We start from the raw sequence: 72,089 nt of genomic DNA, 5'->3' as shown, positions 1-72,089 counted from the left end.
CTTCTCTTCTCAAATGTGTCAGCAGTGCAGATTTCAATTACAGATATGCCATTAATTGCTCATAATTGTGCCTTCTTATGCAAATCAGGGCTTTGGACAGTAGTAGAATAGCCCTATGACTCCACCTCAGCTCTCTGTAAAGTTTACAGCTTATTTTATTGTTCACTTTAATGTGTGTAGAGACTGACTAGAATCTCATCTAGCTGCTTCCAAGAAGAGAGAAATATGGCAGGCTTTATTTGATTAAATATAATACTAGGGAAGTTGGTCAATCAGAGTCTAGATGTTCTAGACTCTAGATCATCTACCTGAGAGAACCCAAGTTGAACAGTATTTAGGATTAAAAGATGGAGTCAATTAAACAAGACCCAGGAGCCAGCTGGAGTTAAACCCTGAACAATGGAGATGCCATCAGATTATATCTCATGAAATGAAGTCAGGCTCTAGCAGTTCAGATTGAGAACAGCTGGATGGATAAATTGGCAGGAAAAGGGCAACTCTGTAATGTTTGCTGTAGAAATGCCAGTGGGGCCGTCAGCCCCAAGTACATGTTCCAGGAAGATGGTTGGATTGTAATGAGTCTCTACATTCTTTCAGGACTACTTACAGCCATACCCTTACTGTTCCATCTATGCCAGCCTCCCATTTAATCACAGAACAAGGGCACTTTTAATTCACTTTAACCAACCCAAAGCCACATGGGCACCACTGACTGCTGATTGCCAAAACTGATTATGCTTGGAAATCGACATCAGGGGGCAGTGTTTCACAGTGCCTGGGATTTGTGTTTAAGTGTTCTGCACTGGGTATATACAGTCTTGCTTTTTTTTTTTTTTTTTTTTTTTGGTATGTCCCAAATGAGATCTACGAGAATCAAAAGGGCAGATATTCCAGAACAGACCCGATACTGTAAAGACTCTTTAATTGTCAAGAGTCTGTCTCTGTCCTGCATGGGTTCATAGTTCCAAAATTGAGTACAGAATCGGAGGTTTGAAGACGGTGAGTCATTCAGGCTGTTCCTGGGGACAACCAAACACTGTTAGGATGACACACTTTCATGAAGATTTTGTGGTGTTCTTTTCATCCCCACTCAGAGGTCAGTGACAGAGAACTTCACAGAGAGACATCAAACTGATCTTTGTCTTATTAGGAGTAACATGGCCACTTAATTAATAGGTGTGTGAGTGGGGGAAGGAGGAAGGGTTGGAAGAGGAGAGGCAGAGAGAGAAAGTGAAGTTACTTTGTGCCTCCTTGTCCCTTGTTGTCTATTGAGCTGGTTTTCATACTCCTGAGATTGGGGTCACCATGTCTGCCATACCTCTTGTAAACTGAAACACTGAGGGCAGGGGCCCACCAGAAACCTTACATTCATTGTCATAGGTGATGAAAAATCATCTTTCTGGATTTTTAATCGAGTGTCTTTTAAAAATCATACTATTAAAAAACCAACCAATCAACCAACCCCCTCCAAAAAAAAAAAAAAAAAAACCCAGAAAATCAAAAAACCCAACCCCTCTCCTCCCCCCCAGAAAAAAACAAAAAACAAAAAACAAAAAAAAAAAAAACAAAAACAAAAAAAACCCAACACTGTCTTGAGGGAACTTGCTGTGAGTGACTACAGATGCTGGAAGAGAAAGAACACAGTAATGTCACCAACGAAAAGCGAGCTAACTTCCTGCACCTGGTTGGCCATTGGCAGTAGCCACGGCTAGGGGTCAGCTGCTTCCTCCTGGAGCTCGATTTCATTTGTACGTCTTCAGAACTTCTGGAGGAAGCAGAAGCAAAAATGAATGCCAAAAACTAAATGCTTAAGTCTATTTAGAGTATAAAATATGACTCACTGTTTAAAAAGAAGCACACTCACTGTATTCTGGAAGTGACTTTTTCAGTCTGCTTGTTATTTTTCTATACCTGTTTCCAATTTGCATACCTTCCATTGCTTTTGTCTGTGTTGGAGAACTGTGTGGTCCATTGCTTCTGTCTGTGTTGGAGAATTGTGTGGTCCTACTGGCTGAGTTCTCTGCCCCCCCCCAGCCCCTCTGGACAACTGGAGACTTTACTGATTGTACAGTGTCCTAACGCTCTTGGGGAACACATGCTGAGGTTTAAGACAGGCTATGTTACTTCTGCTTGTAGCCATGTCTTTTTTCCTCAACAGGACTTCAACCTTTACCAAACTCTGAAATACTGAAGGAAAGGAATGCCACACACTTGCTTCTGGATCTCTCCCAGCATCCAGTGTATGACTAAGGCTGTTCTAGTAAAGGCTTTAGGTAACCACTTACCATTGGGCTAGAGATTTCTCATAACTAATTACAGCATTCTTGCCAGGAGCCCCAAGCCAAAGTGACAGTTACATTACAAGTAGGCTTATAAAGTTAGATAGCCACATTTAAAAATCCTCTGGCCTTTACTTTTGAGATATCAAGAATTCCTTTACTAAGTGGATTTTATGCCCTTTTCTAATTTATCACATAGAACAACTGTGCATTTTGAGTATTTTAAACCATGAGAATTTTCTATAGATAAAAGGAAAATGGAAAGGAAATAGAAAAACCATACAGGTATGTGATGGTTTGTATATGCTTGGCACTATTAGGAGGTGTGGCCTTGTTGGAGTAGCTGTGTTCTTAAGACCCTCACCCTAGCTGTCTGGAAGTCAGTCTTCCACTAGCAGCCTTCAGATGAAGATGTAGAACTCTCAGCTCTGCCTGCACCATACCTGCCTAGATGCTGTCATGCTCCTGCCTGGGTGATAATGGACTGAACCAACCCCAATTAAATGTTCTCCTTTATAAGACTTGCCCTGGTCATAGTGTCTGTTTTCAGCAGTAAAATACTAACTAAGACAGGGTAGATGTGCATGTCATTTTGAACACAGGTGGATGTGGGTGTGACTTTACCCAGGCTCTCCTCAGTCTCCTTCCTTCACTGAGTCTGAGCCCGGGGCTCTGTCCTGCTTGGTGTCCCATGTCCCTACCAAAGGTCAAGGCTGCTATTAAGTTGAATGGCTCTGAGGCATCAGGCACCCATAGCTCTTAAGGTCTGATGAGTCACTCAGCCCCTGGTGGTCTGTCTAGTCCTGATGTTCTATGACCTTATATAGCACTACTGGGTATGATTTGTTTTGTTTTGTTTTTTTTAAAAGATGGTTTAAATCCTTCTGTGAAGTTTCTTGCATGAGTCTTTCCCAACCTATTAAAAACCTCAGAAGAAATTCTGGTTTATAATGCTGAGTAACCATGTCTGCTTCACTAAGTGTGGCTCTAACACAACAGAAAAAAAAAAAAAGCAAAGACTGGTGTTGCAAAGATAGCTCAGTGAGTAAGTATCTTGAATTTAAAACATGGAGCCTTGAGTTCAGATCCCTAGAACCTATATAAAGAGCACATGGTAACAACTGTCTGTAGGCCAAGTTGTGGGTAGATCCCAGAAGCTGTTGGCCAGGAAGCCCAGCCAAATAGTGAACTTCAGCATTAAAGAAGGGGCCCTGTCTCAAAAACAAACGTGGAGAGCAGGTAAGGAAGATCTCTGCCCTCTGCCCTCCACAAGCCCTGAAAGAGGTTACTGTGTACAGTTACATATTCAAGTAGAGGAGTCTACACTGTACCTGGGGTTGTAACTATCGGGTCCTTACCGACACTTGCTTCAGTGAAACAGGCCTTAGCAAAGTTTCTCTGACCTGCAACTGAATCCGCCTAGGAGGAGATCCCACAGTGAATTACGTGGCACTTTTCATGTTGTATAAAACAACTTGGCAGTATTCCGTAGTATCTTCACATACAGGAAGACATCGTCTTACTGGTCTTTATAACTGATGATGGTTGAAAGGTGAGCTGTCACCTAGGAAACAGAGCCTACAGATAAAATACACATCTCCCTCTGGCAAGAGACAGTGCGGGTGAGGCATGCTTACCTCCAGAGACTGGAGTGGGCTAGGGGAGACATTAAGACGGTCAGCTTTCACCTGGATAGATTCAATTAAATCTTTTTTTTAAATATTTTCAAACAGTAGGCCAGCCAGAGGCAGGGATAATGCAGCAGTTACTGTTCCCGACACATACCTAAAATGTGTTCTGTGTCTTTACCTCAATCAGAAACACTCCAGTGTTTTCATGATAGGAAAGCTTCTGGGGAAACTGAGGTCCGTTTCCATTCACTCTCAGTAAATTCTCCTTTATATTGGCATTTTTTGTTCTCTCTGCTTACACTTCTGTTATAGCTCTTGGTCATATTTAGCTTAACTTTTTAGAAACATTTAATTTTTAAATTCACCTTTCATTCCAATATCAGCACCCCTCCTAGTTCCACCTCACATGGGCCCCCTTTCTCTCTGAGATGGGGAAGCCCCTTTGGTCATCCCTCTACTCTGACAAAACAAATTCCTACAGGACTAGGTGCATCCTCTTTAATCTTTAGTAACTGCCTCTAACTCTTGGCTTTGTTTCTTAGTTTTGTTTTTACTAATCGTATGATTAGTTCATAGAGTAGTTCTTTCATTTCCTTTGTGGCTTATTTATTGATTTTGTATGCAAATGTGTGGAGGGAGGCTCATATGTCAGGGTGCATATGAATGGGTATGTGAAGGCCGGAGGTCAATGAGGAGAGTCATTTGTCTCCTTCCTCCATGTGGATTATGGGAACCGAACTCAGGTTGTGAGTCTTGGTTTAAAGCTACTTTGCTTGCTGAACCATCTCATCAGCCCCTAGAGTGATTCTTGATCAAAAACCAAAAGAAAACAAAACATCAACTGGAAAAAGAAGAGACACCTTTTAGGTTGCCTCTTTCCCAGATTTCTTGTTTCATCTTGATATATTCATATTGAAATACCTCCTTGATTTTTTTATATAAAAGCTTAGGTATTAATGTTCAAAAGGTTTTTATTTTGTTCTAAGATATATATATATATACTGGTGTATATCTTATTTTCAATTGCTTTGCTCTTCCTCTTTTGAGAGCCTGCCTTGATTTACCTTCATACTGACCACCTTGCTCTGTGGACATTTGACTAGCAGGTCACTCACTGGCATTTAGCATCAACACATTTTGATTTCTTTCATTTCCATACATTTCTCCTTGTACTCAGTGTTACCTCTTAAAAATAAATTTTTTATCTTATATTTGTGTCTGACTGTCTGCTGACTTTATGTATATCGATATAAGCTCCCCCCTGGAGGCCGGGGGGTGTTTGATCCCCTGGAAGTGGAGTTTCTGGTGGTTGTGAGCCACCTGATGTGGGTACTGGGAACTAAAACATGGTCTCCACAAGAGCATCAAGTGATTTTGTCTATTGAACCACGTATCTAGCCCCTTTAGTCACTCTGTCTGTTTGTCTGTCTCTCTGTCTGTCTGTCTCTCTCTCCCTCTCATAAAAATTATCTTTATGATAAACACCAACTTCCCAACAGATACAAACTCTGATATTATAACAAAGCAGTTACTCTCTTGTAATTGACTTAAGGTTAGTTGTTTTGTAATCTCACCATAGATCCTTTCTGATAGTGTTGGCTACTCCCTTATAGTGTGGTCATATTTGATAGGAGGCTGCTGAGAATTTCAATTTCCTCTAATGTTGAATCAATTAGAGTTTTAGTAGTATAGCACCTTGATTATGCTTTATGAAATGTTTGCTATCACCTAAAATATGTACAATACAGAAACAATAGGAATGTGGAAAATATATAGTACTTAAAGATAATCATTGTTAACATTTTGTATATTTTTTTCTTCACATTTTTCAGCACATGCACACACATACACAAACACCCACAGTGCCTGCATGTCATTATTTCAAGATATAATAGTATGTAGGAAAACAGAAGATCAGTATTATCAGTCTAGATTATCAGGCAAAGACTGATCTAAAATAGTCAGAAAGGTCAGGACACACTGGCAAATTACTGCAGGTGCTGTTAGGAAAGGACAAAGTGTTTTGCTTTCACACAAAGTTACAAAAGACATGGGAGCCCAGAGGATAAGAACAAAGTCTCCAGAGCACCTAGTTCATGAGTTCATGTCTCGAGTAGGGCTTCACAAACAAAAGAAGGGGAAAGATCACTTCAGTCTGAAGACTCACAGATAAAACTCCAGGGTCAGAGGGCAAACAATGGCTTTAAAGCAAGGGAAAGAGACCATGAGGCTGTCATTCGAGACCAATGGTTAAGAGTGGGATCCTAGAGCAGGAGAGGCAGTTAGGAGGCTGTGAAGAGTCTGCAGGCTGCATCTCGGATCTTTCTGCTCCTCTTAGAAGCAGTTCAGGACTTTAAGCAGGAAGCTTAACACACTTACACTTCGATTTAAAAAGAAGACCCTGACTGAACTAAGATCCAGACAACTGGCCATTAGGACCCAGGAAATTACAACATTAGGAGATTATTGCCATGGCAACCTAGAGTGTGGGGGAAATATTTAAAGGGAAATTCGAAGATGCCTTGAGAGTTGCTGATGGCACAGCCCGATAGATGCCCTGTATGCCAGACAGGGAGTGCTTCCAGGGGACCTCGGGGTGGGGATTGAGTTTTGGGTTGAACACTTTGAACACATAGAGTGTGAGGTCGTCAAATGAAGATTATTGTGGATATTCATTTGTGTTTGAGACTCAGACAGAGGTGTGGACCAGACAGATGGTATAAATGAGAGAACCATTCACTGGGGTGGGAAGAAAAGCTGTGACTAAGAGCGGATTCTCCACATCCTCACACCAGTCTCTAATGCGTTCGTTCATAGTGTAGGAACATCTGTTTCTCCATGCTTCTGACAGTACGTCACATTGATAAAAATCTTGATCTTTTTCAAACTGACAGATAAAACACAAAATGTCTCTATAGCTTTTGGCTTGAATTTAACATATATCTCCATATCTATATCTTGTTAATTTCATTTATGTATATAAGAAAGTAAAATCTAATCTACCCGCTTCCTCCCCTCCAACTCCTCCCACATCCCTCAACCATGTCTCCCCCCCCCACCCTGATTTCAGGAGCTATTTGTAGCTGATAGCTGTTGGAGGGGGGAGATTCATACTTTCTTGAGTGTGTTTTCACAGGCAGGTTTCCCACACTCTAGTAGATGGACCTCACACCACTGCATGTGTGGGTAGCACTAAGTTAGAATTATCAAAACCATGGCCTGCGCTTTACAGAAGTGATGCCGAACCTCTTTTCCTTTGTTACCGAATTGTTTCATAACCTTTTGTGGATATAAAAGCATTTTTTTTTTTTTTTTTTGGAGAAATTGTATAGTTTCATCAGTGTTCAGCCTGACTACTTTATCTCTGAATCACCGACCCGGAATTGTTCTGACTGCGGAAGCATCTTCCGTTGTCAGTCCCTCCTAGGGCTATTTGATCGTGGCCATTTGTTCTTCTCCCAGGCGTTTCCTGACCCACGACTGTTTCTCTATGTGGCACTGATTCCCTGCCTCAGCTCGGAGACACCCGTGTAGGCTAAGACTGACCTATCATGTTCTATGTTCTGTCCTCTCCTGGAGTCTATCCTTTCAATGTTTTCCTCCTTCCAATGCAAAAGGAGGTAGCGCACCACATGTTACATCGCAACTGAAACCCAGTGCCTTCGCTATACATTCTTAGCTATTTGGCTTGAGCACACTTCTTTATAATCAAAGGCGACCACAGAAACCTAATTATCAGGCAGGGCATGATGGACTTCTTTCTATAATTTCACACTTGTTACGCGTGTCCCTCATTTGTTATTGAGATGTGCCCTAAGTCAGTTTACAGCATTCTTAGGGGCTGGCGCTAGGGGGAGCATGAGGCCTATTGTTCCACCAAGAAAAGGTCAAAATGGGGGGGGTGGGGGCTGACAGGCTAGGGTATAGAAATCACTAGCCATTTAGAAGGAAGTTGGTAGTGTGCATCCTGCCTCTCATACAGAGTATGTATTGCTTCGCAGAGTATTTGCCTGCAGCCAGAATCTGGAAAGGGCACACATCAGAGGCTGAGGAAAGCAACACTTCCTGCTCATCCGGGAATGACGGCTGGGGGGCAGTGAGAGTAGGCTCTTTGGGATTGATACACACACACTCTGTGTAGAGTTGCTGTTGGCCACCTCACTTGGACTTTGATGTGATGTTTATGTGAAGTGACGCACTGGACACCTTGTCTGTCATAGGATGTGGCAGGTGGCAATTCATAATTAATGACAGAAAAGATACACCACACATGAATTTATATACTCTGATATCAGAGAGTACCTAAGTGAGCCAGTATGCTAAATACAGTGGTGAATAGCTAGAAATGGAAAAAGAAAACAGAGAAGAAAAGGTGAAGCTGAAATGATTGTACTTGCATTTGTGACTCTCTTGTTTAGAACTTAATAATATTCCCATTTTCTTTTGCCTTACTTCAGCAATGTCTCCTACTTATTTTTTATCCTTTTTTATTGGATATATTTTTGTTAACTTACATTTCAAACATTATCCTCTTTTCCAGTTTCCCCTCTGGAATCCCCCTAGCCCATCCCCCTCTGTCTTCTATGAGAGTGATCCCTCACCTACCCACCCACTCCCACCTCACTGTCCTGGCATTCGCCTACACTGGGACATTAAGCCTTCATAGAGCCAAGGGTCTTTCCTCTTGCTGATACCTGATAAGGCCATCCTCTGCTACATATGAGGCTGGAGCCATGGGTTCCTCCATGTGTACTCTTTGGTTGGCAGTGTAGTCTTTTGTCTTTAATTTCTGGGTGTATTTGATGACAACTTCAAATCAATTTCCCAGACTAAAGAGTCTTTGGGTCTGACTGTGCACTCCCACCCCTACTATAAGCCCTGCCCCACACACTCTCCATCTCTAAGCAGACTTCTTGAACGCTGTTATATACTCCATGTTCTTGCCAAGTCAAAACTTAATCTTCTACAATTCCAGGCCTGGAATTATGTAGCACTACAAGATGCTTTGGACAAAAGTCTCAAAGGGCCCTTTAATTCCAAGTTTCCATCTATGTAATTCCCATATACGTAATGATAATGCATGTGTCTTACTATAGAAATATTTTACACACTTAAAAATATCTCTGTGTTTTCTCTCATTACACAAGGACAGCATATGCACGCACTTGTTCTGTATGTACACTGTATCTTGGTGACCTTTTATACAAGGAAGTTCCTTTTCTGAATGTCCAAGTTGTTCTGTATAGTGAGCCAAAAATATATGTAGACAGTGTTCGTCTAATGGACATTTGATTGTCTCTGACATTTGCTGCAATGAATAAAGTGGCACATATGTCACTCAAAATGGGTGTAATCTTAATCAAGGGGTAAAACTAGAATGGCAAAATCTTTTCAGTATGTATTGCCAAATTGGCCTTATTCCTGCAAGAAGGAATGTGGGCAAACACTTCTCCATCACTCAACCCTTTTGTCTAGTTTCACAGGTGGAATAGAATAATCCATTGTCTTCTTTTTAGGATGAACACTTTTTCTTATGGGCTTATGCTCTTTTTATTTAAAATAATTTATTATTATTATTATTTTATTAATAATTATATATTTAGGTGTTTTGCCTATGTGCATATCTGTGTACCAAGAGCATGCCTGTAAGCTGCCATGCAGGTGCTGGAAATTAAACCTTCTGGAAGAGCAGTTGGTGCTATTAACTGCTGAGCCTTTCCCCCAGCCTAGACCTTGTACTCTTTAAGACCATTTTAAGACTTTTTTTATAATTAATCAGGGTCATTAAGAGATGGCTCAAAGGTCAAGAGCACTGGATGCCCTTGAAGAGAACCCAGGTTTGATTTCCAGCACCCACATGGAGGCTCACAACAGCCTGTAACTTCAGTTCCAGGGGATCCAACATTTTTTTCTCATCTCCATGGGCACTGGGCACACATATGGAACACCGATAAAACATCCATACATATTAAATAAGTGAATGAATATAAAAATAAATAAATAAATAAGATTTAAAAATAAAAATATTGATCAGGTCACATGACACTAGATTGGCATTTCTAAGCACTCATCCCTGTCCCGAAAACAGCTCTCAGTACTCAGAGTTCTGTTCTCTATGTCCATCCACTTTGTCACCTTTTCTTTTCCTACACACTCAGCCTTCCAGACTCACTCTGCTTACCTTTGTTCCCCAAACACTGAGTTGTACTTTGCCCATCTCTGGTACCAGTATCTTTTACCCTAAACCTCAGGGTGTCTCTCAGGCACCTAGGCTAGTTCTAATGAAGTACTTCTCCTTTAAGACTTAGTCTGTTTATGAAGTTTTCCATGTTGCACTTCCTCATGCCTAGGCAACCTTTAATAAAGGCCCTGTGATCTTTATTCTAGAGTCTTATTACTCCAGGATGTTGGCTCTTAGTGCTTGTGTATTTAAACACGCACACAAGTGTGTACATGTACACAGGCACGTGTGGGCACGTGTGTGAGCACACACATGTGCACACACATAAGGGAACAGTTTCTAATAAAAATTTTAGATACTAAGTGAACATTTCTAGCTACTTTTATTCTTCTGTTGATGTCCACGAATTTTCTTTCTTCTCTCATATTTAAAAACAGTATCATAGTAATAAGTGTACTTCAGAATCCGTGTGATTCAGATGTAGTAGTTCAAAGAAAGTGTGCTTTTTTTACAGTGGGTCTTATTAAAGACATGATGATGGTCTTAAGGTATTATATGGATCTAGATTTCATTGAATTGGAATGAAAAAGATTCGACTTGTTTAATTAAAAAACAGTGCTGGGTGGCATAAACTGACTTTTTTTTTACGGATGGACATCTGCCAGTGTTGCTATTTGGCTCTGTGTAAAAGTTAGGTTCATACCGTGCTTTGTGTGCTCCATGACAGAGAAAGAGATGACCATCGTCACCTGAAAGCCTGGATACTGGTCTCTCTTTGACTAATAACTAGAAAGAACTGGGATGTTCTCTTCTCCGCAAAATAAACTCTTCAGTCTGGTCAGATCCTAAGCTCCTCATTCATTCTCCCATTCTTTAAAGTTAAAGCATTGCTTGTTAAGACTTACTAGAATAATACTATTTAACAGGGAAGATATTATTTGAGAATTCAATCATTTTTCATATTCCAAGTGGTTCACTTATGTTGGGATATTAACATTCTTTTGAAAAATTTATGTTGAAAGTTATTTCCAGTGGGTCTTTTATGAGGTTAATGTTCTGTGAGGACTGAGCAAGCTTCTCAAAGTGCTGGAGAACACCAGCTAAAAACCCTATCTACTCTTTGTCTGCTACATGCAGATGCTGTTGTTGGAAGATCAAATGGACAAAGCAGCCCTCATCACACACTGGGATTGATAATTAGTGTCGCTTTTGATATCACTGATTTCCGAACATAGTGAAATATTTGTCTGTTCTTTATAAATTTCCTACTCTCAAGTATTTTGTTGTAGCATCAGATACAGTCCAAGACCTCTATACTGACTCTTGGGCAACATGACATGTAGTGACATGGTATTTTTCATGTAGTATATGCTGAGAGGTATCTTCCCTGAGCTATAAACTATTTGATCATTCTTGGTTCCTGAGTGGTTCCAGAGGATCTTGAGATTCCTCATCATTCCTGATTTTCTCTCAAATCACTTAACCTTCATTATGTGGAAAAGTCTGAGAAATCAGCCACAGTTACTGTGGAGGATCCAGGAGCCTACAAACTCTCAGCTCTTTACTGTTCTTTTCCATCCTGATGGCCCTCACTCCTGATGTTGTCACTACAGGATGATGTAAGACAAGGGGATATATTATTCTTAACTGAGCCAAGGTAAACTAAAATTCAGCTTAATCTATCACAGAACATAATTATTTGTTTTCTTTTTTAATTGGATATTCTCTGTATTTAGATTTTCTATGTTATCATCCTTTCCCCCATTCCCATCCCCCCCTTGCCTCCATGAAGGTGCTCCCTCTCCAAACCACCCTCTCCCCCCTCAGCAGCTTGGAGTTCCCCTACACTGGGAAAACAAGCCTTCCCTGGACCAAAGGCTCCTCTCACTGATGCCAGAGAATGCCATCCTCTGCTGCTTATGTACCTCAGGCCATGGGGCTGTCAATGTGAACTCATTGGTTGGTGTTTTAGTACCTGGGAGTTGTTGTGGGCTTGTATAGTTGATTATTTTGTTCTTCCCATGGGGTTGCAGACTCTTTCACTTCCTTCAGCCCGTTCTCTAGCTACTTCACTGGGGTCCTCAAGTTCAATCTGATGGTTAGCTGTGAGCATCCTCCTCTGTATCTGTATGGCTCTGGCAGAGCCTCTAAGGAGGCATCCATATCAGGTTAATGCCAGTAAGCACTACTTAGCATCAGCAATAGTGATTGGATTTAGTGGGTGCATATGGGGTAGATCCCCAAATGACTCAGTCTGTGGATAATCTTTTCTCTAACCCCTGGTTCTCTATTTGTCCCTTTATTTCCTCCCATGAGTGTTTTGTTCTCCCTTTTAAGAAGGACTGAGATATCCACATTCTGGCCTTTCTTCTCTTTGAATAAGGTCTGTAAATTGTTTCTTGGGTATTCAGAACTTTTTGGGCTAGTATCTTCTTGGTACAAGGAGGTAAGAAAGGTTCGATTTGCATTCTTCTGCATGCTGACTACCAAATGAACCACACCATTTGTTGGAGAAGCTATACCTTTTCCATTGAATGTTTTTGGTTTCTTTGTCAAAGATCAAGTGACCATAGGTGTGTGGGTTCATTTCTGGGTCTTTGATTCTATTCCATTGATCTACCTGCTTGTCTCTGTACAAATATCATGAAGTTTTTATCACAAGAGATCTGTAATACAGCTTGAGGTCAGGGATGGTGATTCTCCCAGAAGTTTTTTTATTGTTGAGAATAGTTTTTGCTATCCTTGGCTTTTTATTATTATTATTTTTTTTTTACTGTATTCATCAAAACTTTTATTTTTGTTTTACAATAGGTAGAGAAAATAAGATATTCCATCATAAAATCAAATTTAAACAATATTTACCTACAAATCTAACGCTACAGAAGATGCAGAAGGGAAATTCTAACCCAAAGAGGTTAACTAGATTGCTGCAAACACAGAAAATAAATAATCTTGCATGAACAAAATCAAAAGAATGGAAGCATATACATACTGCCACCACCACCAATTACAATAACAAGAAAATAATTGCTATCAACAATCACTGGCCATTGGTATCTATCGACATCAATGGTATCAATCCCCACAATAAAAAGAAACATACCTAAACATCAATGATAGACATTACATCAAAATAAAGGCTCAGAAAATGATATTCCAAGAAAATGAGCCTACAAAGAAAGGTGATGTTACCATTTTATTTTATTTTATTTTTAAACTTTATTTTAAAAAACAAAGATAAAAGAAAAAAATTTAAACATTTTTGCATAAATGTATACAAATACAATTGTGTCAGTGATTGGCTTTTTCTTTCTTTTTTTAAGATTTGATACTCTGAATTAAGGTCTTACTAGTTACAATGAGCAAAAAGTACATGTAAAACAGGATGTAACCTGGAATTAGTCAACATTTTCGTGGTGTGTAAGGATTTAGCATGACTTTTTTGATTTGTTTTCTTTTCTTTTCTTTTCTTTTTTTCTTGAACTTCACACAGTCTGTGAGTTGTTTCTGGGGCAGTCCGAGCCTCTGGGGTTAGCATCCCACTATCAGTGACTGCATATTATGTCTGTTCTTTTGTGACTGGGTTATCTCACTCAGGATGATATTCTCTAGATGCAGTCATTTTCTTAAGAATTTGGTTAAGTCATTGTTTCTGATGGCTGAGTAGTACTCCATTGTGTAAATGTACCACAATTTTTGTATCCATTAATCTACTGAAGGACATCTGGTTTCTTTCCAGCTTCTGGCTATTATAAATAGAGCTGCAATGAACATTGTGGTGCATGTATCTTTGTCGTATAGTGGAGTGTCCCTGGGGTATATTCACAGAAGTGGAATAGAGGGATCTTCAGGAAGTACTATGTCCAATTTTCTGAGGAATCGCCAAACTGATTTCCAGAGTGGTTGTATCAGTTTACAACCCCACCAACAGTGGAGAAGTGTTCCTCTTTCTCCACAACCTCGCCAGCATCTGCTGTCATCTGAGATTTGGATCTTGGCCAATCTGACTGGTGTGAGGTGAAATCTCAGAGTTGTTTTGATTTGCATTTCCCTGATGGCTAAGGATGTCGAGTACTTAGATGTTCTCAGCAATTCGATACTCCTCAATTGAGAATGTTTTGTTTAGCTCTGTACCCCATTTTTAATAGGGTTGTTTGATTATCTGGTATCTAGCTTTTTGAGTTCTTTGTATACCTTGGATATTAGGCCTCTATCTGATGTGGAGTTGGTAAAGATCTTTTTCCATTCTGTTGGCTGCCATTTTGTTTTCTTGACAATGTCCTTAGCCTCACAGAAACTTTGTAATCTCATTAAGTCCCATTTGTTAATCTTTGACCTTAGAGCTTGAGCTATTGGTGTTTTGTTCAGAAAATTTTCTCCTGTGCCTATGTGTTCTAAGGTTTTCCCTACTTTCTCATCTAATAGTTTCAGTGTATCTGTTTTAATGTGGAGATCTTTGATCCACTCATACTTCAGCTTTGTACTAGGAGATAGAGAATGAAATAGGTCTATTTTCATTCTTCTGCATGATGAGTGCCAGTTGGACCAACACCATTTGTTGAATAGGCTGTTATTTTTCCATTGAATGTTTACAGCCCCTTTGTCAAAAATCAGGTGACCATATATGTGAGGGCTCATTTCTGGATCTTCTATTCTATTCCATTGATCCACATGCCTATTTCTGTACCAGTACCATGCAGTTTTCAGCACAATTGCCTTTTAATATAGCTTGAGGTCAGGGATAGTGATTCCCGCAGATGTTTTCTTGTTGTTGAGGATGGATTTGGCTATTGTAGGTCTTTTGTTATTCCATATGAAATTGCACATTGCTCTTTCCTACTCAATGTAGAACTGGGTTGGTATTTTGATGGGGATTGCATTGAATCTGTAGATTGCTTTTGGTAGGATGGCCATTTTTAAAATGTTGATCTTTCCAATCCATGAGCATGGGAGATCTTTCCATTTTCTGATATCTTCCTTGATTTCCTTCTTTAGAGGTTTGAAGTTCTTGTCATACAGGTTCTTCACTTGCTTAGTTAGAGTCACACCAAGGTATTTCATAGTTTTTGTGACTATTGTGAAGGGTATCATTTCCTGAATTTTTTTCATGACATGTTTGTTCTTTGAATATAGGAAGGCTACTGATTTGTTTGAGTTAATTTTGTATCCAGCAACTTTGCTGAACTTGTTTATCAGCTATAGGAGTTCTCTTGTAGAATTTGTGGGGTCACTTAAGTACACTATCATGTCATGTGCAAAGAGTGATGTTTTTACCTCTTCCTTTCCGATTTGTATCCCCTTGATATCCTTTTGCTGTCTAATTGCTCCAGCCAGGACTTCCAGTACTATGTTGAATAGGTAAGGGAGAGTGGGCAGCCTTGTCAAGTCCCTGATTTTAGTGGGATTGCTTCAAGTTTCCCACCGTTAAATTTGATGTTGGCTGTTGGTTTGCTATGTATTGCTTTTATTATGTTTAGGTATGAACCTTGGATTCCTGTTCTTTCCAGGAATTTTAACAGGAAGAGGTGTTGCATTTTGTCAAATGCTTTCTTAGCATCTAGTGAGATGACCATGTGATTTTGTTCTTTGAGTTTGTTTATATGGTGATTACATTGATGGATTTCTTTTTATTAAACCATCCCTGCACCCCAGGGATGAAGCCTACTTGAACATGGTGAATGATCATTTTGATGTGTTCTTGGATTCAGTTTGCAAGGATTTTGTTGAGTATATTTGCATCAACATTCATAAGTGAGATTGGTCTGAAGTTTTCTATCCTTGTAGGGTCATTGTGTGGTTTAGGAATGAGGGCTATTGTAGCCTCAAAAAATGAGTTAGGTAGTATTTTATCTGATTCTATCTTGTGGAATAGTTTAGAGAGTATTGCTGTTATGACCGCAATAAATGTCTGATAAAATTCTGCACTGAACCCATCCGGACCTGGGTTTCTTTTGGTTGGGAGGCTTTTGATGACTTCTTCTATTTATTTAGGTGTTATGGGATTATTTAGATGGTTTACCTGGTCATGTTTTAACTTAAGGATCTTGTATCTGTCTAGGAATTCATACATTTCCTACAGATTTTTCAACTTTGTGGAGTATAGGCTTTTGTAGTAGGATCTGATGATTTCTTGAATTTCCTCAGTTTCAGTTGTTATGTCTCCACTTCCCTTTCTGATTTTGTTAATTTGTATACTCTCTCTTTGCCCTCTAGTTAGTGTGGCTAGGGGTTTATCAATCTTGTTGATTTTCTCAAAGAACCAGCTCTTGGTTTTGTTGATTCTTTTGATGGTTCTTTTTGTTTCTATTTGGTCTATTTCTGCCATAATTTTGATTATTTCTTGCCATCTACTCCTCTTTGTGTATCTGCTTCCTTTTGTTCTAGGGCTTTTAGCTGTGCTGTCAGGTTGCTGATATATGCTCTGTCCAGTTTCTTTTTGGAAGCGCTCAGGGCTCTGAGTTTTCCTCTCAGTACTGCTTTCATTGCATCCCATAGGTTTGGGTATGTCGTGTTTTTGTTTTCATTGAATTCTAGAAAATCTTTAATTTCTTTCTTTATTTCTTCTTTGACCCTGCTATCATTTAACAGAGTGTTCTTTAGTTTCCATGTGTATGTGGGCTTTTTGTTGTCTTTGTTGTTGCTAAAGAGTAGCCTTAGATCATGGTGATCTGAGCGGATGCATGGGAATATTTTCATTTACGTAAATCGATTGAGATCGTTCTGTGTCCAATTATGTGGTCAATTTTCAAGATGGTGCCATGGGGTGCTGAGAAGAAGGTGTATTCTTTTTTACAGAACTTTGGGATATGTTCTGTAGATATCCATTAATTCCAGTTGGTTCAAAGTCTCTGATAGTTTTACAGTGTCTTAGTTCTGTTTCTGTTTCTATGATATGTCCATTGGTGAGAGTGGGGTATTAAAGTCTTCCACTATTATTGTGTGAGGTGAAATTTATTTTTTGAGCTTTAGTAGGGTTTCTTTTATGAATGTGGGTGCTTTTGTATTTGGAGCATATATGTTAAGGATTGAGAGTTCCTCCTGACAGATTTCCCCTGTAATGAGTAAAAAGTGTCCTTCCTTATCTTTTTTGATAACTTTTGTTTGGAAATTTACTTTATTCCATATTAGAATATCCACTCCAGCTTGCTTCTTGAGGCTGTTTGCTTGGAAGTTTTTTTTCCCAACCTTTTACTCTGAGATAGTGTCTGTCTTTTTCTCTGAGATGAGTCTCCTGTAATGCAGCAAAATTCTGGATTTTGTTTATATATCCAGTCTGATAGCCTGTGTCCCTTTATTGGGGAGTTAAGTCCATTTATGTTAACAGATATCAAGGAATAGTGGTTGCTGTTTCGTGCTATTATTGCTTTTGTAGGTTAAGTTGTGTCTGTGTCTTTTTTTTCTTTTGGTTTTCTTGCTTAGGAGTTTTCTTGTTTTTACTAGGATGTAGTTCCCCTCAATGTATTGGGTTTTTCACCTACAATTTGTTGTAGTGCTGGGTTTGTGGTCAGATATTGTGTAAATTTTGATTTGTCTTGAAATATCTTCATCTCTCCATCTATGGTGATTGATAGTTTTGCTGGGTATAGCAGCTTAGGCTAGCACTTGTGCTCTCTTATGGTGTGCATGATGTCTCTCCAGGCTCTTCTAGCTTTCATAGTCTCTGTTGAGAAATCGGGTGTGAGTCTGATTGGTCTGCCTTTATATGTTACCTGACCTTTTTCCCTTACTGCTTTTAGTATTCTTTCTTTGCTTTGGGCACTTGATGTTTTTACTATTATGTGTCGGGAGGTATTTCTTTTCTGGTCCAACCTATTTGGAGTTCTGAAGGCTTCTTTTATGCTCGTGGTCATCTCATTCTTGAGGGTAGGGAAGTTTTCTTCTATGATTTTGTTGAAGATATTTACTGTGCCTCTTAGTTGATACTCTTCTCCCTCTTCTATTCCTATTATCCTTAGGTTCGGTCTTCTCATTGTGTCTTGTATTTCCTGGACATTTTGGGTTAGGAGCTTTTTGTTTTTTGCATCTTCTCTGGCTGTTTTGTCTATGTTTGCAATGTTGTCTTCTGCCCCTCGAGATTCCCTCTTCCATCTCTTGTATTCTATTGGAAATGTTTGCTTCTGTGACTCCTGCTTTTTTTTTTTTTTTTTTTTTTTTTTTTTTTTTTTTTAGGTGTTCTACCTCTAGGGTTATCTCTTTTAGTGTTTTCTTTATTGTGTCAATTCTGTTTTTAATTCCTTCTTCCATTCCTTCAACTGTTTGGTTCTGCTTTCCTCTAGTTCTTTGAGTTGTTTGAGTGTTTTTCTTGTTTCCTCTTTAAAAGCTTCTGATTCTTTTTGCTTTTCCTCCCGTTCTTGTTTAAGGATCTCTATCATTGTCTTGAGGTATGATTTTAGGTCTGAGTCTTTTTTTTCTGAAGTTTTTGGCATTCCAATGTTTGCTGTGATGGGAGAGTTGGGTACTGGTGTTGCCAGGTTGTCTTGGTTTCCTTGGGATATGCTCTTTTGCTTTCCTCTTGCCATCTTGTTGTCAGTGATATGTTCTTGCCTTTCCCTTGTACTTGGTCTGTGTCTCTGGGTCTCCACTTGTCTAGGTGGCACATGGTCCGAGCCCTGTTCTGCGCTCCAAAGTCGCCGGGTCGGAACAGAGGTCCCAATGCTGGGTTCCTGGTCCCTGGATCAGGCAGGGCAGGGGCGAGCTTTCCGTGTACACTTGGCAGAGATCTCTCTGCTCCCTGGCTGCTTGGCTTTCCTTCTCACCAGGCCTTAACCTTTTCTGTTTTTTATTATTCTAAATGAAATTGCAAATTGTTCTTTCTCACTAACTCTATGAAAAATTGAGTCGGAATTTTGATGGGCATTTCATTGAATTTGTAAATTGCTTTAGGCACAATGGCCATTTTTTACAATGTTGTTCTTTCCAATTCATGAGCATGGAAGATATTTCCATCTTCTGAGGTCTTCTTCAATTTTCTTCCTCAGAGACTTGAACTTCTTGTCATACAGATCCTTCATTTGCTTGGTTAGGGTCACGCCAAAGTATTTTGTATTCTTTGTGACTATTGTTAAGGGTGTCAATTCTCTAATTTCTTTTTCAGCCTGTTTATTATTTGAGTAGAGGAAGGCTACTCATTTGCTTGAGTTAATTTTATATCCAGCCACTTTGCTGATGGTGTTGATCAGCTGTAAAAGTTTCCTGGTGGAATTTTTGGGGTCACTTAAGTATACTATCATATCATCTGCAAATAGTGATATTATGAATTCGTCCTTTCCAATTTATATCCTTTTGTTCTCTTTTTGTTGTCTTATTGCTCTGGCTAGGACTTCAAGTACTATATTGAATAGGTAGGGAGAGAGTGGACAGCCTTGTCTAGTCCCTGATTTAGTGGGATTGCTTCAAGTTTCTCACTATTTACTTTGATGGTTGCTACTGGTTTGCTGCATATTGCTTTTACTATGTTTAAGTATGTGCCTTGAATACCTGACCTTTCCAAAACTTTTAACATGAAAGGATGATGAATTTTGTTAAATGTTTTCTCAGCACCTAGAGAGATAATCATGTGATTTTTTTTCTTTGAGTTTGTTTATATAGTAAATGACATTGATGGATTTCCATACATTGAACCACCCTTGCATCCCTGGGTTGAAACCTACTTAGTCATGCTGAATAATTGTTTTGAGGTATTCTTGGATTCGGTTTGCCAAGAATTTTATTGAGTATTTTTGCATCATTGTTGATGAGGGAAATTGTTCTAAAGTTCTCTTTCTTTGTAGGGTCTTTATATAGTTTAGAAATGAGTGTAATTGTGGCTTCAAAGAATGAGTTGGGTCGTGTTCCCTCTGTTTCTATTTTGTGGAATAGTTTGGAGAGTATTGGTATTTTGTCTTCTATGAAGGTCTGATAGAATTCTGCACTAAACCCATCAGGTTCTGTGCTTTTTTGGTTGGGAGGTTTTTGATGACTGCTTCTATTTCTTTAGGGGTTAAGGGGCTGTTTAGATGGTTTATCTTATTATGTTTTAACTTTTGTACCTGGTATCTGTCTAGAAAATTATCCATTTCCTCTAGATTTTCTAGTTTTGTCGAGTATAGGGGTTTATAATAGAATCTGATTATTTCTTGACTTTTCTCAGTTTCTGTTGTTATGTCTTCTTTTTCATTTCTGATTTTTTCAATTAGAATACTCTGTGCCCTCTGGTTAGTCTAGCTAAGGGCGTATCAATCTTGTTGGTTTTCTCAAAGAACCAGTTCTTGGTTTTGTGATTCTTTATATAGTTATTTTTGTCTCTATTTGGTTGATTTCAGCTCTGAGTTTGATTATTTCCTGCTGTCTGCTCCTCTTGGGTGTATCTGCTTCTTTTTGTTCTAGAGCTTTCATGTGTGCTGTCAAGTTGTTAGTGTATGCTCTCTCCAGTTTCTTTTTGGAGATGCTCAGTGCAATAAGTTTTCTTCTTAGCACTGCTTTCATTGTATCCCATAACTTTGGGTATGTTGGCTCTTCATTTTTATTAAATTCAAAAAGTCTTTGATTTTTTTATTTCTTCTTTGACAAAGCTATCATCGACTAGAGCATTGTTTAGCTTCCATGTATATGTGAGCTTTTTGTTGTTATTATTGAAGACCAGCCTTAACTCATGGTGATCTGACAGAATGCATGTGATTATTTTAATTTTCTTGTATCTGTTGAGGCTTGTCTTGTGACCTACTATATGGTCAGTTTTGGAGCAGTTGCCATGAGGTGCTGAGAAGAAGGTGTATTCTTTTGTTTTAGGATGAAATATTCTATAGATGTCTGTTAAATCCATTTGGTTCATAACTTCTGTTAGTTTCACTGTGTCTCTGTTCAGTTTCTGTCTCCATGATCTGTCCATTGATGAGAGTGGCGTGTTGAAGTCTCCCACTATTATTGTGTGTAATGTAATATATGCTCTGATCTTTAGTAGAGTTTCTTTTATGAATGTGGGTACTCTTGTATTTGGAGCATAGATGTTCAGGACTGAGAGTTCATCTTGATAGATTTTTCATTTGATAAGTAAAAAGTGTCCTTCCTTGTCTTTTTTATGACTTTTGGTTGAAAATCTATTTTATTCAGTATTAGGATGGCTACTCCAGCTTGTTTCTTGAGACCATTTGCTCTGAAAGTTTTTTTCTCAACCTTTCACTCTGAGGCAATGCCTGTCTTTGTTGGTGGGATGAGTTTCCTGTAGCAGATGCTGGGTCCTGTTTATGTATGATAGTCTATGTGTTTTTATTGGGGAATTGAATTCATTGATGTTAAGAGATATTAAGGAATAGTGATTGTTGTTTTCTGTTATTTTTGTTGTTACGAGTAGAGTTATGTTTGTGTGCTTTTCTTCTTTGGGGTTTGTTGCAAGAATATTATTTTTTTTGCTTTTCCTAGAGAAAGTTTCTTTCTTTGTGGTGGAGTTTTCTATCTATTATTTATTGTAATGCTGGATTTGTGAACAGATATAATGTAAATTTGATTTTTGTCTTGAGTACCTTGGTTTTTCCATCTAATTTAATTTAGAGTTTTGCTGGATATAGTAATCTGGTCTGGCATTTGGGTTCTCTTTGTGTGTGTATGATGTCAGTCCAGGATCTTCTAGCTTTCACAGTCTCTGTTGAAAAGTATGGTGTAATTCTCATTGGTCTGCCTTTATATGCTACCTGTCCTTTTTTATTTACTTCTTTTAGTATCCTTTCTTTGTTTTGAACATTTGTTGTTTTGACTATTGTGTGTCAGGAAGAATTTCTTTTCTGGTTCAATCTATTTGGAGTTTTGTAGGCTTCTTGTATGTTCATGGTCAATTCTTTTTTAGGTTTGGGATGTTTTCTCCTAAGATTTTGTTGAAGATAATTAGCGGGCCTTTTAGATGGGAGTCTTCACTCTCTTCTATACCTATTATCCTTATGTTTAGTCTTATCATTGTGTCCTGGATTTTCTGGATGTTTAGGGTTAGAGGCTTTTGGATCTTTGTGTTTTCTTTGACTGTTGTATTAATGTTTCTATGGTATCTTCTGCCCCTGAGATTCTCTCTTCCATCTCTTATATTCTATTGGTGATGCTTGAGTCTATGACTCCTGATGTCTTTCCTTTGTTTTCCAACTTCAGGGTTGTCTCTTTTTGTGATTTCTTCAATTTTTCTATTTGTGTTTTCTAGTTCTTTACCTTTTTGGTTGTGCTTCCCTGTAGCTCTTTAAGTGATTTGTGTGTGTGTGTGTGTGTGTGTGTGTGTGTGTGTGTGTGTTTCTTCTTTAAGGGCCTCAACTTGTTTGTGTGGGTTCTTCTGGTTTTCCTATACTTCTTTAAGTGTGTCACTTACGTGCTTGTCGAGGATCTCCATCATCATCATGAAGTATGATTGTAAGTCTAAATCTTGTTTTTCTGCTCAGTTGGGATAGCCACTATTTGTTGTGGTTGGAGACTGGGTTCTGATGTTGTTAGGTTGTCTTGGTTTCCGTTTCTTAGATCCTTATGCTTGCCAAGTATCTTGTCTCTGACTGGAGCTTGTCTCTCCTGTGGTCTGTGGGCCCATGGTCTCTGGAGGCAGAATGCTCCTGGGTGTTCAGTTCTCTGGGTAGGCTGTGAGTTCTGATGACAGAGCCCAGTCCTGATGTTACTGGGCCAGCTATGGCCTTGGGATGGAAGTGTCTGTTCCCAGGTAGCACTGCTACTTGCACCCTAGGTGGCCTCTCTTGGAATAGTCATTAGAGCGGGAGTATGGATTTACCAGTGGGCTCAGGAGTGAGAGTCTTCCTGCTGCTCTTCAGGGTGCCCATCAATTAGCAGGCAGGCCACCAGTCCTGATGCAACTAAATTATTTATTTTTTGAACACCTTCCAAAAGGAGTTTCCAGTCTATACGATAGAGATAAGACACTGAATCCAAAGCTGGGCATAATTTTGGTCATTGCAGGAGCTTTGGGTAGATGTGAGAGGGACTTTATTTTGTTCTGTCTTTCACCTGTATCAAATTTAGTTTGTGATAACTCAGACTTTTATTATAAATTAATTTAATTGATTCTTTAAAAGTATTGTTATGAGTTTGTCTATATATCTTAGGAATCATGTAAGGTAATGTAGGGCAGAACTATAATGTATAAGCTTAACAAAATACACACACAAGCAAATATAAGAGGAAACAACCAAAGAGTGATGCATGTCAAAATGAAAATTAAAATAAAATTAAGATCTGTCGAAATTTTTTTTTATTTCTGGGTGATGAAAGCTTCAGAGGAGACAAATAGTCCAAGAAAGGTAGAGTCCAGGTATATGGAGACAAAGCCAGACAAAGGGTCATGGTATCTCTATTAATAGAGCCGCCTGACCCTCCATGGCAAGTGCCAAAATAAAGGGATCAGGAAGCACTGTGGGCCATTATCTGTTCCAATAGAAACAAGGTTAAGTCAGAAATAAAAAAAAACCTATCCACATGGCAGAAGATCATTACAAAATGATGTTTTTATTCATCAGATGTTATTATCATCTTGGAGGCATACTGCTGAATAGAGTAACCTTTCTATACCTTTTTCTGACCTCTGGCCGGCTTGTTCAACTCAGCCATTCAGGCCCAAAAACCACTGCAAGCTGGCTGGTTCAATTTATCTTCTCTTTTCTTTTGCCTGAATTGCTCTGTTTGGCCTCATGCTACTGTCAATTTGTTTTAATCTGGATCCTTCTCATTCCCTGTCTTATTCTGTCTCTACCTGCAACCAGTTTCTGTACATCTGTTCCAGGAAAACTGCATCCCCTCTCTCTGCTTGTTTCCTCAGATTGCCTCTGTTTTCTATCCGCTTCTTGTGAGAGTTAGGCATATCTTGTCTCTGAGTCATTCTGTCAAATCTTTCTCTGATTTGTCACTTTGTCTGCCCCTCAATTACACATCACTTTTAAACATGGATGCTTATTTCTACAAACTTACCTTACCTACGTTGTTTGGAATTAAAGGTGTGTACTGAGGATGTGACTATTTTCCAGCCAGATCAGACTGCAATCTAGGGTGTGTCTGCACTCTGGCCAGGTCATATCTTTGGATGTAAACCTTCCCCATAGCAGCCATTTTTCTGTATTAATATTCCCCTATAGATTATGTTAGCAGTAGGGAACGATGCTAATGTAATTATAAAGTTATGTTGACAAATTTAGAAAGAAAACAAAAACCAAAGAGACAAAAAGAAATTGAGAAAAGGAAGCAAGTATCATATTACTTTGTGATTCCCTTCACTAAACAAATAAAGGTTAGAAAAAATTTTGATTTTTAAATAGAACAGTTTTGACTCTATGAAATGGCCACATATGTCAAATCTGAAAAATATTGGCACCCATTATCTCATTATTTCCAACTCATGCTGCTTTTTTTCTAGTATATTTTCTCAAACTTCACATATGTGGTATTGAACAGCCTCTTGGGATTCTAAACGAGAGAGTGCTCTAAGTGGGAAGTAGCATTTTGACACACACTGTGGGCAGAGGCCAGGTTAGACCAGTCATAATTGTGGCAGTCTGGGAGACAGTCTGTCTCCTGTGGGAGGACAATGGCTATCACTTCGATGTGGCTGTACTCCAGGAAGGTACCAGTGTCACAGCTTGAAGTTGTATATTCTCTTTAGGCCACTTGGGAGTGTGACACTCTCTGAATCCCAGGCTATTGGTGCAGTGTTTCATGTGGAAGTTTTTGTTACCTTGGGGGTGCTATAGTTTTTTATGATACATTTTATAGAGATTTTTGCCCCAGGAAATGTTTATAGAGTTACTACTCCATTCAGTATCATGTTGTGAACACCTGTTCATAGAATAATGCACTTTTTAATAATAGTTGCCTTTGAGTAATAAAAGAGTTGGGACAAACTCCATTATTGTATATGTATATAAAATTTTCTGTATGAAATCAAACTTAACTGTAAAGTGTCTTTTATACTATAATTGGAGTCTTAGCTTTCGGCAGGAATCCTCTTATAACTTGAAAATTTGACACCAGGTCCTCTACATTGTAGAAGGAGATGTACCAGAACTCTAAGAACATTTTCCTGGAACTTACCTGGCTCACAGGCAGGAAATAGATCAAACGCCTATAGCACCCTGCAGAAGAAAGAAAGGCTCAGTTCTTAGTCCTCTCAAAGGTGTCCAGTAACATAGAGCCATGTATGTAGAAGCTGTGAGTATCATCCAAAGAAATGGACATGCTATTCCAGGGTGTTTCCTTCCAAGAATGTGGTTCTTTCCATATGCGGTTTCTTTCAGACGTGTAATACTTTACTTCCCCAGGTTTAGTAGGAGAAAAATAAAGATGGATACATGCAACTAAAATAAAACTAGGGCCATTGGAGACTGTTTATAGAACAGTAAAATATTTTTGCAGCCAAAAAAAAAAAAAGAAAAAAAAAAAAAAAAAAAAAAAAAAGCCAACCCCCTAAACCAGAAAAAAGGTCTGAAAATCTCAGCCCCCACATGAAAAACCCTTTATGGTTTTCTTCAGTATAACTTAGTTTGTGCCAAAGCTGCTTCACTCCTGCTAACAGAGTTTTCTGAGGCAGAGATGTGTACTCAGTATGAAGGTGGGCTGCGTCCCTGGCCAGTCTTCTGTCAACCTCACCTGTTAGACACTAAACAGAACAGTCGCAGAGGAGGCCACCAACAGCCTGTGCCAGAATCCCAAAAATTTATATCTCAGTGGTAAGACAGTGAAGTTCCAGACTAGAAATGTGAACTGCGTTTCACAAACTAAACAAAAACTGTTGCCACCTTCTGCATTTCCTCATCCCACCCATCCACACTTTCAACTACTTACTAGCAAGTTGCTAACAATGAGTTAAAGTGCACTTGAAAGGATAAAAAGGCCAATTGAAGTGCCATATTTTATCACAGCACAGTCAAACAATCAGTTTGCTTTCCCCAAATGCCGTCATCCAAGAGTGTAAGCCAAATGAAAGCCCATTCTTCTGGATCATATTTTGTTTTTTATCATCAGCTAATTGAGTGACTTTGGGGCTTTCAAGGGCCACCCAAGCTTGTTTGGCATTTTCTAGTCATGTCTTCAAGTGTCTGTACAATTCTTCCTCTTCTCCTGCTTGACCCCTCTCCTCACTTCTCAGAGCCTTTCCTACATTTCCTCTTCGAAGAGTAAACCATTGCTTCCTAGGATGACTGTGTGTGTGGCCTCCCTAGGTCCTATGAAGTGCTCTCTCTGATTAGCAGCCCACTTCCATGGGTTAGCTCTTTCTCCACTTCAGAATGTAACCCCAACTTGGGGGTCACCAAACATGAGCTTTAGCCAGGTTATGTGGAGCTTTAGTAAGTGTTAGCATTTGGAGTCACATGGATATTTCCATCATGATCCCCACATGTCTACTCGAATTTATAGGAATGCTTTTCCTTCAATTCCAGGATGAGTCAGAGAGAGTGATAGTGTGAGCTGGAAAAAAAATTCATCTCCCAGGAGACCTGGCAAAAGAGGTTTGCTTTCAAAGCAAGCTCTTCATGGAAAAAGTCCCTTTTCAAGGCTACCAAATCTATTAATTATACAAGACAGCCTTGGATTGGCTAGTGCTGCTCAAATGTGTTAGCCTCAGTGAGTCTGCCAATGTGTGACTTTTGGAATTACTCTCCACACTGTCTGCTTTTCTCATTGGGCCTGCCGACACACACACACACACACACACACACACACACACACACACACACACACACACACACACACGAACTCTGTTGCCTTCTCAACTACAAGATTTTGCTGCTTTTTAAAGTCTGGCTTTATATTGCTGAGGGAGAATGCAGATTTGATCTTCCATCCTCAGACATTTTGAAATGAGTGATGCCCATTCTCTCCATTATTCAATGCAAATTAAATGTAGAGCTAGATGGCCAACTTGTACCAGTGAAAGCAAAGCTAGTACCACTTGTACACACACAGTTTGAAGGGGTGGAGGATAAAAGCACACCCTAGACACCTCCAAAGTCTGATTGACAATGCTGGACTTTGACATTATGTGGGTATTTTGTAGGCTCATTCTTTGAACTTTGCCTATTTAGGTGTGATATTTATAGTTACTTTCTATTGATAAAGTATTTTATTAATCATCTCTGATTAGATGCTATTTTGATAGTACTTTAAGGAGGAAATTTAGTAAACCATAATTATGTTGTGCTTGATTTTACTGTGAGCAAAAATTATAGCTCCGTTCATGACCTTAAAAATAGTTATCAATAAGAACCTCTATACATAAGGCTCAAGGAACATCTCAGAAGAGAAGGACGGAAGATGTTAGATCCAAAGGCCAAGATGTCTGCTGCAAGATTGTGTTCTCTACATAAGACAGGTACACTGCACCATAACATCTCAACACTGTGGCTGCCTAAAAAAGACCTGAACAAGACCAGTTGACATGCTAGAGTGGATACCTCTTCTTTTAGCATTTGATGTTGTAATAAAATATGTTAACTGACTAACAATTTTTATCTTTGTGTGTATGATGTGTCTGTAGAGGTGTGTAGTTGTGTAAGTGTGTGTGTGTGTGTGGTGTGAGTCAGAGGACAACTTTGGTCATATCCTTCCACTACCTTCCTTCTATAGGGTCTCTTTGCTGGTGTTGGTCACTGTAGTATTTGGCTGGAGTAGCTGTCCTGTGAACTTCCAGGCTGTCTTCTGTTTCCCTCTCCCATCTTGACATAGGAGCACTGGAATTAAAACACCTTCCATACCCAACCGTACTTTAGTTTGGGGGATTTGCACTCTTGTTCTCAGGTTTACCCAGCATGTGCCTTACCCACAGAGCAATCTCTCCACCCTCAACTAAGAACTTTTCTTTAAAAATCTCCACAGAACAATCTTTGAACACTGCTTATTAGCACATATTTTACAGCTAAAATGTTCCTTTTTAAATTTCAGTTTTCAAGCAGTTACTTTGCTTCTTGCTTTGGGTCTTTGAAGTTGAGGTTTTTTGAGTTTTGGGTTGTTAGAGTGGGTCTTCATTCTCTATCTGTGGGTAGTTGTCAGCATCATGGTTACACAGTTCTGTGAAACTGTTAAACATCATCTGGTTCCTTTTCCTTTCTCTTAAATTTACAGAGCAGACAGAGGTCCGGGAGTGTGTTTTGTGAAATGCCTGCAGCTGGTTGGTGGTAGAGCCAAACACAGCTGCTCTGTGCCTTACTCTCAAGCCAGCCCTTTCCAGTGGTTCATCCTTGCTGGACCCCCTCCCCTTTCCTCCAGATCTTCAGAGAAATCAGTTTTCTCCAGATTAGCATCTGCCCTTCTTGTTTCTTCTATGTTCCTGGGTATTGGGGGAAGATATTTGGTCTGTATTACATAGTCCATTCCTCGTCTAGCCTAGATTTCATATGTCTTTTCTAAAAGTTGGAATGCTACTTTACTTTACAATTCTGTGACTGGAAATGGTCTTCCTTTCCTTTATTTGATCTTGTGGCTTCTTGTATTCATACTATGTTTATTTAGAACACTTAATTTTTACTTGTAGGATTAAAGTATTTAATTTCCCCTAATGTACTGTCTGCCATATTATATGTAATAGAAAACAATGCTACATTTTGGCTAGCACATTTATCTAGTAAGTCTTGTAAGATATTATAGATTACTGTGACTGAAAATTAATATTCTTCACTTAAAAGAGTGCTTTCTTCCAAAAAGTTCTTGAACATTATGGTCAGATGGCTCTTGATTTAAGCCAGCTTTGGTTTGATTGCTTGTCTCTGTTAAGTCTGTGCCTGAAGACATGCAAAGGCAGAGATTTCAGCATTTCCCATGAAATTTCAGCTGCTTATTGACTCATTAACTTTTAGAATTGTCTTTTCAGTGAGTCGAACCAATCTTTCTCAATAATATAATTCCAATCTCAGGATCATGAAAAACAAGTTAAGTTCTGCTTTTAGCCAGCTGGTCAAGTCCTCAGTACGGCTCTCATTTCCTTCACGCCCATTCTTCCTCAGGCTACGCAGCCCCATTTCCTACAAACCAGTTCTAAGAAACTGGTTTTAAATTCCCTCCTCATTCTGATCCCCCACTAAATGCCCATTAAATGCCCAGACATAGCTGTATTTCCCCAAGCACATCCTGTCTAGAGGGGCAGGACTGTCTCCTTATTCCAGCTCCATACATTCTTAGCCATCCTGCTAGGCTGTTAACTCATAATAAGTTGCTTATTATGAGTTATGTTGTATGCTGCCTAAATAATGTTGAAGTTCTAACCCCCCCAGAACCTCATAACATGAACTTATTCAGAAATCATTCTCTTTATAAAAATAATAGGCCCTAATCCAACGTGTCTGCTGTCCATATGCAAAGAGGAAATTAAGACACAGACATGCACAGGGAGAAGATAAGCACATGACTGCATTGACCCATCTGGTAGCCAAGGAATGCTAGCAAATGTCAGCAAACATTGGAAGTTAAATGCAATCAAAGAGTCACAGCACATAATACAGCCAGGTGTCGGGTACCTTGATTTTAGACATTTACCAGGAGAACAAAATAATCCATTTCTGTTTTTTATTTCAGCCACCTAGTTTTTTGGTACTTTATCATGTGAGCCCTAGGAAACCAATCCACAATTGTTTTCATCAGAATCCAGTTTTGTGCGACTTACTCTGTAATCTTTATTTTTTCCCCTTTCCAGAATAATGCTCTGGGTCCCTTAGCCCAAGGGAAAAGATTTTTTTAGTTCTCCTAAGTATTGTTTTTGTTTCACTTGGCTCATTTCTGAAGCCAGTTTAAGTCTTTCAAGCCCTATTTCTACCGTGAAGGTTCTTGCTGTCAGTCATTGCCCAGATTGTCTGTTGAGAATCCTGCTTAGGTCACAGTGCTGGATGGGATCAGGTGGATACTCTGGGAACTAACTTCAGGTCACCACACTTTATTACAAATGTTCAGCTATTGTATACATAACCAACTTCAGAATCCAATTTACTATTCTTCCACCAAATACAGGCCAAAGCAATGTAAATCTGCTTAACATTTTTCTGCACCCAATCACATTCTGTATTCAAAACGTTCTTTCTTGCTAATTTATTAATAGAAACTTCAAACTTATTTGTATTAACAATGATTTGTTTCTTATTGCAAACAATTTTCTTAAACTACTGATATTTTTTTTTTTTTTAAAAAAATAAGTCGATAATCTTGCCCAAAGCACATCAACTCTTCTGACTTATAATTCAAAGAATCTGTCTCTGGTCTTTTTGGAAATGTGAATAATAGTGGCCTATCTTTTGTGTTTTCTGGCTCCTAAAAATATTTTTCAAAGAATTCTCTTTTCACTCCCAAAATACTTACATTTCTTCTTTCTAGACTGTGAGACCTGAGGGTTTTTTCCTTTTTTTCCAATCTCTTCTTATCTCGAGCTTTGGTTTTGTTTTACAATGATTTCTTCTGACATTTCCAAGCGGAAGATTGTTCTTGACAGAGAAGATGAAAGCACAAATTATACTATAGTCCCATGCTCATGTAAACATTCCATGGCAATGTCCTCTTAACATTTTGACATTGTGAACTGTAATGGCTGTTCCTGGTTGTCAACTTGACTATATCTCTAATGAAATACAGTCCAGAACTGGAGGGCTCACCTGTGATCTAGATACTGAGGCTGAAAGACACAAGTTTCTGACCTGGATCTTGGCATGGAGATCTTGAGGCATAGTGGCCATGAAAAGCTTAGGCACAGGCAAGGTAGTGCTTGTTTTTAATCCCAGGAGACAGAGGCAAGCAGAACTGTGAGTTTGAGGTTATCCTGGGACACAGCAAGCCCCAGATCCAGGTCTTTAATCTGACCACACCTTCTGCTAGAGACCTACATGAGGACTATGGGAGAAGGAGGATTCACTCTTCTTCAATTGCTTGCACTTACTTGCCAGCACATCTGTTGGGACCTAGTTCTACAGAAGACCAGCTGAAACAACTAGCCTCCTGGGACTGAGCAACAGTTCCCATCCACAGCTGTCCATTGTTGAGTTAGTTGGATTATAGACTGTAAGTCATCACAATAAATTCTCTCAATATGGAGAGACATTCCATAAGTTCTGTGACTCTAAAGAACCTTGAGTACATGAACTGATACAATCTTTCCAGACTCTATGCATGGAATGGGTGGCTGCTCTCATTAAATATGCTTTCTGCAAAAAATGTTTACTTGACATGAAGTTCAGCAATTGAGGATTTATTTAAATATCCCTTGCTAAGAAATAAAAGTTGGTGATTATGTGATAAAATTTCAGAACTTTTAAGAAAGATCCATTACACTTTGATTAGATAGCTTTAGAAGATGGCAGGATGTAGGTCAATTCCAGCACATAAGTTGTTACATGATGCCATATATATCCGAAAGAGAAAATAAACTCATGTATATAAAGTATGTTAAGGCAACAGAGGCTTAGTGATTTTAAAGAACTATCATGTTTTGACTGAGAAAATAAAGTTAAAAATAAATTCCTCGGTAAAATGAGGGAACCTATAAAATTTATGCTTGCCTTAGTTTGGAAATACTTGGCCAGGCTAGTGTGTTACTTGTAAATACACAGGTAGAGGTGGGTTAAAAGCCATGCTAGAGTCCTGTGTGGGATGGCAGTGGAGCAATAGCTGAGCAGGTCAGGAACTCCCATGACTTGGTGTTGGTGTCAGGGAACTGAGAGTTCGTCATGTTCCAGTTCACTTTGGTGAATATTTATTAGGCAGCTGCCTCACAATAAATGTTATGCCACGTGTTGGCAATTTAAGTTCGCAATGTATAACCAGGCACAGTGCTAGGCGCAGGGTCAGGATCCTTTCAAGCACTCTCCAAAGGATAATTTGCAGGAATAAAGGTCTTTCAGTGAAGCTAAAGATCTCAGGAAATTTCAAAATAGGTGCTTTAGAAGTAGTTGTGACTACAAATGTCAGGAACAGAGCCAAATTATGAGAATATGGGATGGATTATATCCCATGATAAGGAACGGACAGAACAGTTAAAAATGTGTTGTCTACAGAATGTTCTGCCATCCCATAATAATAATCCTTGATCTGGTTCCTTAAGTGCATTTCTCACGTAGTTTTCATAACCTGTTGTACTCTTCTTTTTTATTGCATATTCTCTGAATTTACATTTCAAATGTTATTCCCTTTTCTGCCACTGCCATTTCCCTTCCCCCACCACTTGCTTCCAGGAAGTTGGTCCCTCTCGCAACCACTCTCTCCACCTTGGCATTCCCTTACACTGGGAAAACGTGCCTTCACTGGACCAAAGGCCTCTTTTCCCATTGATGTCACACAATGTCATTCTCTGCTACATATGAAACTGGAGCCATGGGTCTCTCCATGTGTGCTCATTGGTTGGTGCTTTAGTCCCTGGGAGTTCTGGAGGGTTTGGATAGTTGATAATGTTCTTTCCATGGGATTGCAAACCTTTTCATCTACTTTAGTCCTTTTTCTAGCACTTTCATTGGGGTCCCCATGTTCAGTCTGATGATTAGCTGCACATCCTCAACTGTGTCTGTATGATTCTAGCAGAGCCTCTGGGGAGGCATCCATATCTGGCTCCTGCCAGTAAGCACTTCTTGGCTTCAGCAATAGTGCTTTGGTTTGGTGGCTGCATATGGGGTGGATTTCTGAGTGAAGTGGTCTCAGAACGATCTTGTTTTCAATCCCTACTCCTCTATTTGTCCCGTTATTTCCTCCTATGAGTGTTTTGTTTTCCCTTTTAAGAAGGATTGGGGCATCCACATTATGGCCTTTTTTCTTTTTTGAGCTTCATAAGGTTTGGGAGTTGTTTCTTGGGTAGTCAGAGCTTTTGGGGGCCAGTATCTGCTTATCAGTGAGTGCAGACTATGTGTGTTCTTTTGTGACTGGGTTACCTCACTCAGTATGATAGCTTCTAGTTCCATTGATTTGCCTAGGAATTTTATAAAGTCATTTTTTCCTAGCAGTTGAGTAGTACTCCATTGGGTAAATGTACTACAATTTTTGTATTCATTCCTCTGTTGAAGGACATCTGGGATTTTTCCAGCTTCTGGCTATTATAAAAAAGGCTGCTATGAACGTGGTGGAGCAAGTGTCCTTGTTACATGTTGGAGTGCCTTTTGGGTATATGCCCAGGAGTAGTATAGCTGGATCTTCAGGTAGTACTCTAATTTTCTGACGAACCACCAGACTGATTTCCAGAGTGGTTGTACCAGCTTGTAATCCCACCAAGAATGGAGGAGTGTTCCTTTTTCACCACATCTGTCACCTGAGTTTTTGATCTTAGCTATTCTGGTGTGAGGTAGAATCTCAGGGTTGTTTTGATTTGCATTTCCCTGATGACTAGGGATGTTGAGTATTTCTTTAGGTGCTTCTTAGCCATTTGATATTCCTCAGTTGAGAAGTCTTTGTTTAGCTCTATACCCCATTTTTAAATAGGATTATTTGATTCTCTGAAGTCTAACTTCTTGACTTCTTTGTATAGATTGGATATTAGCCCTCTGTCAGATGTTGGGTTGGGATAGATCCTTTCCCAATCTGTTGGTTGCCATTTTGTCCTCTTGAAAGTGTCCTTAGCCTTACAGAAACTTTGCAGTCTCATGAAGTTCCATTTATTGATTCTTGATTTTAGAGTGTAAGCCATTGATGTTCTGTTCAAGAAAATTTCCCTGTGCCTATGTGTTTTAAGCTCTTCCCCCACTTTCTCTTCTAATAGTTTTCAGTGTACCTGGTTTTATGAGAAGGTCTTCAATTCACTTGAACTTGAGCTTTGTATACAAAGTTAAGAATGGATTGATCTTCATTTTTTCTGCTTAATGTCTGCCAGTTGAACCAGCACCATTTGTTGAAGAATCTGTCCTTTTTCCATTGAATGTTTTTAGCTCCTTTTACAAAGATCAACTGACCATAGGTGTGTGGGTTCATTTCTGGGTCTTTGATTCTATTCCATTGGTATACCTTGCCTGTCTCTGTTTTACTCATCATATCCACAGAGCCCTAAGCCAGCAGTCTCTCATCCTTTCCTTTTTACAGAGGTCAAAGTCAACACCATGCTACAACTCAGAACTTCACTAGATGTAGCCTTTAAAGATGCTTTAAAGATGACCTATCTCTGTTACATCTCTGCTAGATGTACAGGGATGCAACATAGATGGTATGCACTCAGCGATCAATGTTTGGTTAATCTTAGACTGAATTATGTTGTTAAAACATTAGATAAGCACTCACAGTTCAAAGCCTATTTGAATTTGGACAATTGTGGTCAACAGGGAGTGCCCAGAAGATAAGCAGGATGAAGTTTCTGTACTTCTTAATCCAAGACCTGGGGAAGATTAAGCCTGATGCTGTTTTTCTAAGTTACTATTGATTATTTTCCTGCCACTTTTCTTAGGTCTATCAGTATTGAATTGTGGACTAGATTTCTGGAAGTCATTCGCCAGAGTTGCACAGTGCACAAATATTTCCAGATCCTAGGAGTAGAGAACTGTTCAAGATGAACAACATTTGGCCTTTAGAAAATTCTGCAAGATGGCAGTCCTGAGAAAGGCAGCCTCAAATTGTGTCTGTCTGGTTCTTGATCTCACGGTCATTTTCATCTCTAGACCATGTCTTAATCAGGAAGGTCTCCTAGCTTATACCATATTATAGACGTTAATGCAGCTTCTTTTAAAATCTTTCTCCTGTTTTTACAAGTTGGTTAAAAGTATATTTCTGAACTCCTCCTTCATGTAGAGTGGTGTGTTGTTTGAATGACAAACATTACTTTCTTCTGAAGAGTCACGAAACTAACAATAAGCAAAATGACACTTGATCTCCTACTGAGCTTTCTAGTTCCTATTTCACTAGTATCTGGAGAATTAAGTTAATTTTGTACAGATCTCGAGTAGTGAGAACAAACTGTGTTGTCATCTTATGAATCCCACGAACAGACTCATGTTCTTGTCAGATATGGACTCAGCGTTTCCATGAGGATGAAACCACTTTACTCATTGCCCTTTATGACTTTGCCCAAGTTAATATACAATCGACATGCCTTTAACAGCCTCTTACAAAGTAAGCGAGACTTGAAGCCAGTTCAGAGCACAGCACTTCCCGCTGTGAGTGTGTTGGTGAGTGTTTGTCCTTTCACAAAGTTCAACACTTTTAAAGAAACTTAATGAGGACATTATCAGTTGTTCAAAGAGACTCCCTGAGAGAGTTCTCCCATTTCTCTCCTTGCTCTCCTGTTGATTCATCAGCAGCTACTTACTGAGGGTAAACTATGCAGTTATGTTTAATGCTGTATCCTGATGTCATAAGACTTCCATTTAAGAGGTGCTGCCTCTATAAAAATCATTATGTAAATTAATTGATAAAAAAGACTTTTTGTTGTTTTTCAACATCATCTTCTCTCTGTAAACCTTTGCTTGAATATATGTAAGCAACCTTGAGCTGATAGCCAGAGGATGTCTGCAATGAAATACGATGAGTGTGTAATTTGCAGAATGGTCTGCCAACATCTGGGACCTTCAGGGCTAATAAGTCTGGATTGTGTCTCTTACATGCACTTCCCAGGTGGCCATTATAACCTGCTGTACTCTTCTTAATCCCAGAATCCTAACCCTGCAGTTCTCTTGCTTTTCTTTTTTTCAGAGGTTAAGGTTAACACTATTCTACAGCTCAGAATTTCTCTAGATGTAGTCCAAGATTTATGCTTTAAAGACGACCTGTTGATTCTAATACAGCAGCAAAGCTCTTTTATTGTTTTTTCCTGTAATGAGAATAATGATTTTCCTTTGTGAGGACTTCATCTTTGCCATGTGTTCTGATCTGTGCAGTGTCCTCTGATCCTTTCTGGATGTAGTTCCATGAACTTTGCCCTCATCTTTGTTATTCTTCGCTTCTTTCTTTACAGCCTAAAGGGGGATCAGATCTGTCTTTTACAGAAAAAGAATGAGGCTGAAGGAGACAACAAGATCAACCATTCTTTATGTAAACCAACCCCTCTGATAACATTTCCCAGTTTTCCTCGATTGCTTCAATATTTTTACTGCTCACTTTTTACTTCCTGATTCATGTCATAAGTAAAAATATTATACCTGGAGGGAAATATAGAAGACTTGCCATTCAGCTTCATAACTTCATTTACTAATACAAAAAATAATTAGTCAGTTCCATGTGACTGGAGAGGGTTAGAGTAAGATCCTGATCATGCATTTGGGGAATATTAACACCACAGAACAACCATTAAAAATGTATTGTACACAAGATGAAGGTGTGACAACTCTAAGTGTCTATAGCGCTTTATTCATTTCCAAAGTCAACTGGCTTGTGCATTTTTTAATCTAAATTTCCATGACATTACAGTATAGTTTGGGTCTTACCCTGGAAATACTTGTTCTCAGTATCTCTTAATGGATGTCACAAATTTTTGTTCCTTATACTGAAACAGTGTTTGAACTTCTTGTTGTGGTCCAGTTTTTATTTTTACTTTAAAATTTTTGTGTGCTTGTGAGTGCATGTGTATGCAGGCTCATGTGTATGTGTGTGTGTGTGTGTGTGTGTGTGTGTATGTGTGTGTGTGTGTGTGTGTGCTTCATGTGTGAGAAGGGATGTGCACATAAGCATGTATGAAAGCAGAGGACACACTTGAATATAGTCCTCTGATACCTTGTTTGATAAAAGGTATATTGTTTTTCAGCACTATTATGGCAGGCTACCTGGCATGCAAGCTTTTGGGGTTCACCTGTCTCCACTTCCCACCTAACAATAGGAATGCTTGGACTATATATATGAGCTAGTGTGTCCAGGTTAGATGTGTTCTAGCAATTTAAAGCTAGTGTTTACACAACCTCACACTTGCCCGGGAAGCACTTTATGCTCTGAGCCACTGCCACAGCCCTTTCTTGTCCTTCACATACACTGCCAGGTCTGTCTGTTAACTGCAACAGAAAGATACAAACTGGGATGATCTGGCTCCTTGTATTTTACTGAATAGATTCAGAGAGATAGAGGCAGCAATACATTAAGAAGAGAGTGTGGGTAGGAGGGCATGGCACAGTATACAGAGAAATAAGATGCCCAATCAGTATAGAGAGCACTGAGATGTTACACATGCTAGGCCTGAAGGTCTGAACCACAGAGGGTTGTTAGCCATCCTGACTATCTCTTTAGACTCCTGTTTCTCTTGTCTCTATGTTCTATTCTATAAACTAGCTCTAGACTTACCTTGATGAGGAACAGTTGTGATGATGCCACTAACCATAGTACCTTCCATTGCTTGGAGCTTTTGAAACCTTGCATGGTTGTGTTTTGATTCATAAAATGCATCTTGCTTATTGGACATATGTGTTCTAAAGTCTGCTTTTTGAACTTGTATTCAGCATGTAATAGACTGAATGAGAAGCTTCTCTGGTAAACATTTAAGATGAAAATTTCTATGTTCTTTTTTTTTTACAATCAAAAATGAATTTCCCATTAAAAAGAAAAAAAATTCATACTTTTAGAAGGTTCAGTACAAAACCACTTTAAAAAAGCCTTCCATTTTAATAAATTTAGATCAATTCAAGGATGTTTCCCTGCTGCTGAGCCCATGAATTTCTCGTTTGTGCTCAATTGGAACATTTCATTTACTTTCTACTTTCTTTCTCTAGTCTTGTGATATCTAAAAGCTACTTTTGGTGGTAAGAGCTTAGTTAGATCAAGGTTGTTCAGACAGACAGTGAATTTAAGGGACACGTGAACAGGTGATGTCCAGAAGCCTGGAAGATTGATAAAGCAGTAATGGCAACCTTGGGAAATACAGTTATATCTGATGGAGGAAGAGAGTGACATCAAATTAAATGAACAAAGATTTTCTGATCCAGGAATAAGCCGTGGATTACTGATGCTAAAACCCATCCAGGCAAATATCATGTTTACCTTTCTCACATTCAACTGACCAACTATCTAAAAAAACATTCATCCCATTCGTTCAAAGGGCAAGTCCTGGTGAGACCCCTATTGGTTCCTACAAGACTGTCATTATAATTCATATAGAACTAAGTTCCAAACTCAGTTTTTCTGTTTCCCTTTAATGATGGAGCAATTACTTTATATGATTATACTAATTTTTGAAGCCAATGTTAATATTTATTCAGTGATTACATATTTTACAACCCAGGTTTTATGTTCCTATGTTTCAAATGTTATGCTATGTGAGACTATTATCTATGATCTTCCGCTGTTTTAAGAACAGTGTTCATAAGTTTTTACCTGTGAGCAAATTCATTTTGCTTCAGTTTTCATTACCTTTCACCCTGTAATTTAATTAGAACTTACTGATCCATGACATTTGACTTTGTGGTTAATGCTATTAAATCAGAAAGATAACCTTAAAAACATCAGCACTAGAATCAGTTTCTTGCATTTAAATGCAGTTCTAACTATTTAACTAGCAGGCTAAACTGTGTCTGCTTGCTTGAGATCATTGCAGTGGGCATGGCTTGTTCACTGTTGAAGTTCCTTCATAGGAAAAGAGGTTGGGCAGAATTGTTGGGCCCTTAATGAGTGTTCAGTCACTACTCTTCGTCAGTTGTGGGCAATTCTGCCCTAGTTGCCTGTGGCCTCTGGGCCGTAGATAGTATGGTTAAAGTACATAGACTGAAAAGAGCTCAAGGAAGGGTGTGTCATTTGCACACTGGGGGCTGGGTGCAGACCTTCCACTGTGGCTGCTCTATCTAAGGTTATAGATGTTCATACCTGAAACCTGTCACCCATTGTAAGTAAGCCTAATAAACTCATTGGTTCACAATGTTGAACTCCTGTAAAAATCAAACTTCAGTTTGTCATTGGAATCATGAAAAGAGCAGGGTAGGGAGGGACGCTTTGGTTCTACCCCACTTCCCCATGAGAACATTTTTACATTTGTGTGCACACATAGACACACACACAAACACGCACACACAAATGAGCCTGGCATAAAAAGACAAATATGATTAGATTTCACTTATATAAGTTACTTGGATTGGTCAAAATTATGAGACAGATTGTACAATAGTGGTTAGGTGCTAGAAGAGACCATGGAGTTTTAAATAAGGTAGGCATGCAGTTTCTTTTTATGATAATGAGAACATTCTGGAAATAGACCATGACCACGGCTGTACAACACTCTGAAAGTACTCATTGCCTGGGACTGTATACTTAAAAACAATCATGACAAATTGTGAACTTATGTGAAAATTTCCCATAAAGTCAAGCAGTTGAAAATATTAAAAGGCCATTGTGGATTATGATAGGTTGGATTTTCTCCTCAGATCACGATCCTCCTTAGATCACAAAGGATTGGAATCATGAGTTTCCAGGGTGTTGTTGGGAAAATGATAAGTATAGTGAATGGGCTAGTTCTGAACTATAAGAATAACCCGAGAGGCTTAGTTCTGAAGAAAAGCGACAGAGTGAATGCTGAAGAATCAATCCCTTCTCCCAGATGCACAGAATGATTTGAGGATGTCTTTGTGCCACAGAGAATCCAGCGGGGGGTATGAAGAAATAGGTTCTAGAGCAGAAAGAGAGGAGATACACGAAGAACCCTAAGAAGAAGTAAAATGAAAGGACGGAGGTACTTCAAAATGTAAGTAACTCAGTCAGCTTCATAAAGCAGGAGGAGAGGCCACGCACAGCCCAGGAGAACGCTGGAGGTTGGAAAGTCTGTTGAAAAACCCAGGAACGGGCTGAATAGGAGGAAGTGAAAGAGAGGCTTTGTTGCTGAGGGCAGGGGAAGTGAGAAGCAGAACTTCATGAAGTGATTGTAACTTCTCCCAACTTGTGTTCAACAGCCTAGAGTAGGAGTAGAGATTATTGGTTTCACTTTGTTTAGGTGTTCAGGGCGCACAAACAGGAGGAAACTAGTCAGTGTTGGAAAATCTGCTGAAAGAATCAGGTCCTGTCTGGATAAAGAAGGAAATTGGTGTGGAGGAAAGGAGACTGAATTTTGGTAGCTCCCATTGACTAGCCTGTAGAATCCTGTCCTTATCCAGAAACTGATGTAAAAGACCAGAAGCCTCAGAAACCAGCAAGGCTCCTGAGCAGGTTGACTCTACCACTAGCCTGCTAAGTTGTATAAAACCTGTCACTTCCTGCCATTGGGTCTCAGTCTCCCAATAGTAGGGTCAGACAGGGTTTGTTGGTGTGCATATGTACATAAATGCATGTGGTATGTCTGTGTATGCATATATTTATTTATTTTTAAATTTTAATTCAATCAAGTAAAATGTAATTATGAGAATTTCCTCCACTTTCTTTCTTCCTTTAAACAACTACCATGATCAGTCATAGCCTCTCTTTTTGTTTTCATATTATTGTATTTCTCCCTGTCTCTCTGTCTGTCTCTCTGTCTCTCTCTGTCTGTCTCTCTGTCACTGTCTCTCTCTCTCACACAAATACATACATACATACATACATACATACACACACACACACACACAAACACACACAAGTCCATAGATATATAAAACCTGCTCAGTCCATTTAGTGTTGCTCATATGGGTATAATCTCAGGATGGCCACTTGAAACTGGACAGGGGGCTCATCCCTGGGAAAGAATAATTTTTTTTTTATCAGAAGGAATTAGTTTCCTGTGGTAATTTGTCTATGGTGTTCCTTATTTGATGTTCCCCCTTTCATGTCATCATGACTATTTGTGTTGTCAATGTTTAGGTCTTCTATAGGCATCCATATTGTTGAGTATTTATCCTTCACTTTTAAACTGTGTGTATGGGTGTCTTGACAGTATGTATATCTGTACACCTCATGTGTACACTGTCTGGAGAGTTGAAAAAGACACTCGATTCTATGGAGATGGAATGGTAAATAGCCACCAAGTAGGTATTGTGACTCAAACCTGGGGGCCTTTGGAAGAGCACTCATTGCTTTTATTTTAATTACCAAACTAGCGGACCCCGAGAAGCTGTTGCAGCCGGCACCCCTGGAGCCGCTGGGTGGCCCTGGTGCTGTGCTGGAAGCTGCTGTCGGTGAGGAGACTGAGGGGACCCAGGAAGACGGCTCAGGGACCGACACAATGACGGGAAATAATATTTGGTTGAAGAAAATAGAAATCAGTGTTTCAGAAGCGGAGAAGAGAACTGGAAGAAATGGCGTGAACATGCAGGAAACCTACATTGCTTACCTCATTGAGACTCGGTCCGTTTAACATGCTGATGGTCAGAGTGTCCTCACAGATTCGCTGTGGAGACAGTGCAGTGAGTTCGAGTTGTTGAGAAACTACCTTTTAGTGTACTACCCACATGTTGTTCTGCCACCTCTCCCAGAAAAGCGGGCAGAGTTAGTGTGGCATAAACTCTCTGCTGACAACATGGATCCAGACTTTGTGGAGAGACGATGGATAGGCTTAGAAAACTTCCTCTTGAGGGTCGCTTCACATCCTGTCCTTTGTAGAGACAAAAATCTTCTATTTGTTTTTAACACAGGAAGGTGACTGGAAGGAGTCTGTGAATGAGACTGGATTTCAGCTGAAGGCAGACTCCAGGTTAAAAGCGCTTAATGCAACATTCAGAGGGAAAAACCCAGACAAGAGGTTTGCTGAGCCGAGGCCCTACAGTGATGAGCTGCAGTCTGTCATCTCACACCTGCTTCGAGTCAGAGCTAGAATAGCAGACAGACTGTACGGTGTATATAAAGTACACGGGAACCATGGGAGAGTTTTTAGTGAGTGGAGCGCCATTGAAAAAGACATGGGGCACCCGGATCGGCGGCTCATAGAGGCTGAGCAACTGCGATTGGGAACAGAAAATCAGAACTTCTGTTTCGACCCGGAGGCGACTTCAGGATGCAGAGCAGAGCCTGGCCCATCTGCCACCCGGAACGAAGGCTCGTAGAGGCTGAGCAACTGGTGGGTGGGAGACCTGGGCTGCAGGGGAGCAGAGAGATCTCTGTGGAGTACACATGGAAAGTGCACCCCCTGCCTTGCCCTGCCCTGCTGAGACTGATCCAGCAAACAGAAACAGAACGTCGGAACTTCTGCTCACACCCGACGACTCTGAGGCATAAAACAGGGCTCGAACCATCTGACACCTGAACCAGTGGAGAACCAGGGACACAGACCAGATACAAGGGAAAGGCAAGAACATATCACTGACAACAAAATGGCAAGAGGAAAGAGAAAGAGTATATCCCAAGGGAACCAAGACAATCTAGCAACACCAGAGCACAGCTCTACCAAACAGCAAACATCGGAATTCCAAACGCTAAAAGGGAAAACCCTAGAGGTAGAACACCTAAAAAAGAATTCCGGAATCACAGAAGCAAGCATTTCCAATAGATTGCAAGAGATCGAAGAGAGAATCCCGGGGGCAGAAGACAACATTGTAAACATAGACAAAACAGTCAGAGAAGATGCAAAAAACAAAAAGCTCCTAACACAAAATGTCCAGGAAATCCAGGACACAATGAGAAGACCGAACCTAAGGATAATAGGAATAGAAGAGGGAGAAGAGTATCAACTAAGAGGCACAGTAAATATCTTCAACAAAATCGTAGAAGAAAATTTCCCTACCCTCAAGAATGAGATGACCACGATCATAAAAGAAGCCTTCAGAACTCCAAATAGGTTGGACCAGAAAAGAAATACTCCCGACACATAATAGAAAAAACATCAAGTGTCCAAAGCAAAGAAAGAATACTAAAAGCAGTAAGGGAAAAAGGTCAGGTAACATATAAAGGCAGGCCAATCAGACTCACACCCGATTTCTCAACAGAGACTATGAAAGCTAGAAGAGCCTGGACAGACATCATGCACACGTTAAGAGAACACAAGTGCCAGCCTAAGCTGCTATACACAGAAAAAATATCAATCACCATCGATGAAGAGATGAAGATATTTCAAGACAAATCAAAATTTACACAATATCTGACAACAAACCCAGCATTACAACGAATTATAGGTGGAAAACCCAATACAATGAGAGAAAATACAGCCTAGTAAAAACAAGAAAACTCCTAAACAAGAAAACTAAAAGAAGAAAAAGACACAGACACAAATCAACCCACAAAAGGAATAATGGCAGGAAACAGAAACAACTATTCCTTGATATCTATTAACATAAATGGACTCAACTCCCCAATAAAGAGAAATAGGCTATCAGACTGGATACATAAACAAAATCCAGGTGTTTGCTGCATACAGGAAACTCATCTCAGAGACAAAGACAGACACTATCTCAGAGTTAAAGGGTGAGAAAAAAACTTCCAAGCAAACAGCTCCAAGAAGCAAGCTGGAGTGGCTATTCTAATATCGAATAAAGTAAATTTCCAACCAAAAGTTATCAAAAAAGATAAGGAAGGAGACTTTTTACTCATTACCAGAGAAACCGGTCAGGAGAAACTCTCAATCCTTAACATATATGCTCCAAATAAAAAAGCACCCACATTCATAAAAGAAATGCTACTAAAGCTCAAAAAATATATTTCACCTTACACAATAATAGTGGGAGACTTTAATACCCCACTCTCACCAATGAACAGATCATGGAAACAGAAACTGAACAAGGACACTGAAAAACTAGCAGAGACTTTCAACCAACTAGAATTAATAGATATATACAGAACATATTATCCTAAAGTAAAGGAATACACTTTCTTCTCAGCACCCCATGGCACCTTCTCGAAAATTGACCACATAATTGGACACAGAGCGAGCCTCATTCGATATAAGAAGACTGAAATACTCCCATGCATCCTCTCAGATCACCATGGTCTACGGCTGGTCTTTAACAACAACAAAGACAACAAAAAGCCCACATACACATGGAAACTAAACAACGCTCTGTTAAACGATAGCAGGGTCAAAGAAGAAATAAAAAAGGAATTAAGAATTTTCTAGAATTCAACGAAAACGAAAACACAACATATCCAAATCTATGGGATGCAATGAAAGCAGTACTGAGAGAAAAACTCATAACCCTAAGTGTTTCCAAAAAAAAAATTGGAGAGAGCTTACATCAGCAACCTGACAGCACAGCTAAAAGCCCTAGAACAGAAGGAAGCAGATATACCCAAAAAGAGTAGATGGCAAGAAATAATCAAAATTAGGGCAGAAATAGATCAAATAGAATCAAAAAGAACCATTGAAAAAATCAACAAAACCAAGAATTGGTTCTTTGAGAAAATCAGCAAGATTGATAAATCCCTAGCAAGACTAACTAGAGGGCAAAGAGAGAGTATACAAATTAACAACATCAGAAAGGAAAGTGGGGACATAACAACTGAAACTGAGGAAATTCAAGAAATCATCAGATCCTACTACAAAAACTTATACTCCACAAAATTGGAAAATCTGGAGGAAATGGACGAATTCCTAGACAGATACAAGATCCCAAAGTTAAACCAGGACCAAGTAAACCTTCTAAATAACCCTATAACACCTAAAGAAATAGAAGAACTCATCAAAAGTCTCCTAATTAAAAAAAGCCCAGGTCCAGATGGGTTCAGTGCAGAATTTTATCAGACATTTATTGGGGATATAACACCAATACTCGCCAAACTATTCCAAAAGATAGAATCAGATGGAATACTACCTAACTCATTTTTTGAGGCTACAATAACCCTCGTACCTAAACCACACAAAGACCCTACAAGGAAAGAGATCTTCAGACCAATCTCACTTATGAACATTGATACAAAAATACTCAACAAAATCCTTGCAAACCAAATCCAAGAACACATTAAAACGATCATTCACGATGACCAAGTAGGCTTCATCCCTGGGATGCAGGGATGGTTTAATATAAGGAAAGCCATCAAAGTAATCCACCATATAAACAAACTCAAAGATCAAAATCACATGGTCATCTCACTAGATGCTGAGAAAGCATTTGACAAAATTCAACACCCCTTCATGTTAAAAGTCTTGGAAAGAACAGAAATCCAAAGTCCATACCTAAACATAATAAAAGCAATATACAGCAAACCAACAGCCAACATCAAACCTAATGCCGAGAAACTTGAAGCAATCCCACTAAAATCAGGGACTCGACAAGGCTGCCCACTCTCCCCCTACCTATTCAACATAGTACTGGAAGTCCTGGCTGGAGCAATTAGACAGCAAAAGGAGATCAAGGGGATTCAAATCGGAAAGGAAGAGATAAAAACATCACTCTTTGCCGATGACATGATAGTGTACTTGAGTGACCCCAAAAATTCCACCCGAGAACTTCTACAGCTGATAAACAAATTCAGCAAAGTGGCTGGATACAAAATTAACTCAAACAAATCAGTAGCCTTCCTATACTCAAAGGACAAACATGTGGAGAAAGAAATTAGGGAAAAGGTACCCTTCACAATCGTCACAAACTATGAAATACCTTGGTGTGACTCTAACTAAGCAAGTGAAGGACCTGTATGACAAGAACTTCAAACCTCTAAAGAAAGAAATTGAGGAGGATCTCAGAAAATGGAAAGATCTCCCATGCTCATGGATTGGAAAGATCAACATCTTAAAAATGGGCATCCTACCAAAAGCAATCTACAGATTCAATGCAATCCCCATCAAAATTCCAACCCAGTTCTTCATGGAACTGGAAAAATCAATGTGCAATTTCATATGGAATAACAAAAGACCTAGAATAGCAAAATCCATCCTCAACAAAAAAAAAAAAAAAAAAAATCTGCGGGAATCACTATCCCTGACCTCAAGTTATATTACAAGGCAATTGTTCTGAAAACTGCATGGTACTCATACAGAAATAGGCATGTGGATCAATGGAATAGAATAGAAGATCCAGAAATGAGCCCTCATGTATATGGTCACCTGATTTTTGACAAAGGAGCAGTAAACATTCAATGGAAAAAGGACAGCCTATTCAACAAATGATGCTGGTCCAACTGGCACTCAGCATGCAAAAGAATGAAAATAGACCCTTTCTTATCTCCTTGTACAAAGCTCAAGTGTAAGTGGATCAAAGATCTCCACATTAAACCAGATACACTGAAACTATTAAATTAGAAAGTAGGAAAAACCTTAGAACACATAGGCACAGTAGAAAATTTTTTGAATAAAACACCAGTGGCTCAAGCTCTAAGGCCAAAGATTAACAAATGGGACTTAATGAGATTGCAAAGTTTCTGTAAGGCTAAGGACATCGTCAAGAAAACAAACCGGCAACCAACAGAATGGGAAAAGATCTTTACCAACTCCACATCAGATAGAGGCCTAATATCCAAGGTGTACAAGAAACTCAAAAAGCTAGACACCAGAGAATCAAATAACCCTATTAAAAAATGAGGTGCAGAGCTAAACAAAACGTTTTCAGTTGAGGAACACCGAATGGCTGCGAAACATCTGAGGAAGTGCTGGACATCCTTAGCCATCAGGGAAATGCAAATCAAAACAACCCTGAGATTCACCTCACACCAGTCAGATTGGCCAAGATCCAAAACTCAGATGACAGCAGATGCTGGAGAGGCTGCAGAGAAAGAGGAACACTTCTCCACTATTGGTGGGGTTGCAAACTAATACAACCACTCTGGAAATCAGTCTGGCGATACCTCAGAAAATTTGATATAGTACTACCTGAAGACCCAACTATTCCACTTCTGGGCATATAGCCCAGAGACACTTTAATACACAACAAAATATATGCACCACATGTTCATAGCAGCTCTATTTATAATAGCCAGAACCTGGAAGGAACCCAGATGTCCCTCAGAAGATGAATGGATACAAAAATTGTGGTACATATACACAATGGAATACTACTCAGCCACCAGAAACAATGACTTAACCAAATTTTTAAGAAAATGGCTGCATCTAGAGAATATCATCCTGAGTGAGATAACCCAGTCACAAAAGAACAGACATAATATGCAGTCACTGATATTGGGATGCTAACCCCAGAGGCTTGCACTCCCCCAGAAACAACTCACAGACTGTATGAAGTCCAAGAAATAAAGGAAACAAAAAATATATATATTTACAAAACAAGAAGACTTTGACTATTTCCATGTTGCGTTTTGTTTTGCATGTACTTTTCGCTCATGGTAACTATTAGGTTTTCAATGCATACTCTCAAGCCATTGAAAAAATCAAGTACTGACTAAAAAAATATATTCACATTGTTTTATGTAAAAATTATTTTAATATCTGAAAAAACAGTACTGACCAAAATGTATAATTTTAAGCAAAAAAATGTTTAAAATCTGTACATTTATCTTTGTTTTGTAAAATAAAGTTGTTTAAAAAAAAAGAAACAGTGCAGTATATAAAAATATAAACATAGGAGGGCAGCTTAAAAATAAGGGGGAAATTCTCCTTATATCCTGAAGTAATGCTTCATTAAGAATAAAAAATGGAGCTGGAGAGATAGTCCAGTGGTTAAGAACAATGTTCTTCCAAAGGTCCTGAGTTTACTTTCCATCAACCACACAGTGGCTCATAATGATCTGTAATGGGATCTGATGCCCTCTTCTAGTGAATCTGCAGACAGTGACAGTGTACTCACATACATAAAATAAGTAAATAAATCTTTTATTTTAAAGAGTTTAAAAATAGGGGGAGGTGTCTGTACTCTATGAGAGAAATGGGAGGATGACACACAAGGAAACTTTGTCACAAGCAACCATGGGAATACTTCTCTGAGCAACACCCCTTCCCCAAGGCCTCTCTAGACCAATCCCAATAGAACGTAAAACCCTGACTCTTTGTAACTTTTCAAGGATGAGAATAATTTTCAAATCAAAGGGCATAAAGAAGCTAGATATCAAAACATGTGAGCTGTTAAGTCACACCACACACTGCTTCTTAATTCTCTGTCCCAGAGAGAGCTACAAGGAAATATAAAGTGATTCAAGGCCTGGGATCTAGCCTCAAAGTGAAGCCCTGTGCTCTAAACCTAGACATTACCAACCAACATTTAATCTTCTGTAAAGTCTAGGAACAATTCTGCCTCCTGAAAACTTTTCTTTCTTGGTGTCTATGGTTGCTTTGTATCAGCGAGCAAGCTTCCTTGGCTTTTCTCTCCATTAAACACATAATAGTGTTGTCTGGTAACTATCTTTCTTTTACGGCCACATATCTTCTCATGCCACTCTAGTGGCTTCTTTCAGAACTGAAATTCTACTCATTAATCTAACTCTCCAGTCTGGACTCTCTTACTAAGCTTCTACAACTCTACCACAAATTTCCCCCATGTGTTTCAGCCCTTTCTGGCAAATCCATTTAACTAGTCTCTAGAAATGTGATTTGGCTCCCACATTCTTCCTATCTGTTTACCACCACCTTGTTCACCATCAACCAAGTCCTGCCTTTTTGACCCAGAACCAGTCCCTGAACCAGCCTGCCTCCACAACAGTGGCCAACACACATAAACGTAGCTTATTCTTTTGTGCCTGACTCTTTCCTGTCCACCTTCTGTATGAATCTCAAAAATATGTTCCTCCAACCAACCAAAGAATAGATAACTACATCTGTCTAATCTGCAACTTTACCTTTATTTTCTAAATCCCTCACAACTGCTCTCCTCACAGTAGACCACTCATATAAAACACATACTTGCAATATCTGTTTCAGCCACTGGGAATATCTTATTGTGACCGTCTGCTTAGACACAATCTGTAATAACTATAGCTGTATAGGTTGCTCTGTTTCATGGATGTCTGGCCTGGCTCAATCTGCTGACCTCATATTCGTCCTTCCAAATCCAATCCAAAGCTTATCTCTTCTGGGAGACATATTCTGACTTATTTAAACAACTACAAGCATCTGGTTATTCACTGGGGAGTGGTTAAAAATAGTATGGCTCATCAGATGCCACACACACCAGATACTGCTGGAAGATACCATGGCTGGAAAGATAAAACTTGCTTTTCTCTGTGAGATGCATATCTTGACAAAAGAAACTCAGTAGGGAAGACTGGGCTACAATGATGTGAAATATACTGTATTTTGCAGAGATGCCCAGCATAACCAATGTGATTGGATAGATCTTATTGTATCTATGAAATGTTCCACCTTTCTGTAGTTCAGTGGGAAGCCAATAGAGGAATTGTTATTAAATGTTACAGTAGACAAGGGAACTGAGAAGTTAAATTTGTTAGATTGTTGTATTTAAGCCAATTTACATTGAAACAAATAAGGGCATCTATGTGGGAGTCTGCCATTCTAAGTCTTAAGAAAGTTTCCCTTAAGAGAGATGCATCATTGGACCTGAAAGATGATAAAGAAACACAAGACAGAACATTTTGCAGATCCAGCTCCACAATTTCACTTTCTTCTGCTAGTCTCCTCAGCTCTTTCAAGCTTAGATATGTCTAAGAGGCCACAGAGATACCTAAGTAGTCAACAATACTTCCAAAGGACCAGGTTCAATTCCTATCATACACATCGTGGCTCAGAACCATCTATATCCTCAGTTCCAGAAGATTCAGTGCTTTGTCTTCTTGTTCTACCCCTACCAAGTACACATGTGGTACACAGATACACATGCATACAAATATAAAACTAAATGGAAAATCATTTTAATGCTAAACAATGTCTAAGACAGTAAGTATTCAATACATGTATTCAAAGACAATTATTATTGTCATTGTATTTTTCAGATTTATAGCCTTTTCATGAGAATTACTAAAGCATCATTGCACTGTGCCCTTCAATATTCATTAATTTTATGTTAAAAAAATAGGAACTGTTATGGGAGATGTTTTCTGTTATGGGAGAGCTGGATTCCGGTGTTGCCAGGTTGTCTTGGTTTCCTTGGGATATACTCTTTCGCTTTCCTCTTGCCATTTTGTTGTCAGTGATATGTTCTTGCCTTTCCCTTGTATCTGGTCTGTGTCCCTGTATCTCCACTGGTCCAGGTGGCAGATGGGTCGAGCCCTGTTCTTTGCCTCAGAGTCGCTGGGTGGGAACAGATGTTCCAAAGTTCTACTCCTGGTCGCTGGATCAGACAGGGCGGGGCAGGGCAAGGCAGGGGGTGCACTTTCCGTGTGCACTCCGCAGAGATCTCTCTGCTCCCTGGCAGCCCAGGTCTCCCACCCACCAGTTGGTCAGCCTCTACAAGCCACCGTTCCAGGTGGCAGATGGGCCAGGCTCCGCTCTGCATCCTGAAGTCGCCTCCGGGTGGAAACAGAAGTTCCTAAGTTCTGTTCCAGGTCACTGGATCGGGCAGGACAGGGCAGGTCAAGGCAGGGGGTGCACTTTCCGTGTGCACTCCGCAGAGATCTCTCTGCTCCCTGGCAGCCTAGGTCTCCCACTCACCAGTTGTTCAGCCTCTTCGAGCTGCCGTTCTGGGTGGCCACTGCACTGTTTCTGTTTAATTCTTTTTATTCCACTTCAAGGCCTGATAGTGCCCTCAAGACCACTCTTTTCCTAATAGACATTGCCTTTTAAGGGAATGTATGGGTCACCTTTTTCTGGACTGACTGTTAAGCCTAATAGTTATTCCTTTTATTATATTTAACAATAGGGATGTCCCATTAACAAATTGTCTATTTTTATGTCTCATTTTTGAGACAGAGTTTTATTATATAGTACAGCTTGGCTTTTAACTTGCAATATCCCTGCCTCTACTGTTTAAACACTAATGTTACATGTTTCTCAGTTTCTTTTCTGTGGCTTTCACAATATACTCTGACAAAAGCAGCATAAACTAGAAAGAACTTTCTTAAGCTCAGAGTTTAAGGTTCAAAATCACCACAACAGGAGCTTGAGGGAGCTGGCCACACCACAGCCATAATCAGGATCAGAGAGCAATGAAATGAATTCATGCTAGGTGTGACTAAGATCTTTCTCTAGTGAAAATATTTTTTTCTCTCTGTTTTCCTTGATGTTCCCTAAGTCTTAAGTGTGGGAGTTGATCTGTAGATGTGTCATTTGGAGTTGTATACCTGATGACCAGTAGTTTTCTGAATTTTGGCCAATTGTGGCCTTGTGTCATAGTCTCAATCTACTGCAAAAATAAACTGTGAGATATAGTCTTCTATATATGATAGGGAAATTGTATTCATGAAATCTCAAGAATCAGGAAAACTTCTTTCTGTGGATGGTAATTAACATAAAGACATACAACTGGACAATTTGTAGAGAGTGAGAGACTACAAAGTATTCAGTCCTAAATAGGGTGTCTCAACATGTTGCAGCAAATAATTTACTTGCTGAGCTATCTTTACATCTGCTTATCTGTTTCATTTAAAAAACTTATAAACATGTGTTTTACTCAGTTCTGGGTCACTTTTACCAATAACTAACATGACTTACAAAAGGAAAAGTTTCAATTTGACTCACACTTTCAGATGTTTAGATTAGTTAGTCTGATTGATGAGGGCTTATGTCAAAGCAGAATATTGGGGTGCAGGCTCATGGTGAATATGTATGTGATATCTATCTAATTATATATGAAATTATGAACCATATATTTATTTCTTTATATCTAGACCATCCATCCATCCATCCATCTATCCATCCATCCATCCATCCATCCATCCATGCATCCATTTATCCGTCCATCTACCTACTATATACCTATTTAATCTATCTTTATCTATCTATTGATTTAGCTATGTATATCTGTGAATGACGTGACATGGCTTGACATAGTGGGCCATATTGTTTGAAAAAATGCATGTGTTTAGAATTGCAAAGTCAAGTTTTATTATAACTAACTTTATGAATTTAAGCAAATAGCTTATCCCCTTTCAAAAGGTCAATTTTAAAAAACATTTTTATTGCTTCTCTGGGAGTTTCACATAAGGCACCCCATTACAATCCCTTCCTAGTCCTTCCATGTCTGCCCCTTCCCTAGTTGTGACCCCCCCAAAAGAAGTAAAAAAAATAAATTTTAAAAAGTGTTTTGTGTTATATATACATATATTCACAGGAATATGGCCAAATTCTTAGTGGCCTGCCTTTTAAATAGAACAGAGTTTTTCTCCTCCAACATTTTTGAGAGAAGCCATGAATTGTAGATGACTACTCTTTAGAATCTCTGTCATACTTTTAAAGAGTTCTCTTCGATGGTTTCCTGACTAGTCTGTTGCTTTTGGGTAGGGATTGTCACAGAAACCTTCCATGACCACCCCCTCTTCTGTGCATCTGCAGTCATGAAGGTCATGGCAAAAGTAGCCTCCTTGCTCTTCACATCAGCAGTAGGATGTATCATGGGACTTCATTCTGATGAAATCACAGACCATGAACACCTTTCCCTGCTGCAGTAGGACTAGCCTACAGACCCAGACAGGCTTATGGACATTGGACTTCAGGTTGCTGCACAGACCATGGACATTCACATAGCTTTCAGTGGCAACAGAGGCCACAGACATTAACACAGACTTCTACTGGAGTAGGATCATGGACCCAGATGCACGTGGTGGCAACACATGCCTGAAAATCATTGTTGCCTCAGATAACTTGTACTACAGGTATCTCAGCCCTGAGAAGGGAATGGCTGGTTATGGGTGTGGCTTCCTCACCCTATCTGTGGCTCTTCCTTCAAAATATGTAAATCATAGTATCACGGTGAGAAAAAATGTGTTTGTGTTTTTACTATTAATTCTGTACAAAGGGATTAATCATGATTCGATTCCAAAAAACAGGACATTTTCAGGATACTCCATAGAGTTATTTTCATGAAGATTGGACAGATTATCTTATACACAGAGTAAGAAAATACTATTTTGACATACTCACAGAATAGATTGAAAATTTTTACTTGATATCTAAGAATCTGATATGGTAGGACATTCTTTTCCTTGTCTGCCTCTCTTAACCCCTATTGGGATACCTGGGAATACTGTAAGAAGGGACTGGTGACTGGTGACTCAGAGGGCAGAAGTCAGAGAGCAGTCTGTTGAGCCTCCTTCTGACTGACTTGTCTGGTTTTGCACTATTTTTTTGTGGAGACAAACGTTCTCAGGAGGCAGCCAGGTTCCTCCTGGGCTTGTCTGCAGCTCTGACACAGCAGGTGTTATGTAACTGTCCTCTTTCCAGCTGCCCTTTGCCTCCTTTTCCTTGTGATATGCTTAGTCATGACTCCAAATAACCATTCCCAACATGGGAACCTGTGGTTTAGTGGTCTGCTGTGACAATACCTCTGTATTTCTAGGGAGACACCTTTGTGTAGTGTTCATACCTGGGCTTCAGACTAGGGCAAAGTCCACAACTCAACTCGTAGTACCTACCTAATTTATCTTACCCACTTGTGCTCAGCTACAAACTAGATCAACTATCTCCTGGTTGGAAATTAAGCAAAGCAGTGACTCTGTACTGAACATTTTACAAATGTCATTTTATAACATGTACGATTATTGTTAGAAATGATCTTTTTGGATCTGATTTATAGAATGACTCACTCTGAATTCCAGATAATCTGGGTAGTAACATGAGCTCTGCAAGGTTCTGGCTTCTCCTGCTGCTTTTCAATTTGTGTAAGTACCTGGCAAACAATTGACAGGTTGACCGTGTATCCTTCTGCACGAATGATCGCTCACATGTCCGTTATCTATGTCTGGGAATGCTTACCTTATCTCGGCTCAGTTCTGCTAAGTCAACTCATACAGCTTATTTATGTTGTTGAGTTGGTCAGGAACAGGCTGGTCTCACTCACATGACTGTCTGGACCTGAAGGATGTGGAATATTGAGGCATGTTTTCTTCTTTTTCATCAGGCTGTCCCAGGCTTGCTTGTTTACATGTTTGTAGCGGGTTTCCAAGATTGATGCATGGTATGCAAACCCTCCTCACTGACAGGGCATCACTTTTATGGTATTCAACTCTCCACAGAAAGTGACAAAGTAGGTCCTGGCTTTAATATTGGAAGGAAAACATATTTCACCCAGTGAAGAGAATTCCTGTAAATAGATTTTGCAGAGGAACTGGGTGTAGGAGTTCTGAACACATGAGGACCACATGCTCATCCTAATCAGTCCTTTCCATGGGCACCAACATCCTTGTTACAGTGATTAGTAGGACTATTCATCCACTGCATTCCACCAAAGGTGCTGAAATTAGTGTTTCTTTACGTATTATAGCAAGCATTTGATTGACACCAGTTGGAAGGAAGATAAGCTGCCCTAATTTCATTTCCCTTGCTGTGATGAAATTAACCCAACAAAAATCAGCTGAGGAGAGAAAGGCTGTGGCTCATAATTTTACAGATTATCATAGTAGGAAAGTCAAGGTGGCAGGAACACTTACATAGTGGCTCACACCACAACCACAGCCAAAACCTGAGAGAAATGAATACAGACATGCTTTGTACCCACACAGACTTTTTTGAAATCTAGCCTATGGTCTAGACAGTGGTGTTACTTATAATAGGTAGGACTTCCCACCTCAGAATGGTTCTTTGTATAAGTACCTATAGGTCAGCCTGATCTAGACAGTTCTTCACTGAGACTCTGCCCAGGACATTCTAGATTATGTCAAATCAACAAAAGTAAAAGTTGCACATAGTGTTCTGTACTGTATTGGGTTAATGTTTCTGACAGTTCCTTTTTTTTCTCATTAACTCCCACCCTTCAGCTCTCCACTGATAATTTTAACCAGGTGATTCTTTCTATTATAAAAAGAATAAAACAAGGTTAGTATCGGCTTGCTTTCTCCATGTTCTATGTCCCAAGTATATGGTATCTTCAGCAATATGGCCTTAGGTAGCATCAATTTCTGGAGGTGAACCACATGCACTGGTATGAGTTAGTAATTTCTGGGAGTCTATGGGACCTTACTGGCCACACAAAAAGTACCCCGTCCTTAGCATTTGACTTTTTATTAGTTTCTGGTGCCCACTAGAAGCATTGTATCTCCATTATATAATATCTCCACTGTGTGTGTGTGTGTGTGTGTGTGTGTGTGTGTGTGTATTCTATAGAACCTCTACTTTCTGAAAGGTCCTTTAAATTTTTAAAATGTTATTTTACTTTTATTTTATGTGTATAGGAGTTTTCCTGCATATATGTCTGTAAACTATTTATGTTCCTGGTGGCAAAAGAGACCCAAAGAAAGCACTAGATACTCTGAAACTAGAATTACAGATGGTCGTGAGTTACTAGTGTTTTGAACTGCTGAGATGTCTCTGTAACCCCCTCAGAAGACTGAAGTGTTATTCATCCCTCTCCATATTCCCTCCTCTACACTGATCCCATCACCTACCCCATTTAGCCCTTCCTGTTCCCCTTTCCCCTTTAATCTGTTATATCATTTCATTTTTACTCCTCACCTTGAAGTGTATTCTCATGACCCCTTACTAACTTATAACCCCTATGAGTATTCCAAAGGAACCATGCAAATCTAAAAATTTGGAGCTAACATTCACAAATCAGAAGAAACATTATGTTTGTTTTTCAGGGCTTGAGTTAACAAACTCAGAATGAATGTTTTTAGACCTACCTGTTTACCTGTGAATTTCACTTTGTTTTAGCTGAATGATACTGCATTATAAATATACTATGCTTTCATTGTCCATCCATCAGTTGTGTGTCAATGTGCTATGTATGCTACTGGGGAGAAGAGTCATCAACACTTCCTAGGTGCTCACCCTGTGAGCTACAACGATGACAGTCAGGGTATGTCTTCTGGGGCAATAGTGGAATGAGTATTATTGGAATAATTCACCACTTTCTGACTGGCTTTAAGAATCATTTCATAATCTGAAACCTATATCTGGGACCACCATCTCCATCTGTTGCTAGTAGACATGTCATAGGCACTAGAAGAGAACCTTATTCTATTACTGTGCTAAATAGACTACAGTTATAACTTAGGGCATTGCATTACTCAACCCCCACGAGAGACACTGCTATTTTCAGTAGATGCTAATTAATAGAGATATAACTGATAAATGTGAAGAGAATAAGAGACTTTAGAATGCTCAACCTTAACATAGGAAGTCTACATCACATCTCCTCCTCCCAATACTCAGGGGTCATTGGGAAGAGAGAGTATGGAAAGATTCTAAGAGCCAGAGGTGGCTTTCTGGCCCGGAGAGATGACTCCATGACTGCCAGCAGGACTCAGGACCTGCATGCAGACTGCTGACCTCCCAAAACAGCCTCACAAGCACTCTCATACCTGAGCCCACATTGACAGAACTGAGTCACTGCCATCAGAACTCACTGACTACCTGCAAAGAACCAAACCCCAGGAGCAATCTCTTTCCTGAGCCCATGGGCCCTCAGAACCACAGGAGAGACAAGCTCCAGTCAGAGACCACAAGATCACCTATAATCACAGATAACAAAATGGCAAGAGGAAAGCACAAGAACCTAAGCAATGGAAACCAAGACAATCTGGCAATACCAGAACCTGGTTCTCCCACCACAGCAAGCAGTGGATTTCCCAACATACCAGAACAACAGGGTTTAGACTTAAAATCATACTTCATGATGATGGTGGAGATCCTCTAGAAATGTATGGATAAAGTCCTTAAACAATTTCAGGAGAACCAGGACACATCACTCAAAGAGATACAGGAAAACATCACCAAACAGGTGAAGGAATTAAAAATGGAAATAGAAACAATTTTTTAAAATATCACAAAAGAGACAACCCTGGAGATAGAAAACCTAAAAAGGAAATTGGGAGTCATAGATGCAAGCATCACCAACTGACTACAAGAGATGAAAAAGAGGATCTCGGGCTGAAGACAATATAGAAAACATAGACACAACAGTCAAAGAAAAACTGAAAATCAAAAAGCTCCTAACCCAATGTCCAGGAGATCCAGGACACAACAAAAAGACCAAACCCAAGAATAATAGGTATAGAAGAGGGTGAAGAATATCAACTAAAAGGCACAGTAAATATCTTCAACAAAATCATAGAAAAAAACTTTCTTACCTCTAAGAATGAGATGACCATTAACATACAAGAATCTTACAGAACTCCAAATAGATTGGATCAGAAAAGAAATTCTTCATGACACATAATAGTCAAAACACCAAGTGCTGAAAACAAAGAAAAAATACTAAAAGCAGTAAGGGAAAAAAGGACAGGTAACATCTAAAGGTAGACCAATCAGAATCACACCAATATATGAATATACAGAAATTCATCAATGTCATCAATGCCATCCTCTTTCTAAACAAACTCAAGGAAAAAAATCACATCAATATCTCTAGATGCTGAGAAAGCACTTGACAAAATTCAACACTCCTTCATGTTAAAAGTCTTGGAAAGATCAGGAATTCAAGGCCCATACCTAAACATAGTAAAAGCAATATACAAAAAACTGGTAGCCAACATCAAACTAAATGGTAAGAAACTTGAAACAATCCCACTAAAGTCAGGGACTAGACAAGGCTGTCCACTCTTCCCATACCTATTCAATATAGCACTGGAAGTCCTGGCCAGATCAATTAGACAACAAAAGTAAGTCCAAGGGATACAAATTGGAAAGAAAGAAATAAAATACCACTATTTGCCAATGATATGATCATATATTTAAATGAACCCAAAAATTCCACCAGAGAACTTCTACAGCTGATAACTTCAGCAAAGTGGCTGCATATAAAACTAACTCAAACAAATAAGTAGTCTTTCTTTACTCAAAGGATAAACATGCTGAGAAAAAAATTAGGGAAAAGATATCCTTCACAATAGTCACAAACAATATAAAATGCCTTAGTGTGACCCTAACTAAGCAAGTAAAAGTTCTGTATAACAAGAACTTCAAATCACGGATGAAGAAAATTGAAGATCTCAGAATATAGAAAGATCTCCCATGCTTATGGATTAGAAGAATCAACATTGCAAAAATGGCCACCTTACTAAAAGCAATCTACAGATTCAATGCAATCCCCATCAAAAGTCCAACATAATTCTTCATAAAGTTGGAAAGAGCAATTTACAAATTTATTTTGAACACCAAAAAGCAAGGATAGCGAAATCTATTCTCAACAACAAAAAACCTTCTGCGGGAATGACCATCCCTGACCTCAAGGTATATTACAAAGCAATTGTGATAAAACTTCATGGTATTGGTATAGACATAGGCAGGTAGATTAATGGAACAGAATTGAAGATCCAGACATGAACCCTCATATCTATGGACACTTGATCTTTGACAAAGGAGCTAAAATATTTAATGGAAAAAGGACAGCATCTTCAACAAATAGTATTGGTTCAACTGACATTCAGCATGCAGAAGAATGCAAATTGACCCTTTCTTGTCTCCTTTTACAAAGCTCAAGTCCAAGTGGATCAGAGACCTCTACATCAAACCAAATAAAGTGAAACTATTAGAAGAGAAAGTTGGGAAGAGCTTAGAACACATAGGCACAGGGAAAAAGTTCTGAACAGAACAGCAATTGCCTATGCTCTAAGATCAAGAATAAACACATGGGACCTCATGAAATTTCAAAGCTTCTGTAAGGCTAAGGACACTATCAAGAAATCAAAATGGCAGCCAACAGACTGGGAAAGGATCTTGATCCTTTTCTGATCAAGATCAATTCTACATCTGATAGAGGGCTAATATCCAATATTTACAAAGAACTCAAAAAATTAGACTCCAGAGAATCAAACAATCCCATTAAATATGGGGTACAGGGCTAAACAAAGAATTTTCAACTGAATTGGTGAGTAGCACTTAAAGAAATGCTCATCATCCCTAGGTATCAGGGAAATGCAAATCAAAACAACCCTGAGATTCTACCTCACACTGTCAGAATGACTAAGATTAAAAACTCAGATGACAGCAGATGCTGGCAATGAGGAGAAAGAGGAACACTCCTCCACTGTTGGTGGGGTTGTAAGCTGGTACAGTTATTCTGAAAATCAGTCTGTCTCACAAAACTGAACATAGTACTACCTGAAGACCTGTCTATTATACTCCTGAGCATATACCCCAAAGATGCTTCAACATACAATGAGGACACATGCTCCACCATGTTCATAGTAGTTTTATTTATAATAGCCTGAAGATGGAAAGAACCCAGATGTCCTTCTATAGAGTAATGGATACAGAAAGTGTGGTACATTTACATAATGGAGTACTACTCAGCTATAAGAAAAAATGACTTTATGAAATTTTTAGGCAAATGGATGGAACTAGAGAATATCATCCTGAGTGAGGTAACCCAGTTACAAAAGAACACTCATGATGTGCAGTCACTGATAACTGGATACTAGACACAGAAAGCTCTGAATACCCAAGAAACAATTCATAGCTCTTAGAAAGGTCAGAAAGAAGGAAGGCCAAATGCTGAAGCCTCAGTTCTTCTTATAAGGGAGAACAAAACACTCAGGGGAGGAGATGCAGGACCAAGTGGATCCACCCCATGTGCAGCCACAAGGCCCAAGCACTATCACTGATGCTGGGAGGTGCTTGCTGGTAGGAACCAGATAGGGGCGCCTCTTCAGTGGTTCTGCCAGAATCATACAGCTGAGCATGCTTGCAGCTAACCATCAGACTGAGTATAGGGACCCTGGTGAGGTGGAGGTGGGGGAATGAAGGAGCTGAAGGGGGTTGCAGCCTCATGGGAAGAACAACATTGTTGAATAACCAAATTCTCCACAGCTCCCATGGGCTAGATCACCAACCATTGACCACACATTGAGAGGCCCATGGTTCCAGTTGCGTATGCAGCAGAGGATAGCATTGTCTGGTTTCAATGTGAGCAGATACCTTTGGTCCAGTGAGGGCACATTTTTTTAATGTAGGGGAATGCCAAAGCACTGAGGTGGAGAGGGTGATTGGAAGCTAGTGCACCTTCATGAAGACAAGTATAGGGGGAGGGGGTATGGAAATGGGGTGGGCGAAGGGGATAACATCTCAAATGTAAATACGAGTATGTAATAAAAGAAAGAGTCAGAGGCGGTACATGACTAGATGGATAAAGTGCTTTATAGATATCCCATTTAATGTCATTTAATTTCATAATGTTTACACTTAGGCATGGGACCATCCCTTGCTGAGCTGTGTTTCTCTGGTCCTAGAGCATCACTCGTGAACATCCTGCTTGGAAGCCTTCAGCTGCTTTGTTCTGTATTTAATTTCTTTCTTCCTCTGGGATATAGATACTGTGGAACATATATGTATGTGTAAATAATATACATATATGTATATATTATGTATATATATATATACATATATATATATATTCATAGCAATTGCGGCAGCATAATGTGACCTCAACAATTTCATGTCAGACAAAAATCTAAGCATGGAGAGGAGAGGGAGACAGTCTCACCCCTAGCTGAGGAACTATTGGATATTGATAATTGCTGACAAGGAGAGAGTCAGTCGTTTTAAGGTTGTGGCTCCTCATCTGTGGACCACACTCCAGGAGAAGGGCTTATGTCTAAGGGTATATGGGTAGCACAAGTTTTTTTTTTTTTTTTTTTTTTTTTTTTTTTAAGGAATCATATGGGTCATTAAATTGTCAGGGGATGGGCATGGGTCCTGGGAACTGTGGGGAAAGGGTGATAATAATTAAAATACAGTGTATAAATTTTCCCCAGAGTTAATGAGAGTAAGGGAGAAGAGGAAAACAAGTATAGAAGTAGGTAAGAGAAATATAGGGCAACATTAATTTTCCAATTTGCTTTTGTAACAACCTCATGCCTAAATTAAATCACCTTTCTCATCTGATGTTCAGTTTTGAGGAGCGATTCTCTCTCTCTTCCTCTTCTCCACATATATTTCTAATATTCATGTGTAATCATGAAGTGGTTCTCGTAAATATTTTCTTGTGTTCATTACTTTTAATCATCCTTCTCACACACAGACCTATGATGACAAGCATCTGAGGGCTCACTTCCCAGGGGACATTCCCCAAGATGACCTGAAAATACAATGCAGAGGAAGAAGAAAATGAAATACAGAGCAAAGCAGATGAAGGCTTCCAGGCAGGATGTTCAAGAGCGATGCTCTAGCACCAGTGAAACACAGGCAGGAGCAAGCCAGCAGCTCTGCAAGGGATGGTCCCATGCCCAAGTGTAAGCATCATGGAATTAAACTACAACATGACATGGGAATCTAGAATTGTGATTCTTTTCACTTGAAGGCTTTAAAATCAGGTTGTAAACGGAGATCATAGTAGAATAAAAATATAATCACACAGGAGAAGAGGCCCTTATGGATAAAAAAGATGATGGTTTTGCTACAGAGAACAACAAGTCATGAAGATGAGTGGGAGTGGCCATGAAAACAGACCAACTTGAAAAGGTTAAAAAGGTAGAGAACTTATTTTCTGAGCTAGGTCACAATGGTCAGCTACCAGCCATGAGACAAAATCGTTAAGAACATTCCATTTAATTTCTAATTAATTATTCTTTGGGTTTTCTGATCCATAGGCTAAGCCTCGGTGTCAAAGAAAGCACTAGAGTGTTCTAGAGAAACTGCTTTCTTTTTATTCTACATTTTAAAATGTTGAGAACTTTCTCCCACGAACCCTTTCCTCGATTTTTTGAATGACAGGCTGACTCCTGTGTGACTCACACACCACTGTTCCAGAAGAGCCTTAGGCTTCTGAAAAGAAGACAGTCCCTTTCTCAGTCCCTTAGCCTTGAAGCTTTAGTTCAGTCAAAGGATAGCCTAAACATGGAACTTTTTTTCTTTTTTTGTCTGTCAAAGTGAAAAATGGCTGGGTGGGAATTCTAATTATGTGGAACATGCTGGGCATGGTCTTCCTGTCCAAGAAAATTGGTGTAACCGCTGTCCTTGGAGCAAATAAAGCAATGCTATGGTGACTAGAGAGGCGGCAGAGTTGGCTCAGCATCAGCCACTCAACCTACTGCTCACACAGCCCAGGGCTCTAGAAATGTAGGGAATAGGCTTTTGTATCATTTCCATGGGATGCCGTTCTCTTTGGTCCAGCAGACTCAGTTACAATTATCACTATAGACTTTCATTTCTTTTCTGATTAATAAACTGACACTCAAAGAAGCCAAGTAACAAATTAGAAATCAAGATCTAAACGCTGAAGTTCCCTCCATTCCTGATCAGTGTATATTTGTGAAGAGCATCTATACTGTGATGCTCTTCCTAATAAGGCCCATTTTTATCACTTTATACATTTTTATTTGTTTATTAATTTATGAATTTGTTTTCTGTACAAAGCCACTCTTTTCTCTTTCAAATCAATCAGTGTCATTGGCTTTTGTGCCTTTCGTAGTATTTGTCTCAAAGTCAACTATGACTTTTGTATATTTATGAGAACTCTCCCTTTTGATTCACCGAGATCCACTTTGGAATTTTACGACGAACAAAATGGATTTAAGAGACTAAAAAATTATATTAAAAATCCCAAACCATTTCTCCCTTTCTGCTCTAAAAATATGGGTTCATTATTTGTTAGTACTGACAGATTCCCAGTGAGGTAAGGGGGTCAGGGACACTGTTAACTGAGTGTTTTTAAATCGGCTACACACAGAGAAAATAACTTGCCCAAGGCCATGGTGACTCAGTCATTGGGATGAAAACACCCCTTATTTTTTGAGTTTCAATACACACCAAGACCATGATCCAGATGGGTTATGGGATTAGAGCCCTTCACAAACAAGCACATATTAGTCAGACATGGAAATAATTATGTCCTTTTCATATTTTGAACAGAAAGTGAACTCTCAAAGACACTGGCCACAGGGAAAGAGTCTCAAGACATTTTTCTTTTCTTTTTCTTTTTAAGGCACAGATGTCTAGTCTGAAAATGGGAGGGGGGAACAAAAGGAAAGGAAAGAAAAAAAACAACCTTCTTTGCCTTTTCTCCCAAGCCTGGCCTCACATAGCACCCATCACCACACCCCCTGTGGGAAGAAGGATTACACTTTTCACTATTCTCTAGAGTAGATTTTGTTCTTTTAAAATAAACAAACACTTGAAGACTTTTTTTTTCTTCTAATATTAGCTTTGGTCTTGACTCAGAATTGATTTGGCTTGAATAACTGGAGAGCACAGACTCTTCTGATGCCCAGCAACAAAGAGTCCCTCTCGAGACAATGTCCGAGAATTATCATTAAATATGATGAATCAAAAGAAGGATTAATTTTTACCAAGAAAAATAATGACATGAGATAACTGCTTATCATCCCCCTGGGCCAGTCACTTACCCATGCCAAAGGGGTCAGCTGTCTACATTCTTGTTTTCCCAAATTGGACTGGTGATGTGCAGGAGTCTCATTGTGCAATCATACATTTCACTTTCTTTGGGAATTGAAGCATGGCTTCATTTTTAAATTCATACAAAAGATTTTATACATTGCTAAGCAGAGACCCTGAACCAATTTACCAATTGCCATTCTTCTTGTTCTCATACATTGTATTGGTTTTGATTTTACAGGAAAGAAGTCTTAGTCTTCAGAAATCTACCCACCCTTTCATAGGTCATAGCAATGTTGAATTGATTGACAGATTAGTTACTTGCTGAGAGGATTCAGTGTTCCTTCTTCCTTTTATACCATCTTTGTTTTAATTATTTTTTTCTCATAGATATTGTATCAAAAACCCAACATGTTCATGGTACAAACAGTGTTGAAACTAACATACTAAGAGTGTTCTCTTCCTAGTAATATGGGAAGTACGTTTGCTATGGAATGCTACGGTGAGAAACAAGCATAGTCCTGCCTCATTTGGCAGGGTTAATGGAGTCAAAATGGCACATCTTACATGGACATAAGAATAAAAGGTATTCATTTGTTTTGGACACTAGGACATGCAAAAGCAAGGGGTCATTGTGAGGTAGATTCCATTCTGAATTATCTTTGCTTATCTGGTCATCATCTCATTGGTTCAATAACCTTGTTTAAAAATGTGAAGGAAGAGAAATCTTTATTCTCTCTCTCTTTAAAAAAAAATCATTAGCATGCAACCGCTGTAAGAAAGAATAGGTTTCATGCATGCATATGACACATTTGGTCACATTTACTCTGCTGTCCTTTTTTTTTTGTCCCCTCTCCCTCCCTCTTGTTTTCTTCTTTTCATTAGTAGTCTCCGTGTAGTCCACATGTCTTCCCCTCCACTCCACATAGGATGAAAACTGTAGGATTGGCTTTTCTGTGTTTAGCTTACTTCCATTCACATGGCAACCTTCAGTTATCACCAATTACTTGAAGACTACATTTAATTATTCTTCATGAATAAACAACACGCATGCAGGTGAGCACGTGCCTGTGTGTGTGTATACATCTCATCCATGTTATCATGGTCAAATTCAGAACTTGGCAATTGTGATACTTCTGTGATAAACAGAAGTACCTTTCTGTATGCTGATTGACACTTCCATGTGAAATACTGATGGCTCTTTGGATGAACACTTAGCAGTAGCTTGGGTATGTCTGATGGGAGTTTTATTTTGTGGTGTGTAAGTAAATCTACTTCCTTATTTGTGTCTTACTGTTGCTATTGCTGTCTTACTTTGGTTTTTATTGCTGTAATAAAGACTATGACGGAAGGCAACTTTGGAAGGAAGGGCTTATTCGGCTTATATATACTGTTCACGGATCACAGACCATTATTAAGGGACTTCATAGTAGGAACTATAGGGCAGGAACTGAAGGGGACAACATGGAAGAACATTTATTGGCTTATTTTATAGGGCTTTCTCACACTGCTTTCTTATACAACCCATGACCATCTGCCCAGGGGTGGTACCCTGCATAGGGTGCTGGACTTTTCTATATCAAACATTAATCAAGAAAGTGTCCTACATTATTACCTACAGGTCAATCTGGTGGGAGAATTTTCTAAGTTGTGGTTTCCTATTCCCAGGTGACCTAGGTTGTATCAAGTCGACAAAGAACAACAACAATAAAAACTCATTAATAAAGATAAAATTAATTGTTTTTATAATTTTCTTATTGGATAGCTTTTGTTAGTGTATAGGTACACTTTACCATAGTCATTCTGTAGTTCAACAGCTTGCAACTTAGGAGGCATCTTTAAGGCTTTCCACATAAGATCATGTTATAAGCAGAGGCGATTCTATTTCTTTATTTGAATCTCAAATGAATTGTATAATTTTTCTTCCATGGCTAATTGTTTTGAATAGCATCTCCAGGACTGTATTGAATAAAAGTGGTCAGAGAATACATTTTTATTGGCCCTGACTGTATGGAAAAGTGATTTCAGTTTTATATCACCAAGTATGCCGTTAGCACTGGGTTTGCCACATATGATCTTTAATATGTTGATGTGCACTTCTTATATACCTAATTTTTCATAATTTTAAATAGTTTTTATTAAATTTATTTACTCTTTGGAAATTTTACATATGCAAATAATGCTTTCTGGCTACATCACTCTTCAGTGCTTTCTGTCCCTCTCTCACCCTACCAACCATCCTTCATCTCAGAAGTTTCATATATTTTTGTTTTGGTTTTGCTTTGAGACCTACTGGGATTGACCAGGGACAACTGTGTGGGCATGGGTGTGGAGCTGTCCAGTGGGACTTGAGTGACTCAGCCATGGTAACGTCACTAAAAACAATGATTTTCCTCAGGCCTCTCCCCCATCTATGACTGACTGTTCATGGGCTTTGTACAGATCCTATATAAAAAAAAAACCCACAGCTGCCGTGAGTTTATCAATCTCATCGCCATGCTCATAAAACAGTTGTCTCATGCCCTTCTTGCCATTTTCCTGGCTATTAAACGGTTTTCTACTTTTTATGCGGTGTTCCCTAGCCTTTGAGTGGATGACGTGTGTATTTTGGTTAAGGTCCAGCATGATCAGTCACTTGCTCTTAGCACCTTTACTAGTCATGGGTTTCTTTCATTAAGCAATATGCAGCAAAAAGAAGCTTCCTTGATCAATGATGAGGGCTGCACTAGCCTATGGGTATAAACAACATGTCCATTTAGGAAAACAATAGTAAAGAGTTTATCCCCTAGTGTCTATGACCTCCCATTCATGGACATTTGACCAAGTCCACAATACTAGGTATGAATTCCCTCCTATGATTTGGCATTGGATACAATAACAGATTGGTTCATTGTTCCAATAGCAGTCAAGCCATTACTGGACCAGTAGGCTATCTTGTCTGACAAGAAAGAAATGCACCATGCAAGTTCCAAGGCTGGGAGAGACTATCACTCATTTTCACTCTCAGCTGTTTGCACAGCAGCCTGTGGCACAATAGAAGTGAGCCATCAAGCAAGAAGCTTCCAGCTTAGTGCTCGAATCCTTCTATGTGTTCTGTATCTTCAGTTAGAGTTTTGCTGTTCAGTCTCATGCTAAGAGCAATCACTATACCCTGTGTAGTTTTAGGGGTCTTTAAGGATTTCCTGACAAACAGTTCATAGAGAACTATTCTGTATTGTAGTAGCTGATTTTGTGTGTCAACTTGACACAGGCTGGAGTTATCACAGTGAAAGGAGCCTCCCTTGAGGAAATGCCTCCATGACATCCAGCTGTAAGGAATTTTCTCAACTAGTGGTCAAGCGGGGCGGGCCTAGCCCATTGTGGGGGGTGGTGCCATCCCTGGGCTGGTCGTCCTGAATTTTATAAGAAGGAAAGTTGAGCAAGCCAGGGGAAACAATCCAGTAAGCAACATTCCCTCCATGACTTCTGCATCAGCCTCTGCCTCTAAGTTCTCACCCTGTGTGAGTTCCTTTCCTGACTTTTTTTGGTGATGAAGAGCAATGTGGAAGTGTAAGCTGAATAAACCCTTCATTTCCCAACTTGCTTCTTGGTCATGATGTTTTGTGTAGAAATAGAAACCCCGACTAAGATACACACACATTACTTTTGTGTGTATGATATGTCTATGTGTTAAGCATGTGCATGTGTGCATACATGTATTCATGTTTGTGCGTGCTTCTGTATTGTGGAATCCATGCGGAGATCAGAGGACAGTTCAGGTGCCGATTTTATACATTTGAGATAATGTGTTTCTTTATTGTTTGCCATTGCATATGGTAATCTAGCTGGTGTCTGAGCTTTCAAGGTTTCTCCAGTCTCTACCTTCCATCTCATCATAGGAGAAACATGTATGTTACTTTGGCTTGGGGGAATTTGAATTTACTCCTAAGGAACAGGGACACTGGTGGCAGTTTGAGTGTGAAATCTTCCCCGTAGGCGTATATATTTTAATGCTTGTTCTCTGTTTGGGGCTCTTTGGGAGAGCTATGGAATATTTACGACATAGAGTCTTGCTGGAGGAAGTTTGCCATTGTGGCTTTAAAGTTGGATAGTCTGGTCCTACTTCTTGTCCTCTCTCCCTACTTACAGTGGTAGATGAAATGTGCTTCTGACTGCCAGGCCAGCCTTGTGCTCCTGCTGCTGTTCCTTTTTTGACATAAAGTGATTGCAGTCCCTCGGAAAATAAACTGCTCTTCCTTGTAAGCAATTTATGGTCATGGTGTTTTAGCAACAGAAAAGTAACTTGAAGAGAAATATGTATCACCTCCTTTAAGTACATTGTTAAAGAGGAGACAAAAATAATTCAAGAGGCATAGAATAAGGAGGAGGCTGTGGAAAGTTGTTTTATGAACATGGCCTGCCTGTTGTGCTTTGGAATTCACATCACCTATGGTAATCCATGCAGCACCTACATGAAGTAAGCCTGTCAACATTCTCCTGTGGATCAGAGAAAAGCTCATGAGCCTCCACCTGTGCCTGAGAAGCTATTGGTTGTTAATGCTTTTGAGAGAGGATATATATTTGATGGTATAACTAATGATAAATTGTCCATGCTCTGGTAAATAATTCTCAACACATGCTCATAAAACCTTTACTAAACTCAATGTGGCGCAGAACAAAACAAACAAAAGCAAACACAAACAAACAAACAAACAAACAAGCAAACAAGCCCAGAAATATGTTCGGTCCATTGTAAAGTTTTCTATTTCTTTGACAAATCTCTAATATACTTCATATATTTTCTCCAGCTTTGTCATTTTCTATATTCCACTAGGCTCCTTGAAGATGCTTATTTTGAATTCTTTGCCAAGCAATCTGTAGATCATCTTTTCTTTGTGTTCAGCCATATATATATATATATATATATATATATATATATATATATATATATATATATTGTAATTTTGTTGGCTTGATATTTCCTTGTTTTTTTGTGTTCCTTGAAGACTTGCACCACTCCAAATTCTAAATGACAATTTTAGTAACTGGTTTAATGGGAGAAACAGCTTCACAAATGAACTCTGTTAGAATTCTGGGGTTCTTTCAGACTTTCTTTGTGGGTATACACACTCTGCAGATTCTGTATTTTCTTTTGATATCAAAAATTCAGGCTTGGTTCTATGAATTATTTTCCCTAAGGTTAGTGTCCTAAAAACTTCTTCCAAACCAGTGGAGTTATGCTGACCAGTAACATCTGTACTTTCTGTCAATATCCCTGTTCTAGCTGTGAGAAACGTGGGTCGTGGATTGGTATGCAAAATCCACTAACCATTCATGGGAGTTGATATAAGGCAGGTGGCTTCACATCCCAAGGTCTGCTGGCTGTCTTTATGGCTATCTTAGTTAGGATATTTATTGCTTCAACAAAACAGCATGACCAAAAAGCAAGTTGGGGAGGAAAGGGTTTATTTCACTTATACTTCACATTGCTGTTGGCCACTGGAGTAAGTTGGGTCAGAAAGTCAAGCAGGGCTGGTACCTGGACACAGGAGCTGATGCAGTAGCCAGGGGTGGGGGTAGGGTTATGCTCATTGGCTTACTCATCATGGCTTGATCAGCCTTCTTTCTCATAAAACTCAGGAACACCAGCCCAAGGATGGAGCCACCAACAATGGGCTGGGCCATCTCCATGGATCACTAATTGTGAAAATGTGTTACTTCTGGATCTTATAGAGGCATTTCCTTAACTGAGGCTCCTCCATCTCTGAAAACTCTCTTGTGTCAACTTGACACAAAACCACCCAGCACAATGGCTAAGTTCAATTTTTGTTGATTTGTTTCATGTGATGATATTTACTACAGCAACTGTACATGGTTACTCATTGTTGGCTTATTGTCCGTCAAAATGTGTTGAAATCTTAAGGGTGAGACCTGTGCAGATAAATCTATTTGTAAACAGATTTATTATAAATAAAACAAGATGAAGACTGTGCCTTTATGAAAAGGGGAAATGTAGATACATATATGTATTTGTGCATGAGAAAGCCAAGTGCAGACTGAAGTCAATTTACCATTATCCCTGGAATCTACAGAAAGTTCTGGAACTTATCTTCCTCTCATGCTTTTTCAAGGAAGAATGACACCATTGACACCTTTTTCTAAATGTTTCAGTCTCTATATTCTGAGACAATAAATTATCATTGTTTAAAGCCACCAAGTTGTAGTAGTTTGTGACTGTAGTAGAGCAAAGCTAACACAGGGATGTTGTTTAGGAATGCATATTTTTCATAGCTGCCACCCTATGGTCTGAACCTGTTTTCACAGCCCTTATGCTGGATAATGAATTTCCACTGCAGTCAAATTGGGATTTTAAGGGAGGACAAGATGATAGGGGTCCATCCTTCTGAATGCCTTATGTGAGCAATTTGTTCTCAGAAGGGAAGGCTATTGGAGACAGATGGCCCTCAGGATTCTTCTCTTCCTCAATCACCAAGTTGCCAGGTAGCTTTTCTGCTCTGTTATCAGCACAGGTCATGAAGTACAAGACCTAATCATGACTCTCCAGCCTCCAAAACACAGGGTAAATAGTTTTCCTTACTTTTAACATTCTCTAGCATCAGCTCTTCTATTACAGAAAGGGAAGGCAGGCTAAGGCATTTCCTGGCTATGGAAGCATCTGGCTATGGAAGTTCAGTATTAGATGCTAAAACAAAGTCCTAAGAGAATACACACTGTCTAGGACACATTCCTGGAGGCAATTATTCTGGACAAAGAAATTGAAGAGATACTTAAGCTAATAAATGTATGGAAGCCTGTAAGCCACAGATACACATCTATATTTGATGCCTCTGGCCTGGGGAATTTACATGTAACTGAAGAGTTGTACAGCTCTGTTGAGCTCCCATGTGCCTGGCAGATACACTAACACTCACTCATATTCACTTAAATATTAGTATATTAAATGTGCCTAAATTCAGAGGGAAAAAAACTATGAGAAAAATCTGTCAGGAAATAGGTAATTAAAATACTTTTGTGAGTATCACAGCAGTATTCATATCCAACTGAAAAATCGTGACTAGAAAAATCTTCATAGTGACTAGACAACCCAAAGGGCTGTGTGGTTTGACACGGACACATTTTTCCCTCCTATTGTAATTGCACGCTGGACAGTGCGTGGGCCCTAATTTTGTGTCTGTGTTTTTTCCTCTGGGTGAAACTTTTCCTAAGAAAGAGCAAAGATTGCAATGTTATTGCTGTTTGGTTGACTTTGGGAACACTCCTGTGAATACAAGAATGAAGAGAAGCTTCCAGGATGTCTAGTGTGACACAGCTTGGTTTAACATGGCTAAAATCAGTTTGATTAGATTCTATATGTGTCAGGCTGAAAATGCCTCTGGCCTTTGAGATGCAGTAGGCAGTAAATTTTATGGCTCAAGTGAAGCAAATCTGAAGAAAGAGAGGCCGGATGAATTCCTCATTCAACAAGTCATTGAAGCCACTGGTTGGTGTTAGCTTTTGAACCAGCAAGATATGAGTCATGATTTTACAACAACAACAACAAAATCTTTAAGCATATGTTTTCTTTGTTTTTGTTTTTGATTTTTGTTTTTGGTTTTGCAGGGTCAGCATGTAGTGGCTAACGGAGGCAGTTGGGTTAAGTCAGAAGTGATGGTGTCATATCCCCAGAAACCATGATGATGTGGGCCTATGCCTTTTATCATTAAAGATGTTAAGCTCATCCTTGTATAAAAGAAAGAATTCACGGCAACAGGTGTATTCTCCAAAAGAGGAAGAATGGATATTTAAGAGTAGGGACTGCTTGGTGTGAAAGTGCACTCCTGTAATCCTGATGGTCATAAGTGGAGGATTAACACTGTAGTCTTGAGACCAATCTTTGCTGGATTGGGTTGATATTGTGTTGAAACACACAAGAAAATGTAGAAAAGGTTCTAGTCTTGTGAGAAGTCTGTATCTTATAAGGCAATGGCAGGAACAGAATAGTCACAAGAGGAAGGGCAAAGAATGAGAAAACACAGGCTACTCCGAGACGAGCACAGTAAAAGCTGTACAATTTGCAAAAAGGAAATTTCAGTGCAGCCTAGCAAACAGCAGTGAGGAGCTGTGGCTGTGGAGGATGTGAATCCATGGAGGGACAGCTGAAGCAGACTGTCTTTAAAATAAAGAAAGGGTGAAGAGCCAAGGACATTGGTCTGTGCTACTCAACTAAGGGCATTTTCAAATATTTTAGTGTAAAAATTTTTAAGTGGAAACAAAGTCACTCTGCGCTGACTTTCCATTTTGTCCCCAACATGTCATAATGCTCTGCTAATGAAGGAAAAGGAACATTCTGGTTTTCTGACTCTTCTAGTTGCTCTTACTGTAAGGTTGGCTGGCTGCATTGGCGGAAATCATATGAAATCTGATCTCATTTAGATTTAGAGCACCATCATCTTGGGAGAACAGAGAGGAAGCCATGGTGATTAGTGGAAAGTTCGCTGTGCCAACCATGGATGAGAGAACTACTTCATAGTTCTACCAGTGCCTGGGCTCTTCCCACTACTTTGAGAGTCTCCCTGGATGGTGGGTATTGAATGTAGTGTGGATGTATTAGTGTGTAGGTAACCATTTGATTGTTTGTGCCTTTTTTTGAGCCTTAAGGAGGTCTTTCCTGGTGGCAATGCATTGTGAAGGGATGGATGTGATGTCTTCAGTCAGAAGGATGGATAACTACACAAACACTGAACATAATACAAAGAAAAAAATGAAGACTTCATGAATTTTACAATTTTTGGCTATTCTCCTATTGTATCTTGGTTGTACAGTGGTAAAATTTACAGATTTATTATTTTAAAGATGTTTTCATTTTATGTTTGTTACATGTATCTTCATAACACGATTTGCCTTTTAATGTCATATCTTTGGAAGCTTTAGTACTTTCCTCATTGGCTCTTCTATATTGTGATTTTTCTCTTTGAGTTCTTTCGCCTGTGACATCCTTCTTTCAGATTCAGAGAACAGATTTAGTAATAGAAAAAAATTAGTAAAGGAAAAACTTAGTATAGGAGAGTGATTGTACTTTAAGA

General features: G+C 39.3%; 1 pseudogene across 1 annotated transcript; it reads left to right on the top strand.

The window, feature by feature from the left end:
- Positions 1–34,993: 34,993 nt before the first annotated feature.
- LOC308434200 (sorting nexin-4-like) lies at positions 34,994–52,208 on the top strand (annotated as a pseudogene). The gene is made up of 4 exons: positions 34,994–35,137; positions 35,846–35,999; positions 40,940–41,807; positions 52,042–52,208. The product of its transcript is annotated as a sorting nexin-4-like (transcript).
- The last annotated feature ends 19,881 nt before the right edge of the window (positions 52,209–72,089 follow it).

The sequence above is a fragment of the Micromys minutus genome (assembly GCF_963924665.1).
Source record: "Micromys minutus genome assembly, chromosome: 21".
Lineage (NCBI taxonomy): Eukaryota > Metazoa > Chordata > Mammalia > Rodentia > Muridae > Micromys > Micromys minutus.
Note: the sequence above shows the minus strand (reverse complement) of the source record. Positions and strands in the feature narration are given on the sequence as shown.